Genomic DNA, 71,775 nt, shown 5'->3' with positions numbered 1-71,775 from the left:
CCCATGGGTAGTTGTTGAAAACAACCGGGTCATCCACCATCTTGATGTAGCTATCGCAGGGGAGGTTGACGGTCTTCGCGGCCGCCAAGAGAACATTGTACAGAAAGTGGAGGAGGAGTAGTCTCACCCTCCTCTCATCTGGCCATTCGTGGCTACTCTCAAGGACTGCACCAATGTTGGCCCTTTTCCGGCAAAGAGCACCATTACAGAAGGTGACATTGTATAGCCCTCCCTCAACCACATTAGCGTACCGTGGTTGTTCTGCGTAGTTTTCGCTGAATCTTAACCCTGTGATCAGGGAAAAGTGCTCTTTGGTGAACTCGCGGGGTCTTCCACCAATCTCCATGACCAGAGAATCGTTAGATGCACCGGCCTCATCATAATAACCAGATCTCAACACCAAATGGCTTATTATTCTGGACGATTTTGTTATCAAGGGCATGTCTAGAAACTGCCCAAAACACGTCTTTTTGAATAAGTCTTTTTGGTTGGCGGTCATGCCGGTCTCCTTTTCGAAATCGTCCAAGTTCCCATGGAAGTTGAACGAGTAGCCTGACTCTATTTCATCTTCTTTTATCCTTCGTATGAAACCCTAAAAATTACAACATTAAACACATAAAAGTTAAAACATTAAACACATATGAGTTGGAACATTAAACACATAAACATTGTGGTTTTCGTGACAATTGTGTCACGACATTTCTGGGTTTCGTGACTCTTGTGTCACGAAACTTCTGCGTTTCGTGATAATTGTGTCACGACATTTTTAGGGTTTCGTGACACCTATGTCACGAAATTTATGGGGTTCGCTACAATTGTGTCACGAATTTCAGGGTATCGTGACATAGTTGTCACGATACCCAGAAATTCGTGATATAGTTGTCACGATACCCAGAAATTTCGTCACATAGGTGTCACGAAACCCATATATTTCGTGACACAATTGTCACAGAAATCCATAAATTTCATGACACAATTATCACGATACCCAGAAATGTGTGACACAAAACAATTCATAGAACCTACATCTAATATGAGCAAGCCTAGAAAAATCTAATTTTCTTACAAAATACACACATAATCCCCAATAACGTAAAAAATGAACACTTTTGTCAAACTAACAGTTACATGAAACACACAATAAACATGCAAACCCATGAATCAACACAAAATCCACACATAATCAACACAAAATTAACATGCAAGTAAAAAAACTCACCTTCTGATGTCTCTCGGATGTACAAGGAACAGAGGAGTCAGAATTTGAAGGCGACTCAAGAACCACCTTCCTCTTCTTCTTCGGCGGCGCAAGAACCTTCTTCCATTTCTTCGCCGGGGAGTTTTGCATTGGTGACTCCGAGCCAAAAGTCACGCGTGGACTCCGACGCGGGGATGCATGCGTCACTGGAGGTGGAGTTTCAGCCGATGATTGAGGAAGACTCCTCTTTTTAGGGTTAGGTTTTGGAACTTTTGGGGGGCGTTTGGTCGGCGACTTGTTCTTTATCTTCATTTCTTGGGCGAAGAATGGACGAGAGTGACGAAGTGAGTGAGATTATGGAGTTTGAAAAACAAATCGAGACGGTTTGGTTAAGGAAGTTGGACGGTTTTTTTTTTTGTCGCTCGCTCTCACACTCTCTCTCTCTCTTCTGGTTAAACTCGGTCAATGAAGAAATGAAGAGGAAGGTGACGTGGAGGCAAGGTAAGTGAGGAAGGTGACGTGGAGGCAAGGTAATAAATCCGGTCATTAATAAAATAGTAACATTTTTTATTTAAATTTTAATATTCACGGGGGTAAAAAGGTAATTACATAAATCAAAATTAATTACCAAGTCCTATTTGTGACCTTTTTGAAAAAAAGTCCAAAAAAGTAAAAAGCTTTGATTTACTCCTATTTAGAGCAATTTCCCTTAAGATACTCCACTATAAATCTCCGTTGTGGCTGACGATTTGAAGGCCCACTGATTAATGAAATGGATTCTCATTTTTTTTAATTAAAAAAAGTAGATATTTGTGGAAGGTTTCACAATTTGCGATAAGAAGGGAAATGAGGTATTCGTGTCTCACTTCACTGGTGCAACTTATTTGGATCATAAGCCCAAACAAGATATGGGCCTTAGCGTTGACCACGTTCGACTGAACTCCTCTGCCAAAGCCTAAACCAGTTGTCTTCTCTAGGGTTTTAGACGGCTTAGGATTCTCTCTCTCCTCCGATCGCTCCTTCCTTGGGTTTTAGAGAGAGAAACGAAGCTCTCTCTCTTTCGTCTGCTTCTTATTTCTGCTTCACTCTCTTTCTACTTCAATCACTACCGAAGAAGCAAACAGAGCAACAATGGCGACGCTTATTCCTCCTCCTCCTTCTCCTCCTCCGGCCACCGATGAGCCAAAGACCAAAGAGGACGAGAAAGTCAACTATCTTGACCTTCCTTGTCCGATTCCATACGAAGAAATTCATCGCGAAGCTCTCAGTCAGTCTCTTTCGCTTGCCTTTTCTATTTTTTTTTAACTCATGATGCAATTCGGATACTAGAATCGCTGTGACTGTATTATCGTTTCCTTTATCTTTTCCGAATTCGAAAGTTACGCCTTAGGAGAAAAGCGAATGGCTTAGTCCTACAAATTCGTTACTTCTATGATTTTTTTTCTCCGGTGAAATACGGGTGATCGAGTACTTCCCGTGAGAGAACTAACAAATTTATTTCGCTGGATCATTATGACCACATCACAATATGTTTTTGGAGATAAAAAAATAAGTCTATTCAAAGGCACTCAATTGTGGTCTTCCATAGATCACCAGTGATTAGGTGAAGATATAGTTGACTAAGGTGTGTAATTTTTGTTAATTTAAAAAAAATGCTAATTTTGTGTGTTTTTGCTACGTAGTGTCTTTAAAGCCAGAGCTTTTTGAAGGAATGCGCTTTGATTTTACCAAAGGACTCAATCAGAAGTTCTCGCTGAGCCACAGGTCCTTTTGAGATTCCCTTATGCATCTTTTATATCCACACGAGGTGTTGTTGAATTTTGAACTTATAGTTCTGATGAACAAAATTGTTTATATTACACAAAACCAGTGTGTTCATGGGTCCTACTGAGGTTCCTTCCCAATCTACGGAAACCATCAAAGTTCCTACTGCTCACTACGAGTTCGGAGCCAACTACATAGACCCAAAGGTATCAAAACTCTTGATTTGAGTTGCCATTTTCCAGGCGTTGTGAAGGGGTTTGAATGAATTTCACTTTTATGATTTATTGTTGTGCAGTTGATGCTGTTCGGAAGAGTAATGACTGACGGGAGGTTAAACGCTCGGTTGAAGTGTGACTTGACTGACAATCTCGCTATGAAGGCTAATGCCCAGGTATCAGAAAAATACTTTCGTGCTTCAGAGTGTAAATTATCTTTTGTCTAGAACTATTAACTTACTTATTTAATGTATTGTATGTGTTTTCAGCTTACAAATGAACCACATATGTCACACGGCATGGTTAATTTCGATTACAAGGTAACATCCTGCTACCTTACACCATTTTTTGTGTGTTTTATTCTCAGTCATATAGAAGGTCATTGTTCGCTGAAGAAACACTGTTAAGAATGTAATGTGGAAAGGGTTCTGTGTCAGACAAGAAAATTCTTCAGAATGGTTCTGTACTATTTTTAAGTAAGCCTTTAAAAAAGTCAGATTAGCTAGGACATCATTTATCTTTCTAGTTGGTTATATTTGAAAGTCAACTTATCATACTAGATTATAGCTCTTAATTATACGTACAACCTAACTACTGCAAGTTCTCACGAGTTTGCTCAAGAAGGATTTAGTGAAAGTAGTTGTCAATGAATTTTGGAACATTTGTACATTTTCATTATTCTCATTTTCGTATTCCAATTTTCTCACCTTGTCCAAAAGCTGAAGTAGGAAGTTAGGGGCAATGACTTTTCTATGCCTTCTATTGGCATCGAATAATGTTTCCAGGTCTGGTCTGGACTGTAAAGTGAGTGCTATCATGATCTATTTAACAAGGGTGAATAGTTGAAAATTTGAACTGCAAGTTGAAAAGATGATTTGATCCAATTTTTAAGTTGAATAAAAGTATATATAATCACGAGAAAATAAATTATACGAAACACTCGAATTTGTGTGTGTATGGTATTGGTAATCACACAATTGGACTTTATCTATTATTTGAGAAATGAAAAAAACCTTCATTAGACATTTCATGTCTTTGTTAATGATCAAGAGGTTGTATATTGAATGTATTTTCAGCATTATTTCCCTCTCCTTTCCGTTTCTCGAGCCTTATTTTAAAATATTATGTATCCCCTTGACCATGATGGTTGTATTCCTCACGTTATTTCGCGATTCTCTGCTATAACAGGGCGGGGATTTCAGGTCACAGTTTCAGTTAGGGAATGGTGCATTGTTTGGAGCCAGTTACATTCAGGTAAACTGATTTATCTTAAACTTGTACCCTAATGATAACTCTTGTAATGCTTCTATTGCCACGCCATTTTTTTTTCTTTCTCTGCTCTGTGCATTTCTATCTATTTATGTTTTGGATTACTAACTATTGTATCTAATTTGACTATGCATTTTAGTCTGCGATTATTTTTTGTTACTGTTTGAGTGCGACCGGACAATCCTCAATACTCATCTGCATAATTTATTGATAGGCATGAATGTTGGATGGAAATATATAGGGACCAGTTAGGTTGCAAGTGAAGAAGGCTAAACCGAAAATATGCATAAATTTTTTAAAGATATCAAATTGATACCGATTGGAGCTCCCACTTAACAGATTTTACCAATCACTTTTTCTCAATTAGCTCTTGTCAATGTTTGACCTTGGCATAGTCTCCAAGTTTAGGAACCACAACCTTCAAAACCAAGTACTTCCCACAACCGCTTCTGTGTAACTCATGAAATTAAACTATTGATTATGTAGTGGGTCTAATTGTCTGTCAAAACAGTGTTTACTATTATTTCAGAAATCATATTTGGATCTTGACGTCTATTATCCCAATCTAGTATCTCCACTAGCAATAAAGCATGCTTGAACAGAGCATAGATTTGGTGTCTTTTGTTGCCAAGCATCATTTTGCAAGAATGTGACCCCAAAATGAAGCATGCTTGAAGGGAACATAAAGTGCGACATATATATCTAGCATCAGTTCTCATATAATCTCTATGGTTATGTTCCTAAATATTCGTTGTCTCACAGAGTGTTACCCCACATCTTTCCTTGGGAGGAGAAGTGTTTTGGGCTGGCCAACATCGAAAGTCGGGCATTGGGTACGCTGCTCGATACAACACAGACAAGATGGTTAGTCTCAATTTATAATACCTTTTTTCCACTTATAAAGATTTTTAAACTCAATTATATACTTGGAATAAGAGCTGATCTTTTGAGGAATCGGATACCATGTTTCATAGGTTGCTACAGGCCAAGTTGCTAGCACAGGAATGGTTGCTCTGAGCTATGTGCAAAAGGTGTCTGAGAAGGTAACATCATCAGCGAATATAATCGGTGCAATTTTTTTAAAATGATAAAGTTACTGTTATTTGTTATATACCTTTATTTTTCTTGACATAAATTTTATATTGTATACAGGTTTCTCTGGCGTCCGATTTCATGTACAATTACATGTCGAGAGATGTTACAGCAAGTTTTGGTTATGACTACATCCTCCGACAGGTACTTTATCTCAAATAGTTTGTTTAATTTACTATTATTTTTTAAATCGGCCTTTTAGTTTATTTTTCTCGCTACTGTTGCAGTGTCGTCTTAGAGGCAAGATAGATTCGAACGGATGCACGGCTGCTTTCCTCGAAGAGAGATTAAATATGGGTCTTAATTTCATTCTTTCGGCCGAGGCAAGTACTTCATAATAAGCCTGTCTATCTGACCTTCTGTTTTCCGTATTTTATATATAGTCTTGATGTATGGTCATAAAACCCAGATTATTCCACTAAGAGTGTTTTTTGGGTATCGTAAATTGCAGCTGGATCACAAGAAGAAAGACTACAAATTTGGGTTCGGATTGACTGTTGGCGAGTAGATTACGAGAACCAATTGCAGTTGTTTATTTTTCGTCTCTGTTTTTGCTGTTGCTGGAAACTCAGACGAGTTCTTCAGCGTTTGATTTATTTTTCTCTCTCCCGGTGTTAGATGTTAAGTATTCACTTTTTTGTAATCGCGGGAACATGTGTATTCATGAGCAGTATTTGTAGCTGCCAGTCTTTTAGTATTACCACCAATTGAATGGATTTTTGCGTATACATTACACAAAATTTCAAAATAATGCTAATTGGATTCATAGTGCAATATGTAATCAAGGAGTATGCCTCATGAATGATTTCCGAGCGACTCTCCATCCGGTTGCATCGTTCCTTCCGACGGGCTTTCATTAGAGGCGGCTCAATGAATTAGGGTGCCTTGAGCGAGAGGCAAAAAATAAGCTTTTTTATAATTTTGATTCCTATTTTTATTTGATTTGAAATCGATTGTGAATTTTCAAAGCTTTCTAATTTTACTTTATATTATTTTAAAATTAATATACCGATGGATGTTTAGTATTTTATGTATCTAAAGCTAATTACTATATACTTGTTATCAATGATCGAAATACCGTTATCGTTACCGTTCCGGAACTTAGATTTTACTGGTATCCGAATGTAAACCAGAGGAATACCATAGAATTCAAAAAATGAAAAAGAAAATTGTACCGTTGAGAATACCGTTACCGTCGAGGTAAACCGTACTTACCGAGAGGAATGTAGTGATTCAATATTTAAAAAAAAAAAAAAAAAAATTATACATAACATAGGATAAAAATGAAAAAAGTTTACAATGGTAGTTCAACAAAAATCAAACACAATCTTAATGGCATAGATCAATACAAAGTACAAAATCAAAATAATGATAATACTCATGTTAAAAATCAATTGATTATACATAAAAATTCATATTCTACAGCTAATTTAACAAAAAAAAAACTCAAAAACACATTAAAATCTAAACCCTATTTTTGGATGTAACAATAAAATTGAAAAAAATTGGATACAAACTCCAGTTAAACATAATAATGAAGTTAGAAACTAAGAATTTGAACTAAATCATCAAAAACTAATGACAAATTTCGTGAAAACACTAAATATCATCAAATTTTAAGAATTTCCGGTATTTGATCGCTTACTGTAAGTTTTCGTCAGAATGCATGAGAATTTGCCTAAAGACAACCGGAAAGTGGAAGGATTCCCCGAAAAACGTCGGAAATCGGAACGGTTTCCTCGGAATCCAAAAAAAATTCGGTTTTGTACATATCGGTACCTAAACTCTAAAAAAAAACAGATTCCGGTCTGGTTTTCGATCGGAATCCGCGGAATTTCAATCCTTGCTTGATACTACAAGCATTGAAAAAGCGAACCATACGAACAATGAGTTATAAAATAAGATAACAAAACAAATAAAAGCATAAAGAGAAAGAGTTGAAGAAAAGCAATATATGGATATAGTTTGTTCAAGATGTGTATATATTCTATATTTTTTTTTCTTCTAATGATTATCTTGACATGTTTTTCTCATGAATTCTAATCGTTCTTTATGATGGATCATAAGAAGAAAGATTACAAATTTGGGTTCGGATTGACTGTTGGCGAGTAGATTTGCAGAACCAACTGCGGGTATTTATATTCCGTCTCTCTGTTTGTGCTGTTGCTGGAAACTCAGGCGAGTTCTTAGGCGTTTGATTTTTGTTCCCCTCCCAGTGTTAGATGATCAGTCTGTACTCTGTAAAGGAAAATGTTTATTAATGAGCAGCATTTGTAGCTGCCGATCTTTTAGTATTACCAGCAATTAAATGGATTTTTGCGTATATCAGTACACACAATTATAAAATAATGCTAATTGGATTCATAGTGCAATGTTTATTTCCTTACTGTGCTCTATGTTTTGAGCACACGCGTCTCCTGAAGCTCAACATACTTTGCGCGTTCACCATCTAAAATAGATGATATGTCCAATAGGATTGGAAGATTAAACGCGTATGGAAATTTTATGAGGAGAAAATTTGGTAGAAAGGTGTATAACGTGAGTTTAGGGAAGAGTGTGGGGTTACAACTTTAGCTTTACCGTCACTTAAAAAAATAAAAATAGATATAAAAAAATTCATTCTTACATATTGTATTGATTACATTGAAGGTTTAAGTACAAATCATAAAGAAAAATTCTTTAAGCTTCATTTTCACCACTAGTGGATTCTAGCTTGGTCGTGTGTTCACATTTATGTCAAGTAGGTTCTATAGGGTTGGTTGACCAGCAATTTGTATATGATATTTAGTTAAGAAAAGTAATTTACCCAACTTATCTAAAAATGTCCTCTAAAATTAATCTCAAAACTTGGAGTCTTAAGCAATTTTTTGGAGTCTTGATCCGATCATTACTAGCTTAGTCTAGTGGCAATTCTGTTTGACCTCCATCGGAGTCGCACGCGTGTGTATATGTGTATATATATATATATATATATATATATATATATATATATATATATATTATATATACATGATGTCGGGTCTTATGACATGGTATGAAACAATGTTCATGGATATATCAATCCAAGGTACTCTTGGACCCTTGGTAGTAACAAGGGTGTAAAGACCATGAGGTAGGGCACACAATTTTTTAATGAACATGAATATTAGTAATGCTACTTGTCCATGAATTGTCAAGAGAATTTTTTTTCTTTCCATTATAGCCTTGATATAATTTTATTTTTTACCAACCCTTTTTAATTGAGAAATTTCTTTAATTGGGCTTAATAAGCCATTAAATATCAAGATTAGACCCTAACGTTTAAAAATATCTAAATATGGACTTTTGACCCAAAATCGGACAAAAATACCCCTCTGAACCCTATACATCTCCCACTCTTCATTTTTATCATTTCAATCACACTCAAATCCACTCAAATCCTCTCTACTTAAGCGGGTTTCAAAAGAATCATGGGTAAGATTACTAACTTAATCATTTTTACAAAGTTTATGATTGTATATGATAGAATGTAGCAAAAAAATCGATCAGATCTGAAAACAAAGTCCAAAATTTGAGTTTTAACTTGTTTGTACGATGGTATACGATAAGGTAGGATGAGATTTAACTTTTTGTACAATGAAATTTAGAAAAAAAAATTGCCATTTGTACGATACTGTACGATGGGTTTAAGATTTTGCTTTAAAAATAGTCGTACGATACCGTACGATGCTGTACGATGCATCTCTGTACGATGCTGTACGATACCGTACGATGCTGTACGATGTTGTATGATATAGATGCTAATTTTGCATAGTTTGACTGTTTTTTTGCAGTTTTTGTCATGATTAACGGCACTTGGGAGAAGGAAGGACACCAATGGGCTTTCACCAATGCAGAAATGCGTGCATTCGTAGTTCCGAAAGAGGTAACGTAGACGGAGTTAGTAGATTTGTTATACGAGAAGTTCGAGTTAGACAGATTCGCATTCGACTTAAAACTCGAAGTCCCATACACAGTCGGTACAATTCCGCTGGGTCCTGCCGTATTGAAGGACAATGGTGATGTTTCGCATTTTATGAAGCACAAATATCGTAATAGATTACCACTTTGTGTAAGTTTGGTACCGAAACAGATCATTGCACCTATTGCGTATCGAGGAGTATGTAAAGGGAAAGATGTGGAAGTTGGAATGGTGTCTCGCAATGAACCGAAGAAGAGACAGAATACTCTTGTTATCGAGGATCGACAAAATGATCCTATAATTGAAAACAAAGACGGTGGATGTGACGATGACTTGTTTAACGAGTACAAGGGTGCCGAAAACGGTGACGAAGTATACAGGCGTGATAGAGATTGAAATCACAACAGTGACGAATATGATGGACACAATGGTGATGAATATGATGGACACAATGGTGATGAATACGAAGATGGCGAAGGTGATGAAAACAAAGGTGGCGATGGTGATGAAGAGAATAGTGGCGATGATGATGAAGAGAATAGTGACGGATATGACGGAGATAACAATGGTAGATGTGAAGAATTTGAAGAATTCACCAATCCCGAAGAATATGAAGAATTTGTGGAAACGTTTACGGTACCAACGGGTCATTGTGAACCATCGGGTCAATGTCAGCGTGAGCCTCCGATGATCGGATCACCTATCGTTCCTTATTCATGGAAAGCACCCGAGTTCACCGCCGATGATTTTGTGAAGGAAAACCCGAGTCATTATCCAAGTCATTCTTCTACAGGTAATTTAAGTGGATTCAAATGAGATTCAAGTATAATATGAAACCACCTATTGTTTAACTAACCTTTGAAACTAACAGGTAGCTCAGAAGAAATATATATTGGGCAGCAATTTGAAAACAAGCATGAACTGAAGAAACATATCCACTTGTACGCATTGAAACATAATTTCGAATTTAGAGTGAAATCTTCTTCGAAAAAGAGATGGTATGTTCTATGTAAAGACGAGAGATGCACATGGAGGTTGAGGGGTGTCGTGCAATGGTCTGAGATGTGGGAGATTACGTCGTACGAGGGTAAACACTCATGTGGGCGTGTTGTTCGAACAGAGGACCATCGAGGAGCGGCACCATGGGTCATCGGTCACGTATTTAAAGACAAGTACTCAATTAATTCGGCGCATAACGTCCGAGAAGAAGTGAAGACAAGATGGGGTGTGAACATATCGTATTTGAAATCTTGGAGATCTAGGGAGAAAGCTATTGGGTACGTGCGGGGTACGTCGGAACAATCGTACCAGAAGTTACCGTCTTGGTTGTACATGTTGAAGCAAAAGAATCCTGGGACGTTAACAGACTTTGTGCAAGATGATGACAAATTCAAGTATGCTTTCTTTTCCATTGGGGCGTGTCGTAGAGGCTTCAAAGCATGTCGGCCGGTCATAGCATTAGACGGTACATTTCTGAAGACAAAATACGGGGGACAGTTGCTTTGTGCAATTGCAATGGATGCGAATTCACAATTATATCCACTTGCATTTGGAGTTGTAGATAGCGAGTGTCATGCTTCTTGGATTTGGTTTTTGAGAAGATTGCGAGAAGCTATCGGTGAAGACGTACCTAATTTGGCGTTCATATCCGATCGCCACATTAGCATAATATATGGTGTCGAGGTTGTGTTTCCTGGTATCCCTCACGGAGCATGTTACCATCATTTACAACTGAATGTCCAACACAAGTTCAAGACAGACCATTGTCGCTTTGAACTTTACGATGCGGCTTACGCCTTCAGTAAAACATCATTCGAAGCTAATTTTAGATAGTTGAGACGTAAGGATGTCGAGATGGCAAAGTATCTCGAAGAAGTTGGTGTCGATCGGTGGGCAAGAGCTTTCTTTCCTGGAAAACGGTAAAAGTCTAGAACTTCTTTTGTACTGAATTTTTTATGTCGTTGATTATATAAATCAAGTATGTTTTATATAGGTACGACCTAATGACGAGCAACAACGCAGAAAGCTTCAACAACAAAACAAGGAATGCTAGGACGTTTCCCATTACGACGTTGCTCGAGTTTATTCGATTCACACTCCAAACTTGGTTTTTTGAACGAGAAGAGATAGCGAACAAGTTGAACACAAAATTGACACCAACGTGGCAAAATTATCTCGCACAGCTAAATAATAAGGCACAGTTCGTCAATGCGTACGGGCTTGGTCTATATAAATGTCATGTCAAAGACGCAAGAGGTGATTTCGATGTAGACCTTATGGCGAAGACATGCACTTGCGGACTACCACAACAATTGAATATCCCGTGCGAGCATTCTATCGCAGCAGCCCAACATCGAAGCGTGGACGTGTACTCGTTATGCAGTGACTTTTATTTGAAGGAGACGTGGATTGAGATGTACAAGGAAGCCATATATCCGGTTGGCAATGAAGATCAATGGGATGTCTCGGATGAGATAAAAAACATGAAAGTTTCAGAACCCGTTGAAAAGAAGCAAGCCGGTCGACCGAAGAAAAGTAAACAAGGAAGAAGAAGGATTAATCGATACCCATCTCAAGGCGAAAAGATTGTTATCCAGCGGAAATGCGGAAAATGTGGTGGTAGGGGACATAACAGAAAAACATGCACTTGGAGGGATTAAAACTTTAGACCTGGTGTTATTTTTATTTTTAAGTTTGAAAATTTAACGTTTATTTGAGTGACCTGTTTATTTTGTTTAATGGAGTGTTATCCGTCTCATGGACCTTTTTTCGATTCAACTCAGGAAAGCATGAAGTTTCATGGATCTTCCGTCTCATTTCATTTGAAACCATTTGAAAAATATATCATCATAATTCAATGAATTCTAAATATTTAAAAAAATTGATTAATATAATGTGATAAAAGATTAGATAAACTGAAAGTATTAATGTAAACAAACTTGTCATAACTTGTAAAATAACTTTTCAAAAAATTGCCATACGATTCTTGTCAAAAACCTTCTAAAATAACTTTTAAATAAACTTGTCAAAAAAACTTCTAAATCTTTTAAAAATATGACAATCGACGAGCCACGTAAACTTGTCAAATAAACTTGTCAAAAATATGACAAGTCTTCTAAAATAACTTTTAAAAAAACTTGTCAAATCTTTTCAAATAAACTTCTAAATTAACTTTTAAAAAATCTTGTCAAAAAAATAAAAAAAACTTGTAAAATAACTAGTCAAAAAGTTCAATTAACTAGTAGCGGTGGCTCTATCGTTTGAGTTTTATGTCTTGAATTGTCAAATGGATCGTGCGATTATGCCTACTATTTTATTCGAGTTCTAAACATGTTTATAAGGTACAATAAAAACACATTCAATCAATAGTCAACAAACCATCTCGATAATATGTTTATAAGGTACTATTACATACAAAACCAAAAAGATAAAACAAAAAAACATCCGAAAATACAAAATCACAGGATAAGGTGGTTGTAGAATAAGTCCACGCACCATTTCTTCCTAAACGTTCTCATATTGACACTTTGAAGAGTGTCAAATGATTCGTTCAGTACTATGTGCTCGACATACTTCATTGTGAACATCCCGCAATCACCGCTAAAACACAAAAATAAGCAAAAGAACTTGTCAAAAAAAGTTGTATATCATAACTTGTAAAAAAAAAACAAACTTCTTTAAAACTTGTCAAAAAAATTTAAATAAACTTGTCACAAAAACTTTTTTAAAAGAACTTGTAAAAAAATGTAAATATGCTTACCCGTATGCACATTGTGGGACATTTTCATCGACGAGCCACGTCGGGTTAGTGAACTTAATTTCACCGTGTTCACCCTCCCGGTAAGAGCTGGGATGGTTCTTGAAGAAACCACCTATGGCCACAATCCTCGCAAATGCTCGAGTCCAAGTCTGAATAATAAACATTTTAACAATGTTAAGTAATCCTTATAATTTAATTAACCACAAATAAAGGTACTAATTGTGAATAACATAACATTTTACGTACCTCCATCATCTCCGTGAATTCCTTTTGATTATTCGACGACTGCATAAGATCCTTTTGGCAATCGATGACGGTAATGGTCCAGTCCTGGATGTCGATCCGAAATGTGAACCAATGAAGGTTCTTAAAGTTCAGACGAGCAGGATCTCGCGAGCACCATCCCAAGGCAAGATATCGGTGTCCCTATACCCAGTCATCGGGGTAATAGTTTCCCTCATGTCCCAGTCCACGGGTTCGGGCTCTGCCCCCAGTTCGATGGCCTTCTTGATGTTCGCTTCTTCCTTTGTGAATCGGCCGTACACGTGCTGGACCCACCGACAATCCATGATTCGGACGTCTTGCCGATATCCGTCGAGAGCTCGTTGGCGAGCCCGAATCATGTGAAGTATAGCATCAATATGCTGAGACATAACAAACATATAGTGTTATTTTAAATTATTAGGGAATGAAAAATAATATAAATAACGTACCGAATCATATAGCCATCTGGTTTCTGTCAATATTGTGTTGAAGAAAGTCGTGTCTCCGTCGCACGTCTTCAGGCGAGTAGACTCCATGAACTTACCGTCCCACTTTTTTGTCCGCAACCACTTCACGAAATTATCAAACTCTTTTTGCTTCACGTCCTTCAACGGTTTGAACTTGGGGATCGGCTTTTTTGAATACTTGGGCCTCGTCGGATCAGTGAAATCGGCCCAACGCGACGACTTCTGTCGTACTTGACGATCTGGACGTGGCAGAGTAAGCTGTGGCTTGCTTTTCCTTTTAAACGGAGTAGTGAGCGGGCGTTGCTTATCCGGAATGTCTTCTCTATGAGGACTCGACGAAGACTCCGACAACTTGGGCGAAGTCACCGGCCTGATCTCCGGTCGCTTCGACTCGCGATGCGTAGAAGAGGGCTTCTTCGACTTCTTCGATGACTCGCGTTGCGCAGAAGACGGCTCGTGCGATGAAGACGCCGGATTTTGACCAGCCGCCGGAGGAGGAGGAGGGGTCCGGCGTTTACGACGACCATCAGCTTGGGTCGTGGGAATCTCACCCCCAGGCAAGCCCGTTTCTTCCTCGAACAAAATGTTCACCCTCTTCCATATATCAAGCTGCAAATCAAAGTAACAAAATATGTCACGAAATTTAAACTTGTCACAAAAACTAAAAATAAAATTAAATTTAAGCTTAACTCTAAAACGTTAAATTAAATTTAAATTTAATTCTAAAACTTAATTCTAAAACGTTAAATTAAATTTATACTTAACTATAAAACGTTAAATTAAATTTAGACTTAACTCTAAAACGTTAAATAAAATTTAAACTTAAATATAACTTGATTTAAATCTAACCTGGTTTTGCCTGATGCGCTCAATTCTACGGCCGCTCGTGCTAAGAGCGTGTAAGACCACCCCTTGTGACTGCAGCATTTGTTCTTGGGATGCTCGCAGTTCTTCTACCGACTTCCGCAGTTGTTCTTGGGAAGCTCGCATTTCTTCCCACATTTGTCGTGTTAGGACAAATGGCTCGGGCATGTCGACGCGAGGGGTCGGTGTGGGCCTCGATCCCATTGCAGGAGTGGTCGGTGTGGGCCTCGATCCCATTGTGGGAGTGGTTGGACTACTAAGTCGAACACCGGGAGTGTCTGACACGTGTTCGTCATCGGAGTCTCCGACGATGACATCTTCAGCAACAGTCGCGACTCGATCTATTTCTTCTTCGATATCTCGCGGCTCTGTCGCGTCTTCTCCCTCGACGTCTATGGGATATAGACATTTGCTCGTCTGTGTCTCGAGGAGAGTGAAAAATTCTTTCTCTGCTGCCCTTGGTCGCAGCATTTGAAGAACACCCACCTACAAAACCAAAAACAATTATTAATATTCCAAAATAATGTAAAATACATTAGTAAACGTTAAATAATAAAAAGTTACCATTTTTTTATTCAGGACGGCCTCGATGTCTTTGCCCATGATGACCACATTACTAGACCACGAGTGCATCTTGAGCACACGAATGCCCTGGTTCGACCCGAACCTCATCCTGATCTCTGGGATAGCCTCGTACGCCCAGTAATGAAGGGTATGAAGATTACCCGTCAATGTGTACTTGGCCTCTTTATGTGCCACGTCCGGCTTGACCTTCAACTTTTTTTGCAGCGTCTCGTGATAATGCCTTAGGTTCACCGAGAGGCTGGAATACGTCTCCTCCCAACTCAAATTTCCCCAAGGCATCTTGAAGAAGAAGGGGAGGTCTTCAACGATGTATAGAAATTTCTGCCACCTTTCCTCGATGACTTTGTTGGCCAGCTGCCCCAAAAGATACCCATAGACAAATACGAGCAGCCCGAGCTTGAACGCATCGTCATGGCTCTGACATATGTTGAACGCGTTGATTAACGCGCTCAACTTGGATCCGACAACGCCGTTCAAGTGGTCCGTGATCAATCGATCGCTCTTTCGCTCGTCTTGTTTGGCTTTGGTCGGACCGTCTTCATAGCTCATCCCCGAGACGAGTGCGTACTCGAGGCATCCAAATCTTACTCGTTTGCCTCCGATACCAAAATGTATCTCCCCCCGTACCGTCGCCTCGATCTTCTTCTGAAGTAGAGTATGTACGAGCACCGGTGAGAAACCAAGCTCGCTCTCCGTAAGAAATTGCTTGAACGGAGTCTCGTGGATTCGATCTTTTATCCTGAGCTCATCGAATCTCCTCCGTACCAGCTTCAAGATCCCCGTCCCACCGTAGGTGATACGCCCCGGGAATGGGACGTTGTATATGTAGTTCAAATTGTCCTACAAAAACAACAAAATTAGGTCAGAATCACAATTCATCGTATGGCATCGTACAGACTCGTATAGCATCGTACAACAAATAAATTCAATTTTTTTTAAAACTATCGTACAGCATCGTAAAACAAAAAAATTTAATTCATTTTTAAAACTATCATACAGCATCGTATAGCATCGTACTACATCGTATAGCATCGTATCGCATCGTACAACATCGTATCGCATCGTACGACTTTTAAAAAAAAAACTTAAACCCATCGTACACCATCGTATGTCATCGTACAGCTATATGAATTTCATCGTACGACATCGTACGATGCATGATTCTCATCGTATATCAGCCCCATTTTTTAACCCTGACTTTCTAAATTCGATCCAAAACAGTTCAAAAAACCACAAATCAGATAAATCCTATGTCCTAATACCTATTCTGACTATTTTCGATGAGATTTAACAAGACAATAGTTGAAAAACTCACCTTTTTCGACGTTTTGAGAGCTCGGGATTTCTGAGCATCACCGCCGTCGGAGATTGAAGCTTGTGTATCGTACGCCATCGTAGTATATCGTATTGAATCGTACAAGGTCGTAATATATCGTATGAGCTCGTACGGGTTTGATTTCGGTTTTTTTTCGATTCGACTGAGTAGAGAGAGAGAGATAGCGAGCGGGTCTTTTATTTGAAATGGTCTAAGGGTATTTATGTTCGATTTTGACCCAAAAGTCCATTTTCATATATTTCATTAAGTTAAGGTCCAAATTTGATATTTAATGGCTTATTAAGCCAAATTAATGAAATTTCTCTTTTAATTTCTCTCTCTCTCTCTGCTAAAAATATCACTGCCTCACTATGCGTGTCTCAACGATTTCCCTTAGTTTAGCTTGCTCTCTTCTCATGACAAGTTGATTTGTTTATGTTATTTTAATTATATGTAAGAGATCAAATTTGAGTAAGCAGTTAATTATTTCTACAATTTCACATCTAGGTAGATGTAACATAAGCAGTTATCGGTAATCATATAATTTAGGAGAGTGATGAAGAATATGATGGCTATGGATGACATCGAGAATGAGTGGGATATAGATGATATGAATGAAGCGGCTAGACTCTCGGAGTATTCGGTGGTATGCAAGTTGATATCACCAAGAAACTATAATAAGATGGCATTGGCTTGCTTGAGAAATTGTGAAAAAGATAGGATTATGGAAATTTATAGATGAAAGTACAATGCGTGATAGACAATAGTTGTATTTTTTTATTTATTTATTTTATGCATGTGTTTCGTTGTAATGTTTTTCTTATTTAATAAATATTTATTTCAGTAAATGTGTATTTATATTTCAATTATTTATGGAGTACACTACTACAAATATGGGCATCAGGTGCGACAAAAGTCGCACCTGATGCCCACCGAGTCGCACTCGATAGTACTATCGGGTGCGACTTCACCTAATAGTCCGCAGCTAATACTATTGGGTGCGACATGTCGCACCCAATAGTATATACTATTAGGTGCGACACTATTGGGTGCGACTTATCGCATCTGAAGTCGCGCCTATTTTTCCGTGGGAAAGGAGGGAATCTGACTTTTGGGTGTGACGTGTCGCACCCAATACCCTACCCGCCAACTTATTGGGTGCGACTAGTCGCACCCAATAGCCTACCCGCCAACTAATTGGGTGCGACCAGTCGCACCCCCCAATTTATTTTAAATTTTTTTTACAAATATTAGAATTAGAATATAATATTATTAGAATTAGAAATTAATATTATTAGAATTATAATAGAATTAGAATTAGAATTAGAAATTAATGTTTCATATTAAAATATTTTTAATATACAAGCAACTAATACGAGTTTGTTCGCTAATATAAAAATATACAAGTGCAACTATTTTCGTTGTTGCCTATAAAACTTATCTATGGAGGAATTTCCTCTTCCTCCAAATAAGTTGCCTCCGCGGCCACTACTGCTGCTTCCTCCTCGGCCATTGCCGCTACCGCTAGGACGATCACGTTGAAACTCCGCAGAACCTGGCGTTTCATTATCAGCCATTGCCGCTGATGTCGGCGTAGGGGAAGCCTGAGTATGCATCTGTGTAAACGAAAGCAGCTGTCGCTGCATCTCTTCCATCTGCATTTGTTGTGCCGCCATTTGAGCTTGTTGTGCTGCCAACTGAGCTTGCAACTCGGTATACAGTACTGGATCGGCGCGTGACTGAGGTGACGAACCAGACGAGCTTCCATCTTGAGCTCGAGCCACACTCAAAGCCCCAACTGGTGTCGTGGGTCCTATCCCGACATCCCAATCACGGCGTGGCCCGAGAACGTCATGCATCGCATACTCCTCTGCGCGTTCGAGGCTCACCTCTTCGCCTCTCTCCTCCGCTTGTCGCAAAATATCTGCCACTTGGGCGTTGATTCGCGCCTTTACAAAAAAACCAAATAAAATTATTATATAATTATTATTAAGTAATTAAATAAAATAACTTACAAATTGTTGACTCGCGAAGGGCGTTGTCCAGTTGCCGTTAATATCTTGATGTTTTTTCTCCCACGTCGCTAATGCGGAGGACAATGTCCCATCCTCCTTCCTCTGCAAGTTTTAATCATCAAAATAAGACTAATGTGTCTAATTTTAATAAAAATTAAGCAACTTACGCTCTTCTGTCGATGAGCGAAAAAAGGTATCGACCCTTGTCTGGCCTTTGTCTGCTTCTTCTTCGCATTTAGTCGGTTGCGGTCAGCCTTTGCCTGCGAGACATAAATTCATTTAATTCGATTCGATGAGAAAAAAAAAATTCATGTTCAACTCATACCTTATGTTCCGGTGTGTTGAACACCTCTATTGCCTTCAACCAAGCCTCGTGCGTATAGCCCTTTGGTGTTTCTTCTCTGGCGAGCTCTATTTTTCCGCAAAACTTGTTGAAGAATCTAGATGATAACTTTGACTTTTGGTTGCGTCGCAACCGCTTCATTTTGCGAATGATAGTAGACTCTATCTCGTTGCGAATGCAATCAGCTGGCACTCTCTCGCCAGTTGCAGAATCCTCGTACACAAAACGGTACTCGTTATGGATTGCGGTCATAACGGCCGTCACATGCTGAGGCTCGACTTCATTCCAGTCATTTGCGTGTGCTTGAAACTTCGCCTTGATCAAGTTTCCAAGACGGTTCGAGAAGGTGCCGATCAAGGGATTTTGCTCCCTGATGTCCTGATAGAACATCATGTGTCGCCGATCGTAGCGAACTACATTCGCACCAGGAGTCCCTACCCCTGCTCTCGCTGACACGAGACCCTTCGTTGGTCCACGTGTGTTCTTCGATCCGGAAGATCCCGGCGTCTGTGGTGGATCCTCGCCAAACGGGTTGAACCCATCAGAAGCTAATCCAAGCAGCACGTTCCGAGGCTCTTCGGAAAATTCTGGGTATCTCTCGTCCAGGTTCTTCCACGTCGTACCGTCCGCAGGATGTCGCAAAATGCCTTCTTCTCTGACGCGATCTCTTTCGTGCCACTGCATCTGAAGCAACGTGTGTCGAGAGGCGTACAACCGCTTCAATCGATCTTTCAGGGGAAAATATCGCAATATCTTTTGCGGTATCTGTTTCCCAGTCGGCTTCCATCTGCTCTTGTTGCAAACTGGGCACACTTCAGCTTTCTCGAGATCTTTTCGAAACAAGACGCAGTCGTTTGTGCACACGTCGATCATCTCGTACCCCATGCCGAAGCGCTTCAGTTTTGCCTTTGCCTCGTAGTGCTTTTCCGGAATTCGGTTACCGGTTGGATGAGACTTCCTCAAGAGCTGCAAGAGTTCTGTGAACGACTTGTTCGTCCAATGGTTCGTGACTTTGATGTGCATCAACGAAACCAAGAACGAAAAAGACGAAAACTCTTTGCATCCAGGGTACAATTCCGCTTCCAACTCAGCAAATAAGTCTTCCACTTGCTCCTCCGCACGCACCTCGCTCGGGGTCGGATCTGCAAAGTCATCGAAATCCTCGTGGTCCATGATATCATGCAGGGCGTTGTGCAATCCTCCTACTCCTCTCTGATCAGTTCCAATGGGGTCTTCACCATGAGTAAGGACAAGGCGCTCGCCGTGATGATACCATTCTGTGTAACCTGGGGTAAACCCATTGTCCAGGAGGTGATGCCTTACGACCCCGATGGCGTGCCATCTCACGTTGTTGCAAGACTTGCAAGGACAACGATATTGGCCATTTTCGTTCGGTTGTCTGCTTGCAATGCGGATAAACTCGTTAACCCCTGTTTTATACTGCAAGCTCAACCTCTCGTTCTCGGTAACCCAATCTCTACTTGGATTAGACATTGATTTCGCTGAACGAGAAAGACAACGAGAATTATTAATTAGCATTGAAAGACCGATCTTACTAAAGGACCGAGAACGAATTTAGAAGGAATGAGAGAGAGACTGTGAAAGGTATCTTATTTTTTTAAAATGGATTGTAGAAATTGTGGGAAAGATACTAAAGCGCCTCAAAATCCTGGAAACAATCCTTGAAAATGGATTGTTTTTGAAAATGGACTGTTTCTAGTGGATTTCGATTCTAATTGGTTCAAAACTCTACCGAAATTTTGGCAGAGTTTCCCCTATAATATTGTTAAACGAAAAACCTGCAAACTACTTTAAAAACATTTAAAATCCATCCAGAAACTATCATATTAATTAACTAAGTCCTAAACCGAGCCTCCGTGGCTCGGTCACAACATTTTATCAATATCTATAGTTTAAACAATTAACCAATTTCAATCTTAATTAAACTAACATTTAAAATTTAAAATTAGTTACATAACCAATTTCATTATTAAGTACAAATTGAAAACAATTAAACTACAAATTAATTAGTTAACTAAACTAACAACTTATAACCAATTTGATTTCCACTACAAATTAATTAGTTAACTAAACTAATTATAAACACTATATATATTAACAATTATAACTACAATAATTAATACATGTACTTATTAAACATAAATATACTTCATTCATTAAATTAACAAATTGATCAACAAGTGAATTAAATTAACTACTTATTAACCTAACATATTAATATACTTATTAAAATGTAATAACTAATTAGCATTTTTATAAACATGTGAATTAATTACATAAATAACAACTTAACAAATTTATTTACCTAATTTATGAACTTAACTAACTAATTACTATAACTAATCAATTAATTTAATTAACATAAATAACCACTAACCTTCACCGACGGGGCTGCGAGGTACAAGGCGCGGCAACGCGACGAGGACAGGGCTGAGGCGACGCGGCGAGGACGGGGCTGATGCGACGCGGCGAGGACGGGGCTGAGGCGACGCGGCGAGGACGGGGCTGAGTCGACGCGGCGAGGACGGGGCTGAGGCGACGCGGCGAGGACGGGGCTGCGAGATGATGGCCGGGGCTGCCGAGGCACGACTAAAGGTCATAATTTACAAAAATAAAATAAAATAAAATAAAAAACATACCGAGGCTGAGAAGATAGTGGTCGGAGGGGGTCGTGGCGGAGGGATGGTGGTCGGAGGTGGTGGTGACGGAGAGATTGTGGTGGTGGCTCGCGGTGGTGGTTCGGAAAAGAGAGAGCGAGGGAGATGGTGGTGGCTCACGGTGGTGGCCTCGGTGGTGGCTCGCGGTGGTGGCCTAGGTGGTGGCTCGCGGTGGTACCTCGGAAAAGAGAGCGAGGGAGATGGTGGTGGCTCACGGTGGTGGCTCGCGGAGGTGGCTCACGGTGGTGGGAGGGAGAGTCGCAAAGGGAGGGAGAGTCGCAGAGGGAGAGAGAGAGGGAGGGCTGTTGTGAAGAGATGAAGAAGTCGAGCTGTTTAAAAACAAACCCTAGTAATCAGGTGCGACAAAGTCGCACCTGATACTCCAATAGGTGCGACTAGTCGCACCTAAAAACAATAATAGGTGCGACTAGCTAGTCGCACATGAAAGTAAAAAAATAAATACCACGCCAGACAAATGAAAAAAATGAGGGGGAGAAGTTGAGCGCTTATTTTTTTTAAGACTTTCAGGTGCGACTAGTCGCACCTGAAAGGTTTCAAAACTATTAGGTGCGACTAGTCGCACCCAATACCACTTAAAATCAGCGAATTTTTTTTTCATTTTTGGAGCCCTTTGGGTGCGACAAGTCGCACCTGTTGCCCATTTAGGTGCGACTTTTAGGTGCGACAAGTCGCACCTAATGCCCTTCCGCACCAGAAAGACTTATTTGTAGTAGTGGTAATGTAATTAGTTAGCATTATAATAATTATAAATTAAAGTGATTTAGTTGAAAAACAACAACTAAGTTAAGGGTATAAGCATAAATAAGAGATAAATAGAATATTAATAGGATATTCTACATGCAATTAAAAATCGAGTTTGGTTGAAGATGAATTGCTCTTTGATATGACATTTACTGCAAAATGGAGTATAATATGCCGTACTGCGTTGGGGGTTTCCTTTACACCTGATCAAACCGCACGACTTCTCATAACATATCACGGTACTCTCTGAAAAAAGAAGTTTATGAGCTGACTGTTGACGAACACAACCATCAGAAGATTTTATTTATTTTAAGAATAACATGATTAGTATATTCATAATTTTAAAAATGGGATCCCTAGATTTGTAGTCACATGAAAACTTAATTTTGTCATATAGTCACTTTTTGGTAAATTTTAAGTAAGTAATCACGAGATTTTATTAAAAAGTCAAAAAGACGTTAATAGTTGTAAATAATCATTAATAATTGTATATAAATCATCAGTTCAATAGCATAAGTGAAATGTTAAAAATGTCCAAATATTGCCACATCACCACAATGTCTATTCACTTAAAATTTACAAAAAAAAAAAAAAATTGACTATATAGAGAATCTCTAAATTTTGTTGCTTAGTTACTTATAAATTTGTTTAAAAATTATGTAGTTTTAGAAAAATAAAAATTAGTTGGGCCTATTATCACGCATTTTCTCTTTCAAAAAACCAAGTGGTATTTGCATCTTATGTCACAAATTGGCAATTCAATTGCAAGTAAGTCACGCGCAAAAATTTTAGAGGAAGATGAAGTAATTTTTAATGAGGTATTGTAAAAATTCAAAAGACATGGAATAACTAATAAAAAGATTAAATGATGAGAGAAAGTAATTTGAAATTTGCACAGGTGACACGAATGTAAATACGTGTCACAAATGCAATTTTGACAACTTTGTGATATAAATGCAAAAATCCGACGAATTTGGGACATTGACGCAAAAATCATTCCCACCAACTTTTTTTTTGCTCACAAGCATCCCTACCAACTTAATTCCTAAAAGAAGCTTAAGACCAAAAATGAAAACGCATAACTTGTCCTGAAAAAGAAGAAGTCTTGTACTAGGAAGGAAGTCAAATGACTCAAATCTAAGTCTCAGCTCTCAGTACAAAAAGACAACATATTGCCAGTTATTTTTTTTTTTTTCGCTGGGACCAATTTTTGCTTTTCAAAGACGAAAAGAAAAGAGACCGAAGAATTTATTGTTCTTCGCTGAACAAGTTCGTATTTCTTTCGAAAAGAAAAAAAAAGCCATTGTCGACTGTGCTGTCTCTCTTCACCCATCTCTCTCTCAGACGCCATGGCTGTTGCTATGAGGATCGTCTTCGGACTTCTCACACTCGTCACCGTCGGAATGGTGATAGGTACGATCAGTCTTCCTTGAACTCTCTGCGAACATTCCGTTTTCAATTTTCGTGAACGAAAACCCAAATATATCTACTTCAGAAATTTAATTTAATATGTTAGGTTAAAGCTTTCGAAAATCAGTGAAATTGAGGCTAAAATGTTCTAGGAATCGTCTAACTCTGTATTCACTTTAGTGTTCTAAGTCAATCTTATACTGAGACTTTGAAATTTCTCTATTACATTATTATGACGAAATTATTTTTTCCTCTTCTTTTAATTAGATCTTGTAGATTTTAGTTTTTAGTTTATAAGTTAAGGAATAAAATAATTTTAAAGCTGCATTTCTTTATTCTGCTGTTTTGTATATCTTAGACCATTCAATTTACTCAGATCCTTTTGAAAATATTCAAACTTGGGTTGGTTAATTTTTCTTATTAATACAAATTATAAAACGTTATCTGTTTTTACTCAATCTACATTATCGAATTATGTTCCTCGTAAATATGTTCTTATCCCGAATCTCAGCGTTTATGTTGTTGATCATATAGTTACAAGAAAGCATATAATAAAGAAGGCTTTCGGTTTCAAGTTCATGTTTGCAATATGCTACAGGCAGTAAGATTTATTTAAATTTTATTTTCGGTGTCACTTAGCAAAGTATATGAAGGTTTCTGCAAAAAAAAAAAAAAAAAAAAAAGAAAAAAAAAAAAAGAAAAAACTTAGTCCATAGCCTTTAGTTATTCTTTAAATAGTTTTTATTTATGTTCCTAACAATTCTTGATGGCGAGAGGAGAGATATGTCTCCCGTCAAACGTAATTCGTTATACAACACCTGGAAATTTCATCAAATTGTACTCTCTTAATTCTAAAACGTTATCCTTTATGTTCATCATAATTGTGGTATTTATTTTATTTTATTTTATTTATCATCGTGGATTCTGGTGTTCAAATGTTTTGTTGGACTTGCAGGTGCATTGTTTCAGTTGGCATTCATATGGAGACTAGAAGATTCATATGGTATCCTTTTGAAGTAGTCTATCAATTACTTTTCTCCTAAATTATTCTCATTTTGGATGTTTGTTTTTCCTCATGTATTTGTTTTTGTATTTTTAGCTTCTAAGGCATACACGTAGCGAGTGTTGTATACATTAATTTTTCTGCTGTGTCCTTGGTTTCCTTATTTTTTCTTTGATTAGGCATACCCATTGTTTTATTATGTCTTGCGTTTACTTGGAAACCTCTCCACCTTATGAAAGTCAAACGTATTGAATTATTAACTGAATCTATCGGACAATAGAATCTTAGTTTTTTGATATTTTGTCCCCATAAATCTCATGGATTCTTTGCTTTGCAGATTCCAATTTCCCGAATTTGGGAGCACACAGACGTCAACTTGATGGTTACCTAAAATTACCGAGAGGTCTGTATGGTACCGAGTAAATCAGCCTCGTTGTATTTTTTAGCTATCGAATCTGTTTTTCTTTTTCTATTTTTGTTTTTATGTCTTCTAAATTTGCTTTTATACATCTTTAGGTATTCATCATTGGAATGATGATGAAGAAGCCGCAGCTTTACGCATCGGATATGTATGTTTAATATCCCATATCATCATATCAATTCAATCATGTTGTAGCTCTCTTATAAGTGTAATTTATTTATGTAATATTGTGTACCTTGGTAATGATTTGTAGACCTTTTTGATTTTTTTGTTAATAAAATTAAAAGTAGTTTAGATAGTTCGGTAGCCTGATTAAGAGGTTTTGATGAACTTGAAGCATTCTAAAGTTCTAGTGTATACGCTTAAGATGTAACAGAATTGTCTTCAATGACATCAAGCCTTCTCATGGGCATAAAACTGATTTCTCAATTTTTTTTTCTCTCTCTGCTCTATTAGGTGAAACCTGAAATCATTAGCTGGTCACCTCGAATCATTGTACTTCATAATTTTTTGAGCATGGAGGTAAGCATTTATATAGAATTATCTAAGTTTTCCCAGCTTATACGATGAATTATCATATGTATTTATGCTTTTTGAGCGTGTATGTATTGGATACTGAATTGCTATTTCTATTGAATAGCTATTTAACTATACCTCTGTTACTATTCTAGAAGTCCAACAAGTAGTTATATGTGAAAAATGAAAGAAATAATTTTATGAGGAGTTGAAGTGATGAGAAAGTGAAACTTAATTGATGTTTTGAATTGATCTGAAAACGCTCTCCATATTTGGCCACAAAACCTTAACATTTGGCGCCACATAATGAAATTCTTGATAGCTTAGATTATATTTCAATAAAATTTTGCAGCTGTTCTTGAAGACTGTAGCGATACGTATTATTGGCAAATAACTAGAGTCTGTCGGATCGACAATTCCTAATTGCTGTTTGCTGTAACATCAGAGTCTGTCGTATCTAAAATTTTGTGACTTAAATGTGATAGAAGAGGTATTATACAAAGCCTAGATTTTTGTTATAAGTAAATAACAAGTATGGCTCTTTTCAGGAATGTGACTACCTTAGAGGTATAGCCCGACCCCGACTTCAAATTTCTACTGTGGTGGATGCTAAAACGGGAAAGGTATGTTCATCAATATCAGGAACAGGTATTCAATAATTTGATTATTCAATTATTTAAAAATTATTCTTCGCAGGATTAGTTTTTATTTGATATTCTGTATAAGGATTTAGGGGTGGATTAGGAAATGGTGCTTTAGTAAGAGGGATCACTAGAAATACCAAGCTTTGTGATCACTTTTGGGGTGGGAAGAAGGTTATTAATTTTCCTCATTGCTTTCTAGGTGTAGTGTTCATCCTAATTAATCTGTGCCAATCAAGTAGAGAATTCAACAATACAACCCAGGTCGTATCAATTTGGTATCAGAGAACTAGATCGAGATCATGACTGGCTGAGAGGTACCTGTGTTGCGCCTTGAGCAAGAAATATCGTCGAGGCAATACGGCCCTCGATATCCATCACAAACGCCTTGATTTCAGAGACATCCGTTCCCGTGGTGGACCCAGCTGTTCTTTCGAGGCTGTGATCCCGATTTACTGCTCTAATACCAAATTGATATTAGTGGTTGTACATTGAGAATGTAATGGCGGCTATGATAAAAGCATTCGTTTCTATCCATAAAACAGTCTTTTGGATCGAGTTAAACATCAAAGCTGAAATCTAAACAAATAAATATATTGACAATTGACTCTTTTTCTTTTTTTTTTTTTTTTTTATTATTATTATTAAAAATGATTCTTTGTTTCTGTATGATCATTCTGAATTGAACAAGATGTATGAGAGATTTGGGTTTTTAGTGTTTCTTGGGAATGTAATGTATGCATGAACACAATTGTATTTCAATTTCAGGGGGTAAAAAGTAAAGTCAGGACAAGCTCTGGGATGTTTTTAAGTCATGCAGAGAGAAAATATCCAATGATAAAGGTCAGTTTCAAGTTCGTTTCTCTTCCATTCGCCGGTATCATTAATTATTGTTATCAAGCTCGCTCAGATTTTCATCTTTCCGTTCTGTTACTTTCCTGTAGAAAATAGCTTTCTTGATGCATATTTTTTGTGTGTTGAATCCTCGGCGGTTAATAGAGATAATTTTGTAAAGCAAAGCAACATAATTGTCAATGGTCTTGGAGGTTCTTGCATGACATCTCTAGCTTTTAGCATTATTCAGCTGATTCAATTCTATCTCTATGGAATTAAAACATGTTACTAAACTCATTACACGTCTTTTTCTTTCTAATATCTATTTTTTTTTCTTGTTCTTCTTCTTCTTCGTCTGGCACTATTTTGCAATCAGGCAATCGAGAAGCGTATATCTGTTTATGCTCAAGTACCCGTAGAGAATGGAGAGCTGATTCAAGTATTAAGGTGCCATATAATTTGTGAACTAGAGAGGTTATGTTCATGAGAACAAAGGACTTTTTACTATTTAGTACCAAAGGCTAACTTCTGCAGCAGTACAGGTACGAAAAGGGCCAGTTTTACAAACCCCATCACGACTACTTTTCTGATACCGTAAGTTTTTCTCTGTGCCTTTCTAAGTATCGATTCTTGACCTCATTTATTTTATCTATTTTTTTTTATTGCATCAACCATCCCATGTAATCTTGATCTGCAAAATTATAAGGTTGTTGTCCACCTTTTTTTTTTGTAGTTTAATTTGAAGCGCGGTGGTCAGAGAGTAGCAACGGTGCTCATGTATTTGAATGATGGTGTTGAGGGTGGAGAGACGCACTTCCCTACGGTAATAATAAATCAACTTCTTATAACTATTTACCGTTTATCCACTCGTTAATATGATACAAAAGATGTCTATACAACTGTAATATTGCTACATGGGCATATCCACATAATGGGCTGTATGTTGGGACTGTGAAAGTACTTACTAGTTGACACTGCTGTTGAAATAAGTTTATATTAATGTCATTTTGTTGCCCCGGGGGCATTGGTTCAAAGGTCACAAGTTCAAATCCCAGGAGCTGAACTAAATTTCCTTCTTGTTTTTTCCTTCTTAATTTTTTTTAATATATATATTAAATAGCACGCAACTTACTACACGAGAACATAGATAATAAATGCATTGCTCCCCGCTGTTAGTGAGGAGTGCTCGGCGGGAACTCTTGCTGATGGAATATATATTTATATATATAATCGTACATGATTTATCATATGTAGATGTGGTGAGAGTGGGAGGGTTCTGGGGCGTTGTTACAAAAGAAATACCATTTGTGTTAACTTAGAGTTGCAAATCTCAGGCTGGTACAGGTGAGTGTAGCTGCGGGGGGAAAATGGTCAAAGGTTCATGTGTAAAACCAAACAAAGGAGACGCGGTGCTTTTCTGGAGCATGGTATGACTGTTTTATATTCATTACACTAGAGTTTAAGGCCCACAAATTCAGATGTAGTGAAACAGTGGTAATCTTGCTCTGCGCTCTTGTTGTGAGTTAACATCGATTTGTCTAGTTAGTGATTATGTTAGGGATTATTCCAAAGTATGACAATTTGGTAGTGTTTTTCCCATTATCAAATAGAAGCCCTTTATTTCTAAGTATGACAACAAATGCCATTAAAAAATAGTTCTTTAATGACATTTAAAAAAAAAATTAAAATGTCATTAAATGTAGGTTTTCATGTCATTTGTTGTCGTATTTTTGGAATAAATGGCTCCTATTGGATAATGGGTAAAAACACCACCCAAAAGTCATATTTTTGGAATAATCCCAATTTTTTTTAAAAATTTAATTAGGATCTCCTAGAAGAGGAAGAAAAAAAAAACATTTTGATACTAGAATAGAATTTTAACAAATACTATACCAGTAAACAATTTACTAGATTTTGATGAGAACAAGACATTGCTTTATTTAACTAGGAACATAATTTTAGCTTCGTAACTATTTCTTCTTCAGATGCATAAATGTTTATCGTGGTCTCACTTTCCCCTTGTTTCAATTCTTTCGTTGCCTTTTTGACATGGTGTTTTTCAGGGTCTAAATGGAGAATCGGATCCGGATAGCCTACACGGTGGGTGTGAAGTGCTATCAGGCGAAAAATGGTCTGCTACGAAATGGATGAGACAGAGAGCTACATCTTGATATTGCACAAGTTTGATTTAGTTGATTATAGAATTTTATTACAAATTAATAGTAATTTTTCTCTCACCTTTCTTAGATTATGGGTACACATGAAATTTTACAGGATTAGCGGGGCTAAATATATATTCTTATGAGCGGAAATTAGGTCATCATTCAAATGTAACTACCAGCAAACTCTGATTTTTGTCCTGTATTGCTTCATTTTCCTACCGACAAGAGTCAGGTGGAGGGACTTGCAAGTCCAAAACGGCCCTCTCGGATTCTGAACTACGGTAACTTGGCATTTAAAATGTTGGGATTATTCTTAAATTATGACCTCTTCAGTACTTTTGGATCAAAATTCAAGATGTCAAAATTAATAAAAGAATATGACTTCCTTATATTTGTTTATACAAAATTTCCTTCAATAGTTTATATGATTTATTGACATTATCAACATTACAAAGTTTTTTTTGGGAAACTTGGAAAATCTGAAAAAAAAACTCCAAGCAAACCAAACGAAAATCAACTATTACACATCCAAAATCAATCTTGTTTCGAGGTCCCCTCCATTTACCGGTGATAATTTAGGTTTATTGGTCATGACTTTAACTTAAGGGTTTGATTTTGGTGTTTCTTTATCGTTTTTGGTGGAGAATAACATAAAATGAAAAAGAACATAAATCAAGACGGAGAAGAAGAGAAATCGGCGTGAAGGCGAAGAGAAAGAGAGAGCGATTTATGTCTATATCAACGTGCTTCACGATTCTACTCCCTCCAAATTTTGTATATACTTAATATTTTGGGAAATCTGGAATAAAAACTAGTTTGAAGAATCTGAAAATTTGTTTGAAGATTTATTGACATTTTGTCTTTTTATTGACATTCAAACGATTATGAGAAATTCTTTGAAGATTTATTGACATCGTTGTCAATAAATTTTTTGGATGTCAATAAATCTTCAAAAAATTTGGTCTATTGAAGATTTACGTATGCAACCTTACGCTTCAATGCGTCTTCCAAGGTTCTTTTCTTCTACAACGTCTCTCTAAGCTTACGCAAATCCACCGAAAGACATGCATGGCTTCCCCTAAAATCTTGCCCCATGGAAAATAGCAGAATAAATAGAGATTGTTGACAAGACATAGGTGGTCTTCGTTGTTGCATTTTTCTGTGGCATAGTTTTAAGTTTGACAAAACAAATTGTTATAGTTGTTCAAGACGATCTACAACAAGTTGTTCAAGATCGGGTCATTTAAAGTCACTTGTCCTCCTGCTCGAAAAGAACTAGAGATATCCTGTGTTTAGTTAAGATCTTTAAGGAAGAACATAACCGGATATTTGGTTTATGGTTATGACAAATTTGCGATAGATTTGGTGCAAACCTAATAAAAAACTTCAAGGGTTGAAATTAGGTGTGTCACCTTTTATTTTTGGTCAAGTCACACCGATTTTATTCTTGAGCCAGTCTATCTCCCTTGGAGATCTTCATCGACAACTGGTTCAAGATTGCTTGCTATTACTATACTTTATTTGTGTAAAGTTTGTGAGTGCGTATTTTGCATTAACGTGTTGTATCAATTTTAGGGAGAGTATTGCATGAAAAAGAGAGGGAGTCTATGACCTAAGAGGAACTTAGATTGCAATCTATTGGCAAAGAAGATAGGTATTTGAGAGAGAGGAAACCTAAGTCCTTGTAACTTTGATTGAGGATGAGTGGATTTATTTTCACCACCGAACGTATCAGCCTCGAGTAGGTGCTTTATCATCAAACACGGTTATCAAATCTCTATCTCCTTATTGCTTTTATGCTTTTGATTGCTTTTTTGAAATTTTGTTTATTTAAACGTGCATAAACAATCAATTGTTCAACTAGTTGTCGTAACCAATAGTTGCACAACCATTCCATAACACGTTTAGTAATTTCACTCGTTAATCAGTTTCTAGTTGCCATTATACCAAAAAATCACCCTCCACTAAGATGGGTCCCCAACTTCAATGCATTGTCAACGACAATATTGACCTTCTTCTCGCTGTATTTTATCTTTGTAAATGCATTGAACACCTTGCCGTATTTTACCTACCTTCTTCTCGCTTTTTAGATAATTTTTAGGGGAAATGGTGGCAATAATACTTAATGTTTGATCAAAATACTACTTATATACTCAAAGTTTTTTTTCTTTGGCAAAAATACCACATGTTACGTTATAGTGAGTCCGTTACTACTCGGACCGTTAAGTTCTCATAGAAATTTTAACGGCAAAGTATTTACGTATAATTAAATTTGAAACTTTTAGTATTTTTGCCCAAGAAAAAAAAAAGAATGAGTATATAAGTAGTGTTTTGTCTAAACATTGAGTATTTTTGCCGTAATTTCCCCTAATTTTAAGACAAGCCGTTGCAGAATGATGCGATCTCTTCATTAGATGGTCCATGATCCATTGACAAGCTGGTTGTCAACACATATTCGAGAGTAAAAAATCTAAAAAAGCTTAATATTATAAATAGAAAAATATATCATAAACGTACTTTTGAATAGAGATCATTAATTGATTACATGCAATGTGTTTCTCCAATCTTCAAATGGATCTCATCGTTCTTCCGAGTTTCAATATTTGTAATAGAATGCTATGCGCTAAAGACCCATGAAATTCTACTCCGGGAAGAGGAAAAAATGACCAAAAAGCGACTTCTCAAACCTACCGAGGGATCCAACAAGGCAACCTCGTCCTCGGGTTGTCACACTGGTCGGGAAGTGCTCATTTTCCAATATAATCAATTTCACCATCTTCAATTACGTAACAAATTATGTCAATTTCAATTAAATATAAGTGTAAAATACGAGAGAAAGTGGGACAACTCTTGGTCGTTGGGTTATGGAACACTCTGAACCCGTTTGTAATATGGAGAACAGAGGAAAGGCACCGGTATGCTCAGGAAGGGAAGAAAAGGTTTTTGAAGAGATGTTGGAAGAGAAAACTTCTTTCCTTGCCTCTGATTTTCACCTGGAGGAACCAGTGGAGAACCACCAATCGAAGTTAACAGATTGTCAAGTACTTCTAGCCAAAGTGATCACCAAAAACGCCCCTAGTCGGAATGTTATTGCGGCCATCCTTTCCAAGGTGTGGAGAACGAAAGGAACATGGTCGATAGAGGAACTGAATCCAGGGATGCTCAAAATAATGTTCCGTCTGAGTAAGGACCGTGATGGAATTTTATGGCGAGCCCCGTGGACGGTGAAAGGACTCCAACTTATGGTTGCGCCATGACCGAAAAATCTCACGGCGGAAGAAGTGGACTTCACCCACTGCCCCTTTTGGGTCAGACTTTTTGGTCTACCTCCGATGATGATTCACGAGAAGAGTATTCGGAAAATGGCGGAGAAGTTTGGCCCTGTCCTGGAGTGTAGGGTCAATCCACGTGGGAAATACAACTCTTCTGTCAGATTTAAGGTCAACGTTCATGCCGACAAGCCGCTCTTCCCAGGTCTCTTCCTCGATCGGACCAGCACGATCCGGGCCTCGTGGATCCGGGAAAAATTTGAAAATCTGGGCTTGTTCTGCTTCCGGTGTGGCATCTTAGGCCATGAGCAGTCCGAGTGTTCCAGGAGAAGCGATGCTCTCATCAACAAGACCGGATTTGACTCAGTCCTCATCTATGGTGACTGGATTTCGACGAGCTCGGAGATCGAGAGTTGTATGTCCAACGGAGGCCAAAAACCCATCCTACGAAAATGCTCGACGAAGGAAGACGACGCTGAAACGAGTCTGAAGGAGGCGGTTCCGACTGGGCGAGTGAATCTGACGCGTGTAGAGGAGCGTCAAACCCTTCCGCTTCCCAAGAAACCTGTGAAGCGACAGAAAGAGAGCAACACGTCTGTTGCAGAGACGAGCGTTGCTGTACTTAAAAGTAGAGCAGTTACCAAATCAGGGATAAAGGCTACCTCTTCACCTTTGAAAGCTCCGAAAAAACGTGGTCGACCTTCCCTTGTTAAATCCAGGTTCTCTGTGCCTCGGGATGCTTTTTCTCCAGTTTCTGGGGTTATACGACAAAATGGAGAGGAAGAGATAAGTCAAAGGTTTTATTGGAATCCTCGGTTGGGCTTGGTGAATCTCGAAACGTGCAGGCCTTCATTGGGCTTGGTGAGTTTCTAGATGGGCAGGACTAACCGATTGAATTCTAGGAAGGGAGTGGAGTTTCCCTGGTTGGGCTTGGTGAATCTTTAGGTGGGTAGGCTCAAAATGGGCTTGGTGAATCTAAAGATGGGCATGCCCAAAAAGAAAGAATCTTCAATTATGTAAGTACGTGCTTGGAACTCACGAGTACGGACATGTCGTTTATTCGACCAAAGGACATACATTCCTCGGCTTTGGTTCTAAAGGAAAAATTGAGCCAAAATTCCCCAGGTTCGTCCAAGAGACAGAAATTGGCAACCACGACAGTTGATGTTACAGGAAGAGCTGAGAAAAAACAGAAAGCCTCGGAGTCTCCTAACACCACCCATGCGAATGGTACTATTGCTTGCTACCCAATTGTTTCGGATGTTTCTCAAGATGGAGATCTACCCGGAACCCTCTCTCCTATTGTATCGGCGACCCTTGGGGAGCAAGGGCGCCGGGCTCAATGATAGGCCTTCTTTGGAACGTCCAAGGGATTGGCAACCCTTGGACGTTGAATACCCTCCGAGACCATATTAAGACGCACGATCCCGCTTTTGTTTTCCTTACTAAGACTATGATTTCAAAGCATTACGCCGAGAGTCTACGTGCCGGATTGGGGTTCGGTGTTTGTCTTGTTGTGGACCGAGTGGGTATGAGTGAGGGATTGATGTTACTTTGGAAGGATATGGTGGTAGCTAGTGTGAGATCTTACTCTAGATGCCACATTGAAGCCCGATTTTTGGATAACAATGGGAAGTTTTGGAGATTCATGGGGTTGTATGAGAATCCGAAAGCGTCGATGCGAAGGTTCTCGTGGGAGCTTATGCAATGGGTGGGGAACTTGGAAGAGGGACCGTGGATATGTGGGGGCAAATTCAATGAAATTCTCTTTGCCCATGAGAAAGAAGGTGGGTGTGAGAAAAACCCGGGTCAAATGGAAACTTTCCGGGAAGCATTGGATGGGTGCTACCTCGAAGACTTGGGATATTCCGGAGATCCCTTTACGTGTGCCGTGTGACAAAGAAATGAATCACTAAGAAGAGGCTTGATAGATGTGTAGCCAATCCCGAGTGGTTGGAGATGTTTCCGTTGGCCTCAGTGCGCCACCTTGAGTATGGAGAATCAGACCATCGGCCACTTCTCTTATCAACCGAAGGTAAGAGTAGCGACCCTAAAGGCAAGAGACATCGCCCTCGGAAACGGTTCATGTTTGAGTAGGCTTGGTGTAAGAAAGATGAATGTAAGCGTATTGTCGGCAGCCTATGGGAACCGAATGTTCTTTCTGCCCTTTGTAATGTCTCTAAAGCGCTCTCTACATGGGGTCTAAAGAAGTTTGGAGCCCTTAAGGAGGACATAGCTTTTCAACGGGATGTCATTGAATCCTTGAAAGCTAAGTCTTCTAGGGGCACGCCAGAGATGGTTTGGAAGGAGGAGCGGAGACTCAATGTCCTATTGGAAAAGGAGGATAAATATTAACGCCAACGAAGTCACATCGCTTGGTTGAAGAGTTGAGACCGGAATACCCGCTTTTTCCATTGGAAACCATCCCAAAGAAAAAAGAAAAATGGCATTCAAGGGATATTCGATGCTAACCACGAGTGGAGAGATAACCCGGAGGAAGTAGAAGGTATTATATCTAACCATGAGTGGAGAGATAACCCACAGAGATTGGGTTTGTGGTGAATTGTGTGGAGCCGGTGATTGTAGAGGCAACCAATGGACTTCTTGTGGATAACTTCACCGAGTTGGAGGTCAAAGAAGCCATGTTTAGCATCGATCCTCTCAAGGCACCGGGGAAAGATAGATTTCCCGGTCTCTTCTTCCAAAGGTTTTAGGATGTGGTTGGGGGCGATATCACGAAGCTTTGTTTAGGGGTGCTCAACGAAAAACAAGAGCTTGGAAGGCTCAACAAAACCGTTCTAGTTCTCATTCCCAAGGTCAAAGATCCGAAATGGATTAAGGAATTCCGGCCGATTAGCCTTTGCAACGTAGTTTACAAGGCTATCTCCAAATGCATCACCAATAGGTTGCGGGCGACAATGGCGAAGACGATCTCCGAGAATCAAAGTGCGTTTTTCGGGGGACGGAAAATCTTCGACAAGGTGATCATTAGGTTTGAAGGGATCCATACCATGAAGAGAGGTCGGTTTGGGAATGGGCAATGCGGTTCCTTAAAGCTTGATATGTCCAAAGCCTATGATCGGGTGAAATGAGACTACCTCGAGGCCATTATGCTTCGCCTTGGGTACGATGTCGGTTGGGTGGAGTTAGTGTTGCGTTATGTACGTTCGGTGAGATTCTCCATCAACTTCAACGGGGTCGTGAAAGGGGATATCGTTCCTCAACGGGGACTTTGCCAAGGGGATCCTTTCTCTCTCTCCCTTCATATTCTTGTTTTGCTCGAAAGGGTTCTCGACTCTTTTTCACAAAGCAGAGGTGAGAGAGGACTCATTAAGTGTTGTCAATGGTGCCCACAAGAAGAGTTGTAGTCTTTACTTATGTACATTTGATGTAATAAAGTCTCACGAAGACTCTTGCTTGTAATTGCTTATTTATTAATAAAAGTTGAAACCTTCATTCATTCTTCTTTGTCTAAATCTTTATGATAAAACCTTAGTCTTTAGTCCATAAACAAACCTAACAACATATGAAGAGACAAATTTGCATGAACAAACTCTTCATGGTTTGCTTAAAACAATATGTTCACAATCTAATGATCAAAGAACTATTGATCTCAGTACGATTGTTAGGATAATCTATGATGTCTGGTTATGGGACATTGAGAGTTGGAGACTCTATAGTTCTTCTAGGTATCTTCCGAAGGTACTGAATTGACCAGTGCAGTTCTAGAGACAGAATAAGAACAAACCATTTAACCTCTCTCGAAGTCACTACGTATGAATTGCATCATGCTTACCTCAATCCTGAAATGAGACATGTCATTTCATAACTTACGTATTCTCATTTGAGAAAGTCAGAGTTCGGATTCACTATGAGATTCTTAACATGACTTATTGGTGAAGTACTAAGTTATGAAGATGTCATGAGTAACTTTGTGAAGATCTCATAGATATGGAATTCATGTACAAGATTGCTGAAATGCATTGTATATCACCTCATGCTTTGTTCCTTGGAATGTGAATAAATGAACTGGCCAGTGTCCAAATTGAGTCATGACTCTTTTGGATGAAACAATGTAACTTGTTAGCTCCTCGTCAATACATTGTTTCTGACTTATTGACAAGCGACAAAGGAGTTGAGGAAATAACAGCTAGAAGGGTAAAATGGTAATTTTGTAAATCTCGACTAGCTGATGATATGCATGAAGGGTAAACATAGATAATATTCAGTGGATCCACTTATCACAATTTAGTTGAATTCTTGAGTAGAAAATAAATTCATTTGAACCGAGAGATTCTCAGTGTCAACTCTTTAGTGGAGTCAGTTGACATTAAGCTAAACTTGGAAAAGGTTTGTGAACTTTTGAGTCCAAGTATTTTAGCTCAAGCTTTGTTTATTTGGATCCATGAGGTCACTGTCACAAATCATATCAAGTAGCAATAGTTAAACTAGAAGCTAAGTCAAAACAAGAGCGAGACAAGTTTTACGAAAATTGTCTAAAGGGTATTTTTTGTCCTTTTGGACATAGGATAAAATGAATGTCAATAAATTTTTTGACATTGTCATATGATGACATATTATCACTCGACCATAACAAATTAATTGGGCCTTGAGGATTAATTTCATTTCATAGAATTTTACTTGAAAATTCTTAATGGGCCTTTTCTTATGTTGTAATGAACAAATGAAAAAGCATCTAGAAGCCCATTCTAGATGTCTTGGCCGCCCAACATAGATAGAAAAAAGAGAGATTATTTTGTGCATTAATGTATGAAGATATTTGCCAAAAGAAAAAGAGGAAACAAATTTCCTCCATGAGGAAAGGGGAAATTCGGCCAAGCAAAAGGGAGAACAAAAGAGGAAACAAATCCAAGGCTTCTAGAAGCTTATTTGGCCGTGTGACTTGAAGGGAATGAGAGAAAATTTTGCTCATGAATATGTGATATTCTATAGAAGAGGAAACTACCTTGTTGAAGGTAATCCCTCTCCTATAAATAGAGCCATCATTCCCTTCATTCCAAAAGTTTTAAAGATTGAGAGCTTCTCTCTCTAGAACACCCTTGGCCGCCCCCTCTCCCTCTCTCTCTCTCTCTCTCTAAGTTTTCTTTAGTTTTTGTTTTGGCACCTACGTCCACATTTGACCTAGTGTTTTAGCTCTTTGACTCTTAGACTTGTTCTTGAGTCGTCGTGTTTAAAAGTGCCCACACACTAATTCTTTTCTTTCTCGAATTATTGTGATAGAAACTTTCGTGGTTGCTCGAGTTCCCGAGGAAAGAAGAGAGACGTGCTGCATGGGGAGACGAACGTTTCAACCTTCCTAAGGCTTCTCAACATTCAAGCTTCTCAAAGGTTAGTAAACATATAATGCTCATTAATAGTTTTAATTTATATGTACTTGCTCTTTGTCTAGGTTAGTAAAAACGTTATACTTGTTTAAAAGAAAATTTTTAAATTCCGCCGCTTGCTCGAAGCGTTAAATCTTTTCTTAACCCTAGATTAATTCCAACATTAAGGGCCTTAAGTTTGGGAATCCGGGAATTTAGGTCAACCACCTTTTTTTTTCGCAGATGATAGCCTTGTGTTCTTTAAGGCCAAAGCTAATGAAGGGAGAGAGGTTAAGAATTGCTTGGATGCATATGCCTTTGCCTCCGGCCAAGTCATAAACTACGAGAATTCCGAAGTTTACTTTGGCCGCCAAGTCAAGAAAGAAGTGGGAGAAAAAGAGGCGAAGGGGTTTGACGGACGGCCACGATCGATATTTGGGTCTTCCTATGTCGGTGGGGAGGAATAAAGCAGAACTCTTCCAGTTCCTCAAGGAGCGAATTTGGAACAAGATTAGAGGATTGAAAGATGCCTTCTTCTCCCTTGCTGGAAAGGAAATCTTCATTAAAGCCGTGGTCCAAGCCTTGCCGAGCTACGTGATGTGTTGCTTCAAGCTCACTAAAAAGTTGATTGCCGACATCCACAAATTGGCGGCTAACTTTTGGCGGGGAAGTGGTGAAGAAAAAAAGAAGACTCATTGGGACTCTTGGGACAAGCTTTGTGCCCGGAAGGAAATAGGTGGGTTAGGATTTCGCAACCTCCATTTGTTAAATCAAGCTCTCTTGGCTAAGAGTGTGTGGAGGGTGATTCGGTTCCCAAATTCTCTCGCATCCCGGGTTCTCAAAGAGAGTTACTTCCCTTCCACGGATATTCTTCAAGCTTCACCGTCTAGGAATACCTCAAGTCTTTGGAATGGGATTCTTTGGGGTCGAGAGATTATTGAGAATGGGTCTAGGTGGAGAGTGGGGAGTGGTCGTTCCATTGATACTCGGAACGGTAGGTGGCTGCCGAGACCGCCGGAGTTTAGTATCCGCGACCGTTCGCGTGTGCCCATAAGTACCACGGTGGCGGATTTTAAGCTTCCATGCTGGGATTGGAATGACCCCTTACTTCGTGCACTCATTGAAGACGATGTGTCAGAGGTATTCAAAATTCCCGGGAGCTCGTTAGGTGGAGAAGATGTCTTATGTTGGCACCACACGAAGGACGACGAATATTCCGTTAGAAGCGGATATAGAGTGGCTACCGATTGTTTGGAGATTGTGGAATCGTCAGAGGGAAAAGAAACCAAAGATTGGTGAAGCAAAGTGTGGAGTCTCCGTGTTCCCCCAAAGGTTAGCATGTTCCTTTGGAAAATCTCTCGAGAATGGATCCCGACTTCGGCTAATCTTGCGGCGAGGGGTATGTCGGTCAACCCGAATTGCAATCAGTGTCTTTCTAAAAAAGAATCGACTTTCCACGCTATTTGGGAGTGCCGGAGCGTAGCGTAAATCTGGAAACTGACTGGGTGGTGGAAGATTATTAAAGAGTCGTTCTCCGGTGACATCATTGCTTTTCTCGGTCGAATGAGCGAGAAAATTCCCAAAGCTGTTTTGGAATTAGAGTGTTTTTAGTCTGTTTCTTGGGTTACAAGTTATGTACACTGCGTACATTCCTTAGTCGTTTTCTCAGTTTTTCTTTGTTGTCGTTTTTTATCCTTTACTTATACGACCTGTCGTTTTGGCATGTTCGATAAGTTTGTTTGTATAAATAGGATTATATTCCTTTACAGTTGATCAATCAAATCATTACAGTTTTTTCCAATATTCCTTTATGGATTCTCTCTCTCTCTCTCTCTCTCTCGTTCTGAGATTCCAATATGGTATCAGAGCTACTCCGCTCTTTCTGATTTTCTTTTCCGATCTCAGGCGTTTTTCCTTTCATCATCCTTGAGCTCCTTTCCTCTTCGCGACCATGCCGGATCAGGAAGCTTCATCGCTGGAATCGCCGATCACCGGAACCAACAACAACCAGAGACCTAGGTCCGTTCTTGATGATCCATACTATTTGCATCATTCTGATTCTTCTGGAGGCTCTCTTGTCTCGAATGTCCTTTTCGGCACGAATTACACGGCGTGGAGTCGATCGATGCTTATCATTCTTGAGGCGAAGAACAAATTAGGTTTTATTGACGGTACGATCAAGAAACCACCTCCAGAGGATCTAGATTTTGTCTGCCTATGGAGTCGCAACAACAACACCATTGTAGCGTGGATCATGAACTCTGTGAGCAAAGAAATTGCTGGAAGCCTTCTTTATGGAGGAACAGCCAAGGAGATTTGGAATGATCTCAAAGATCGATTCCAACAGAGCAATGGTCCACGGATCTTTCAACTGAGGCACGAATTCGTCAATCTTGCTCAAGATCAGAAGACTATCGGTGTCTACTTCACAAAGCTGAAATCTCTCCATGAAGAATTGTGTGAATTCAAGCCAGAGTGCACTTGTGCCTGTTCTTGCGGAGGAAAAGCTAAATTGAATGATTATGCTCAATCTGAGTATGTCATGCAATTTCTGATGGGGCTTAATGACTCCTACACTCACACGCGTGGTCAAGTTCTGTTGATGGAGCCTATTCCACCAATGAGTAAAGTCTATGCACTTCTTACTCAAGAAGAGACTCAAAGAACGATTGGAGTGGATGCTCTTGCCAATACTGATCAGTCAAACTCTCTTGCAATGACGGTCAAGGATGATCAAAAGAAGTCTAAAGGCAAAGATCGCCCGATGTGTACTCACTGTAAGATGTTGGGACACACCATCGACAAGTGCTACAAGATCCATGGTTATCCACCAGGATACAAATTCAAGACCAAGCCTCAAGCAAATGCAGTGAATGCTACTGGTATGGGAGGCATCATCGACGGATCTGCCCTGAGCAACACCTCTTCTCACCTCTCATCCGAGCAAATCCATCAGCTAATCAGCCATCTCTCCAATCAACTCACTACTCAAGTGTCCACCTCAGGAGAAGTCAACCTCACCTCCTCTAAGACAGGTTTATATGGTTTGGTTAACTTTACTCATTCTTGCACTAATTCCTCTCTTGGCGCTTGGATTATGGACTCTGGTGCCACCAGGCATATTAGTGCTGAGAAATCTTTTTTTAGTAAACTTAGGAGTGTTATTAACTCCACTGTTACCTTACCAAATCGCACTATTATCCCTGTCCACTTTATAGGTGACATTGTTTTGAACTCAGATCTGACTCTTCATAATGTTCTCTATGTTCCTAGTTTCAAGTTCAATTTTATTTCTGTTAATGCCTTAACCAAAGACTCTAAGGTTGCTGTTACTTTCACTTGTGATTCCTTTTTTATTCAGGATATCAATCACTCGAAGATGATTGGGAAGGGTAGGCTTTATGAGGATCTGTATGTTCTCACCAAAGACATCATCACCACTTCCAATACATATGTGAATAAAGTGACTGCTCAGACTTGGCACCAAAGGCTAGGTCACCTTTCTTTTAAACGTTTAGACTGTTTGAAATCTCGTTTATCATGTACTATTTCTGATCATGATAAGACTTTGCCTTGCTACATTTGTCCATTAGCTAAGCAACATAGATTGCCTTTTGTTTCTGCAAATCATTTTGCTGCTAATGTGTTTGATCTGATACATTGTGATATATGGGGACCTTATAAGGTTACTTCTCGCAATGGTCACAGATACTTTCTTACTCGTTGATGATAAAAGCAGGTATTGTTGGATTTTTTTGTTGAAACAAAAGTCTGATGTCCATACTGTTTTTCCAAAATTTTGTGCTTATGTAAAGAATCAATTTTCTACTACTATCAAGCAGTTTAGGTCTGATAATGCAAAAGAACTCATTTTCACTGAGTTCTTTTCTAAACATGGCATTGTACATCAATTTTCTTGCGTTGAAACACCTCAGCAGAATTCTGTGGCTGAACGAAAGCACCAGCATCTTCTCAATGTTGCTAGAGCTTTACTTTTTCAGTCCCATGTTCCTATTACTTTTTGGACTGATTGTGTGCTTACTGCTACATATCTTATTAATCGTACTCCTACTCCTAACTTGTCTCACCTTACTCCTTATGAAATCCTGTACAACAAGGAGGTTGACTATAGTCATTTGAGAGTTTTTGGATGTTTATGCTTTGCTTCTACTCTGAGTGCTCATAGGTCAAAGTTTGCACCTAGAGCTCGGAAATGTGTGATGCTTGGATACCCTCAAGGGGTCAAGGGATATAGACTCTTGGATCTTAATACCAATGATGTTTTTCTGTCTCGTGATGTTTTGTTCTATGAAAATATTTTCCCTTTTAAGAACATACAATCTACTCCTACCATTGCTGATCCTTTTGCAAGTCTACCCCTGCCTGTCCTGACTCATAACATGATTCACTCATCACCTGAGTCTCATGTTTCTGAGGATGTTCCCAATGTTCTCACTCCCATGGTTCACTCATCTACTGAGTCTCATCATGATCCATCTTCTGGTCCTGACATCCTTGCCTCACAAGAACCAGTCAATGATCAACCTGCTCAGCCTTTGGCCATTCCTGATCAACCTATTCCTCATGGTTCAACAATCAGAAAGTCTTCACGGACTCATGTGCCACCAGCCTATCTCAAGGACTATCATTGCAACTTACTTAAAATAGGTCAAAGTTATAATTCCAAGCATTCTATTGATAAAGTGCTTGACTATAGCAGATTGTCTGTTGGCTTTAGAAATCTTGTTTTGTCTGTTACAGCTAATTCAGTGCCAGCTTTCTACCACATTGCTGTGAAGTCAGAGGATTGGAGGAAAGCTATGGCAGAGGAGATCACTGCCATGCATGCTAATAACACATGGTCAGTTGTTCCTTTACCCGCCAACAAGACTTCTATTGGTTGCAGGTGGATATACATAAACAAGTTGAATGCTAATGGGACTCTAGCTAGACGAAAAGCTCGCTTGGTTGCTAAGGGCTACACTCAACAAGAGGGGGTTGATTTTCTTCATACTTTTTCTCCTGTTGCCAAATTAGTTTCTGTTAAGGTTTTACTTAGTTTTGCCTCTTTTCAGAAGTGGTATTTGTCTCAGCTAGACATAAGCAACGCCTTTCTTAATGGAGACTTATTTGAGGAAGTCTATATGGATCTACCTCTTGGATATATGCCTCAGGGGGAGTATAAAACACATACAGGAAGATTGGTTTGCAGGTTACATAAGTCCATCTATGGTCTTAAACAGGCCTCTCGACAATGGAACTTGAAGTTCACTGAGGCTGTTCAAGGCGTTGGCTTTGTTCAATCCAAATCGGATTATTCTTTGTACACTCGTGGCAGTGGGAATAATTTTGTTGCTATATTATTATTATATGTCGATGATATCATTGTTTCTGGTCCAAATAAACTTGTTATTGTTGATGTTAAATCCTTCCTCAGCTCAACTTTCAGATTGAAGGACCTTGGTGATCTCAAATATTTCCTTGGCCTGGAAATTGCTAGGTCAGAAAAAGGAATTGTTTTGAGTCAAATGAATTATGCTTTGCAGATTCTTGAAGACTCAGGTTTTCTTGACTCTAAACCTGTCAAGACTCCTATGAATACTAGGGTTGATCTATCTCTATCTGATGATTCACCTGTGCTAACTGATGTTACTGGTTTTAGGAGACTCATTGGTCGTTTATTGTACCTAACCATTACTCGTCCAGATCTTACTTTTGCAGTAAACTGTTTGAGCCAATTTGTTCATTCTCCCAGGGACAAACATTTACAAGCTGCACATCATCTTTTGCGTTACATTAAGTCTAACCCATGATTAGGCTTATTCTATCCTTCTTTTTCTTCTGTAAACATTCGAGCATTTTCAGATGCTGATTGGGGTACATGTACTGATTCTAGGCGATCCATTACTGGATATTGTGTTTTTGTAGGTGATGCACTTGTGGCTTGGAAGTCAAAGAAGCAGTCTACGGTGGCAAGGAGTTCTGCAGAGGCAGAATACAGGGCTCTTGCGGCTGTGATGATCGCGTGGAATTGATGGAACTGTCGTAATGAGTACCTCTTCAGGGGTTGCAAAGTGTCTCCGGCGGATTCCGTTAACGGTAGTTTGGTGCTTCTGGAAGAGTATAGAGATGTATTTCGAGTTCCTCCGAAAACCCCGAAAACCAAGAACACATTCTTGCGTTGGAGCCCTCCCATTCCCGGTACTGTGGTGGCCAGCGTTGACGCGGCTGTGTCGAAAGACGGTTCGATGTGCAGTGTTGCCGGAATCTTTCGCTCCTCGAATGGCACGATCCTGGGAGCCTTTGCGATGCCTATTGCTCGAGCTTACAATCCGACGACGGTGGAAGCCATGGCTGTCCTTCGATGCCTTAAGGTGGCGCGGTCTTTGGTTATGGAGAACATCCTCATTCAATCGGATTGTTCTACTGTGGTGTCCATGATCAAAACAGCGGAGCAGCCGGTAAACGATGTGGGTCTCATCGTCGGGGACATCATCGCCATGAAGACCGGTTTTTTAAATTTTGATATTTTCTTCCATCCTAGAATCTGTAATTTCGCAGCTCATTGTATTGCTAAAAGAGCTCTGGATTTGGAGAATGATGTGGTTTGGGAGGTTTCATTTCCCTCCTTCATTTTGAATGTGGCTCTGGATTTAGTACATATTCACCCTTTGAATTGTTACACTTCGAACAACTCACCCTGTGCTCATTCGATTATTTCATCTGGCTCTTTAATTATTCCAATGTTTGCAACAATCCCTCATTCCATCAATTTTTTCAATGGTGTTTACATTTTTTAACACGTGTCAACCTATGAATATAGTGCTGAACAAATGTACTATAATATCACTTATAACTAAATAAATATTATTTAAAAAACTTAAAAAAAAAATAAATTAAAAAGCTATGTTCTTTTTGGTTTTCTTGGGCTTGATTTGTGGAGTAGATGGTAGTAGTACTAGTAATGGCTCTTTTCTCTTGTGATGATTCACGAATTGCGGGACAGTGCAAGGCATGGATAAAGGGTGTAAGAGAGTGAATGTCTGCAAGAGATACTTGTTTTCGTCACGAGGAGAAATCGGCGGGAATTGGCCAAGCTTTTGAAAGATGTCGTAAAGATTGACGTCGGAGCGGTCTGTAGTCACAAACATCTTGTCTCCGTCGTTGGGATGGAAGCCGATCACGAGTGCTTTCCGCGGTGGAAAGCTCTTCGGTTTCACTTTGTGGACGAGACTCCAACAATGTTTATCGTCTTCGAGCTCCCAAACCCTGAGGGAATACACCCTTGAGTTCAACTGCTCGTTATGCGGACAAAACTTGAAGTGAGTGTTGTCGGGATATTGCATGGCAGCGCTATAATATCTTCATGTGTTTCCACCACGGCAAAAACTCTAGGCACTTCTCTCCCCCGCCCATAGAGAGCTCAAACATCGGGATTCGGGGCTGTTGATCACGCTCGACCATCTCTTGCAGACCGTGCAGAGTCGGATTGCCGTCTTGCAATCTGGGAGCCGAACTAATATCTCTGCTACAATGTCTCCGCAGAGCACGTTCATGCCTGATTTCGAAACACGTTCAGATTTTTTAAGGAGAAAATTACTGATACATTCTATGATACTTTATTTTTTATTTCGGAACATGTTATTTAGTGATGTTACTTAAATGATGTTATTTGGAGGAGGTGAAAAAAAAAAAAAAAAAAGATCATGAGAGTTGGTTTTCCTTGAACAAGTTTGCGAAAATTGCTCGGAACAAGTTTGCACTTTCAATTCTTTTATTAAACAACTCTCTTAACATTCCTTTTTAACCAAAGTGCATACAAACAGAAGTAAACAGAAAAAATGCCTAGGATAAGGCAAGCAAAGATTCTTCAGAAACAAGATGATATAAACGAAGAAACAAGTAAACAAGATCAGGTTCTTTTGGTTTTCTTGATTCGCGGAGGAGCTGGTATTTCTTTTCTTTTGCGATGTTCCACGAACCGCGGGACAGAGTAGGGCCACGAGCAAGGGTGCACGAGAGTGAACGTCTGCAACAAATACTTGATATCGAAAGGAGTAGAATCCGGCGGGAATCGGCCGAGCTTTTCAAAGCCGTCGCTTTCAATGTCGTACAGACAGACGTCGTTGCGGTCAGTGGTCACAAACAGCTTTTCCCCGTCGTTGGGATGGAAACCGACCACGAGCGTCGTTTTCGGCGGAAAGCTCTTCGGTTTCACTCTGTGGACGAGACTCCAACAATCTTCATCATCGTCTTCGAGCTCCCAAACCTCGAGTGAGTACGCTCCTCCGGTTTCCTTCTTCTTCTTCCACAAGATCTGCGAGATTCGGAGGCGTCCCAGCACGTTCGTTCCCCGTCCTCAATCTGGGAATGATGCCGCGGAACCCGTCTTGGCTGCGAGGGAGTTTCAAAAACCGCGCCGATCGTTCGAACGGGTCGTGGGCCAGGAGCAAGCTCGACGATTTTCCGCCCTCCATCCAGTAGAGAACGGTGCCGACTTGTGCAGACTCGACACGGAGAGAGTGAATCCTCTTGATGGGGCCCGAGAGAGGCAACGAACAGTCGGTCCACGCTCCGGACTCGGAACAGAACACCCTCGTGTTGAGCCGCACGAAGGGAATGTCCTTGACGTGGACGGCCTTGAAGCGAGTGCCGTCGGGGTCGAACGACAGTCCTAGAACGCCCTTCCAATCGCCTCCGAAGCTGCCCTTCCGAGGGAGGAGACTCCACTGCTTCGTCAGCGGATTGCAGACGCAGATCTCGTCGTGTCTGGTTCCGACGAGCGAGGCCAACAGACCGCCGCCGGAGGCGAGGACCATCATGTTCTTCCACCACGGAAGAAACTCCAGCGAGTTCTCTCCTCCGCCGAGCTCGTACATCGGGTCTAACGCCCGGCCGAAAAACTCTCCCGTTCTGAACACGTGCGTGAATTGCATGCACTCCTTTTTCTTCTTCTTGAGTTCGTTGAATCTCTGCCTGAAATCGGGGCTGTTGATCAAGCTCGACCATCTCTTGCAGACCGTGCTGGCTCGGATTGCCGTCTTGCAATCGGGGAGCCGAACTAATATCTCCGCGACGATGTCTTCGCAAAGCACGGCCATTCTTGATTTCAAAAATATGAGATTGATATGATTTCGAAAGGATTCATAGCAGAAATAAAGAGAGAACGTAGTCGAACAAATGGTATTAATTTGAGTTTTTTAAGCTCGGAGCAAAACTGCGACAGACTTTCGATATCGAGAAACTCAAGGTTCTTACAATATTCGGCGGTGTATTTATACGGTGGTATTTGCATCTTACGTCACATCACAGATTGACATTTTAGAAAGTTTTAGAGGAAGATAAAGTGATTTTTAATGAGGTATTGTAAAAATTCAGAAGACATGGAGTAACTAATAAAAAATTAAATGATGCGAGAGAATAATTTGAAATTTGCACATGTAACACGAATGTAAATACGTGACCCAAATGCAATTTTGACAACTTTGTAACACGAATGCAAAAACCCGACGAATTTGTGACATTGACACAAATCTCCCATATTTATATATCGTTATGAAAGGCCCTTTATATTTTGAAAGCCCAATCTATTTCAGATCGTATTCTAGGAATCGTAGAAATGGGGAACTTCCATGACTACCTTGTTTAAAGATCATACTTCCTTGGGTACCTCGAACTTTATATCACTCTATAAGTTCTACAAGTATCTCATTTATTTGTATTTTTTCCAATTAAGAAAGTAACAAAATGAAACCATAAACTACTAATAAAAATAAAAAGTAAAAAATAAGTAAGTAAAAAGTTAAAAAGTTTAAATTTAAATAAAAATATAAAAGTAAAAGAATAAGTTCAGTAAAACTACAAAAATCAAGATTAAACTATTATATTATTTTTTATAATAAGACAAACAGTCTCAAAATAAAAATAAAAAAGGAGATTTAAAAAATAATTAAATTGAGGTGGCTCGAATAATTTCGTATTTTTTAATGTATTTATAGTTGGGGCTTTATATTGTGGAATGCGCACTCTTATTTTAGGTCCCCATTCAAAAATATTTTATTTAATGAATTTTATACTTTTTTTTTTTTTTTTGTTCTCCAATTTTGTTGATAATGTAAACACTCTTTATTTTTAGGGAGGCACGTTCTTACTTATTGCAATTTATCATGTTAAAGTCTAGGGTATCAATGTTTAAATCCTTGACTAAGCATTTTAGACCAACTTTGAGAAAGATGTAATATTACTAACACTTAGCATCACCTCCTGAGTCCTGATATGTCTCTCTTCTTTCTCAAAACTAACCCAATAAGAACTCATCTATTGTGAGCCATCGGTTACAAAGACTTTATAAAATTCACAAGCTTGTCGAACGATGAAATTTAAGACAAGTTTGGACATTTTATAGGTGTACCTGATGGAAGAAAACAACTCAGCAGCACAAAGTGATGGCACATTGCACACATCGGTCACCAATAGCAAGCAATCTACCATCGGAAGTGATGGTACATTGCTTGCTATAAGGTGGTCGCTATGACTATCTGCTTCATCAAATGTGGTGTCAGGAATATATAAGATATACTATTCGAATTTCCCCAGTTTGTTAAAGAGGAACGGGATGATTGTGCTCGTTAATTTTTTATTTTTATTGTTTGTTAAATAATATTATTGCTGTTTCCCAAGATCAGAAGTCAAATGCTCCAGGAGCTGTGGGAACCAGAATTGCCTTGGAGACCATAATACGACATTCCATAGTAGACCCGAAACCGATTAGGTAAACTCAACATGACAGGCCCGTTTTTCTTCACCACTTAACACTTGTTATGTGTTCTCATTGTGTTTGCACCGTTGCAGAAAAGAAGACGGTATCGGCATTCTTGTTTGCTCAAGAGGAAGTGGCGGTCTATTGGAAGAGCGGATGCAACTAGTTGGCGAGCTCTGGGAGGAGAACATTAAGGTTTCAAGCTCGACGTTATAGTTGTAATTGTGTGTTTAATGTTACTTTTGCAATAAATAGGCTCATTAGCGACCCGTGTTTGGCAGGCTAGAGTTTGTCCCTAAACCCGATCCGAGCCTCGCCGAAAGCGAGCGATCATGAAATCAAATGTCTTGTCATCATAAGAGATACTGGCATGAATCATATGAAGGTTCGGTTAAGGTAATATTTTGGGCATCAAACTATTAAGTTTTGGATCTTGGCAATGTATAGATTATAGAAAGCACAAGGATCTTGGCAACAGTCAGAAGTTTTGGATATAGTTTTATAACAGAACAATACAGAGTCTCAGTTGCATCGTGTTCGGATTTTAAACATTTTCCTAGTCAGTTTTAATTAGGACTCTTTGGCAACAATAAAGCTCTTTCTCTTCTTGCTGCTGTACATGTTTCTGCTACATGATGATTGCATGTTATCTCGCATTTACACATTTTGTTCGAACATTGTATTTCGGCTTAGTATAAAAAGAAAAGTTGCAAGGAAGAATAGAAACACGAGAGAGTTTTATAATTACTTTGGTATATCGCATCACAACGTCTCTCTCAATCACACGCACGCCACGCACCGATGCCAGGTAAATACAGAACATTACTACGAGGAAAACGTGAAAAGAGCATAGAAGCATATCACTAAAGTTGAGGCAACTAATGTTATTTTTATTAGGACTATTCATAAGCAGTTGAATCACTAGTACGAATGTATTGTAGCATACCAAGCCAAACATATGATATGAAGCAAAAAAGAAAAGAAAAGAAGAAACAAATGAAGCGAGCATAACGAGATTTTGTAATGGCTTTATATATAGCCCTGCATTATTCAAGCTTCCAATGATCAGGAACAGCTAAACACAAAAAAGGATGCATAGGATAAGGTAAGAACTTAAAAGTTTCGAATTCATGAATAAGATGACATAAATAAACAAGCAAAGCTTAGGTTCGTTTGGTCTTCTTTGATTTGATCTGCGGAGCATCGGCTTTTCGCTTCGCGAATTTCGGGACAGGGCAAGGCATGGAGGAAGGGTGCAGGACGGACAGATTCTGCAAGAGATACTTGACACTGTAAGGATCGCGCCACGGGAATCGGCCGAGCTTTTCAAAGGCGTCGCTTTTGACGTCGTACAGAACGACTTCGTCGCCGTCGGTGGTCACAAACAGCTTGTCCCCGTCGTTGGGGTGGAGCCCGACCACGAGCGCCGTCCGCGGCGGAAAGCTCGCCGGCTTCGCTCTATGGACGAGACTCCATCGACGCTTATCGTCTCTGAGCTCCCAAACCCTGAGGGAATACGCTCCTCCGTTTCCCTTCTGCTTCCACAGCATCTGCGAGATTCGGAGGCGTCCCAGCACGTTCCCCATCCTCAACCTGCAGAGGATGCCGCGGAACCCGCGGCGAGGGAGCTTGACGTAGCGCACCCATTGCTCGAACGGGTCGTGGGCGAGCAACACTCTCGCCCGCTCGTCTGCGTCGAGACAGTAGAGAGCGGTGCCGCTCTGCACGCAGTCCATGCCGAAATAGCTGGCCTCCTCGCAGCCGGGGAAAGGCAGAGACGAGTCGGTCCACGCCCCGGACTCGGAGCAGAACACCCTCGAGCTCATCTGCTCGCTGTGAATGCTCGTTATGTGGACCAACTTGAAGTGAGCGTTGTCGGGGCCGCACGCCAGCCCCAGAGTGCCGATCGAATCGCGGCGCTCCGGAGGGAGGAGGCTCCACTGCTTCGTCAGCGGGTTGCAGACGCAAAGCTCTTTTTTTTCCCCGAATTGGACCGCCACCAGACCGCCGCCGGAAGCTAGCACGGTCATGTCTTTCCACGGCGGAAGAAACTCGAGGCACTTCTCTCCTCCTCCGCCGCCGCCGCCGACAGAGAGCTCGTATATCGGCTCGTTCTCGAAAAACTCGTCTATTATGAACACGTGCGTGAATTGCATGCACTCCTTGTTCTTCCTCTTGCGTTCGTTGAATCTCAGCTTGAAATCGGGGCTGTTGATCAAGCTCGACCATCTCTTGCAGACCGTGCTGACTCGGATCGCCGTCTTGCAATCGGGTAGCCGAACTAATATCTCCGTGACAATGTCTTCGCAGAACACGTCCATGCCTGATTTCGAAACTTGTTCAGAATTTTTTTTTAGATTTATATGATTTCGAAACATGTTCTCCCAACTTTAAGCGTAGAATTGTCGATACGTTCTACCAGATTTATAACATATGTTATTTAGTGAATTCGTATCAGAAAAGAAAAAAAAGTACTCGAATTACCTTTTCAAACGGATCTTCTCCCCCCTTAAAACAACGAACGAAAGGTATAGATTCGACTTTATGGAATCAGAGCAAAATCGTGACTGCCGATATTCGGCGGCGTCGTATGTAGAAACACTCCGTCTCTTCTTGTGTTTGTGTTTTCTTTTGGCCCTTTATAGTTATTGTGAAAAGCCCGCGTGTAGAGTCTTATGTCGTGTGTGTATTTGGAGAAAATTCCATGAGTACCTCGTTTAAAGATGAAAATTTATTGAATGCCTCAAACACTATATAACATTCTATAAGTGCCTCTTTTTTTTTGGAAAAATTGTACAAAATAGCTATTTAAAACTTATTAATTAGGAAAATAGCCAAAGTTTTAACTTTTCAGAAAATTAGCCAAATTTATGTTTTCAAAATTTTTTTGATAGCCAAAATTAAAATCTTTTACGATTATTATAAAAAATTTATCACTTTAAAAGAAAAAAAAATTAATCTTGTGGTAAAAAAAAAAATTGAAACCAAATTAGTGCACATTTTGACTATTTCACTAAATTAAGACAAACCTTGATTATTTTGCAAATTCATGATTTGAAATTGGCTATTTAGTTACATCAGCCTATTTTTCTTATAATTTTACCAACTTTTTTTGTAATGAAAGTGTAAACTACTTATAAAAAGCCGTCTTGCAATCAAATCTATTATACTAAGCTAGGAATGAGTTTTTTTCATTTTGACAGCATTTGTCATCAAGTAGTAATAGTAGCAGTGCATATAGTACGGTTATCGATCCCACGACGAACTTTGGATAATTTTCGAAACAAATAAGTAGAGACAATTTACAACGATATTCAAGAACTATAAATAAAACAGTGGGCGTGACTTCATTATTAGTTAATCGACTCAGTTGGTTAGGGTAATGAATCTAAGCTCATGTTAGAATGAAAATTTAGTCTAGATCACCCCAAAGTATCCACTAATCTCTCTTGAGTAGGATTGGACCTGGCTATTAGGAAAACTTACACTTCCCAGCTTGGGTTCAATCAACGCAAACAACCACATTAGCCTAGGATTTCAAACAACTACACTCACCCCGTAGTCTTTCTATAGCTCTAGGTAGGTGAATGATGGGATAGATAGAGCTCATTCGTTTATTACCTCTCGGGTTTTAAACTAGCCTAATGATTCACTAATTAGGTAACTATGCTAATTATAGATAACACACAACACAATTTCGCCCTAAAATATACGGCGGCGTCTAGAAGTTGGGATCGCTGGGATCATTTAAAAGTGAACTCTATGATCTATTCGTTATTTTTATTTTATTTTCTTAAATTTTCTATAATGCTCTTTAATTACATAGACAAACTCTTATTTTGAAACCCCCCCTAAAATCGACACTATATTGATCTCTGAAGAAAAAAACCGGAAAAACAAATGAGAAATAGCAGCGAGGCTCTCTCTTTCTCTGTCAGACCTCCATCGTCTCCAGAGGTATACGCTACGCAGTTTATTCTTTTTTTTTTATCAAAGCCTGTTTCGATTCCTTAATGATGCGAACCACTTCGCGAGGAACACAATTTCCAGGGACACGGATCGTTTTCTCCAAAAATTTGGTGGCTCCACGACCCGACCCTAGAGTTTTATTTGAAATTGGTATTTTGTCACTTTTTTTTTTAGAAAAATACCCATCCAAATCATTTTCATTGAATTACATTGTATATCTTCACAAATAATGAATTATATCGTTAATAAATTGGATTTTGTTTTACAATAATGACTCTTTTGCAACTTCGACTACAAAAAGAGTCGGTGTTGGTAAATTTTTTGATTTATTTGTAATTTTTGTGATAATTGCGATTATTTGAACAATTTTCGATGGTTTGCAATCATTTACAATAAAGTTCTCTATTTCTTCAATTACATAGTAAAAAAATGGTATATTTGTGTTTATGTCAATAGTTTTATTATAGAAAAGCAGCTTGAATAAATATGGGAGATTACGATGCAGCCTTCGAGCGCCATAGTCAAGAGTAAAAATTGGATAAAAGAGGCAAACTCATCGTTAATGGAGAGAGAGGGAGAGAGAAATACATAATTAAGAAATGAAGAGTTATTAAACATGGCTCTGTTAAACTTTTTTTGCATATTTTATCATCCTTAATTTTTGTTAATGGTTATTTTACAAAACTAACAAAATTTTGGCTATTTAGTAAAACTTAAGTTTACTTTTGATTAGAAATATATTTAAAAATTATTAAAACTTAAAATTTGGTCGAACTATCAATATATTTAAGGAAATAGGCAATAAAATATAGGTTGTTCCCTTTTCTAATCAATTTTTGTATGGGTAACTACTACAAATTTCATTTTTTGGTGCGGAAGAGTATTCGGTGCGACATGTCGCACCTAAATGTCTCACTTAAATGGGCATTGGGTGCGACATTTCGCACCAAATACGAGCAACAGGTGCGACATGTCGCACCGGATTTTAAGTCATGTCTATAAACGATCTTCTTCTTCTTCTTCTTCTTCTTCTTCTTCTTCACACTCGCCTCTCAACCTATCTCACTCTCTTTCTCTCTCTCATCCCTCTGCCTTGCCGGATCTCGCCGCCCCTCCTCCGCCGAAGCTCGCCGCCGAGCTTCAATGTAAGCTTTCTCTCTCTCACTTTCTTTATCTATATCTCACTCTCTTTCTCTCTATATCACTCTCTTTCTCTCTCTGTCGGACCTCAGCCCCACCGCCGCCTCACCTCCTCGCCGGACCTCAGCCCTCGCCGGCCTCGCCCTCTGTCGAACCTCAGCCCTCACCGCCGCCCCATTTTTGAGATTTTCTGAAGCCAAATACGTGCGACTTAATTTGGGTGCGACATGTCGCACCGAAAAGTGTCGCATCTAATATGTGACACTTTTAGGTGCGACGTGTCGCACCTGAAGCCTTTAGCGACTGATTTTTGAGTGCGACATTATCGCACCTAAAATCGCACCCGAAGAACTTTCAAGTGCGACATTTTGGCATTAGGTGCGACATTTCATCGCACCTTATGTAGTAGTATATATAAGAATATGCAAAAGGATGATCATTACTCAGATATCTCTTAAATAAAACAAAACTAATAAACAATTTTTTTTATATCGATAAACATAATAAAAAAATGATTATTTATAACTTGAAAAATATTATTTTCATGATAAAAACTTTTTAACATAACATTTACGTTATTTATTTAAAAAAAAAAAACCAAATATCATATCTATTATATCCAAATTCTAAAATTACCTAAGCTATCTATTTTAGAAGTATTGGAATATAACTTATTTCTCATTTTTATTCCATAGAATTGGTACTTTACCTCATATAAAACAGTTCTAACAAGAAAAAAAAAAGGAACAATAAATCATAAATTATAATACGTTATTGCTGTAAATAACTTCATGAACGAAATGTGTGTGTGTGGTAGAGAAGCAGAAACAGATATTCACATTTTATTTGGCTGTGATTGCGCAACGCTTGCGGTGGCATGGCCCTACTTTTGGCCAAGTTTCGTAACGAGAAGAACGATAATTTGCTGGAGGGCCAGATAACCAATTCATAGGATATTCAAAATTAAAAAAAAAAAAAAAATGATCGGAGGATCGATATTTTATTTATTTACTTGTTCATCTCCACTCTTATAATCCTGATTGCTTTATTTACGCTGGACACATTTATTTTTCAAACCGGATGATTTGTTGCGAGAGTTTAAGCAACTGGCCAGTTGCTTAAACTCTCGCAACAAATCATCCGGTTTGAAAATTGTTTAGGATCTAGTCCTTGAGATGTCTTGATGGATCGTCAGTTTGCCTCCTCATATATATTTTTGGTGCTTTTCACCATGTACGGTGTTATTGCTTAACAGAAAAAAAAAAAAAAAAACCCCCTAACAATGTTACCTGCAAAAGTTCTTCAGAAATAAGATGATATAAACAAATAAGTAAAGCTAGGTTCTTTCGGGTTTCTCGGGCTTGATTTATGGAGGAGGGGCTTTTCCTTCGTGATGATTCACAAATTTCGGGACGGGGCAAGGCATGGAGAAAGGGTGCAAGAGAGTGAAATTATGCAAGAGAGCCTCGGAATGGTAACGATTGAATCGGACAAACTTTTGAAGAACGTCTCTTTTGATGTCGTAGAGACAGACGTCGGAGCAGTTGGTGGTCACAAACATCTTGTCCCCGTCGTTGGGATGGAAGCCGACCACCATGGCCGTCAGCGGCTGCGGGGAAAAGCTCTTCAGTTTCACTTTGTGGACGAGACTCCAACGACGTTTATCGTCTTCTTCGAGCTCCCAAACCCTGATCAGGGAATAGACTCCGCCGGTACTTTCCTTCTTCTTCGTCTTCCACTGGATCTGCGAGATTCGGAGGCGTCCCAACACGTTACCCATCCTCATTTGCCAATGCATGTTTTTGCGGATTCCGCGGGGCATCTCTATGTAGCGCGCCCATTGTTCGAAAGGATCGTGGGCCAGCATTACTATGCTCGCCCACGTTCCCATCGGCCAGTAAAGAGTGGTCCCGATTTGGATACACTCGGGCCAGAAATTCTCGAGCTCCTTAGGGCCAGGCAAAGGCAAAGAGGAGTGGGTCCACGCTCCGGACTCCGAACAGAACACCTTTGAGCTCAACTTCTCGTCGCGAACGCTCGTCACGTGGACAAACTTGAAGTGAGTGTTGTCGGGATTGCATGCCAGCCCTACGATACGCTTCGAATCTCTCGTCGTGTCGGCGTACCCCGGAGGGATGAGACTCCACTGCTTCGTCAGCGGATTGCAGATCCGCAGCTCTCTTTTTTCACTGCAGCCGACGAGCGCGGCCAACAGACCGCCGCCGGAGGCTTGCACGGTCATGTTTTTCCACGGCGGCAGAAACTCGAGGCACTTCTCTTCTCCTCCGTCCCCGATGGAGAGCTCGTACATTGGCTTGAATGAATTCTCGATCATTCTGAACACGTGCGTGAATTGCATGCACCCCTTGTTCTTCTTCTTCTTCTTGCGGTCGTTGAACCTCTGCCTGAAATCGGGGCTGTTGATCAAGCTCGACCATCTCTTGCAGACCGTGCTGACTCGGATTGCCGTCTTGCAATCTGGGAGCCGAACTAATATCTCCGCCACGATGTCTTTGCAAAGCACGGCCATTCCTGATTTCGAAACGTGTTAACAAATTTTATGGATAAAATTGTCGATACCTATAATGAGGTTTATACGATTTCGAATTACCTTTTCAGACTTTTATGCCGGAAAACTCAAAGTTCGCTAACCTAAATTATACGGCGGCGTCTAAAAGCGTATGACCTTCTGCTTCCGAAAAAAGGTATTTGATGATGCTATTCCTTATTTTCCTTATTTCTTAAACTTACTGTTATACCCTTATCAGCTTTCCAATTACGAAATAACAAATTCTGATATGAACGAAATATACCATTTTTAAAACTATTTACGTAAATATGCTAGTTCTCATTTTTATTCTGAGGATGTCTTCTTTGATTTGAGAATGATTTTACTTTATTTTTAAATTACAATTTATTTAAAATAATAGAAAAATCATTCGAATTTTTTTTTAAAAAGAGATCTTTGTGGAATATTAAAAAAAAATAGAGTTTAAGAAATTATCATGTTTTAAGATATTTTTTGAATATCTCCAATTAAATTCAATATTTTAAATAAAAGTATAAATCTACTCAAACTAATTCTTCTAGTTTAATATATTCTCTCTAAAATGAAAGCCTATTATATTGAAAATTATATCGTTTGACACTAAATATTTAACAAAATGGATAATGACGTTTTAACAAAATACGAAAGTGTTTTTTTTGGTCTTGACAAAATAATAAAGCTTAACACTAACTATTTAATAAATGATTTTTTTGTACGAAGTAGTCAATTCAAATTAAATGTTTAGCAAAATAGTCAAAATTTCATAAGTTATCATGCATTCTAGCCATTTATAGTGTAAAAATACTAAAATTATCTTCAATGTTTGTGTAAACTCGTTTTTCTATAATTTCAAAATAATTAATCTCCAGTTGTCCAAAATTTTAGTCCACTTTTTATATATACCAGATAGTTCCAAAAACCAATTCCATCGTCAAATTAGACAACAAATTTTCAAAAAAAATTAATTATGACTTCAATTTTGTTAATCCAATTTCAAAACACACAAACAAGTTACATGATTTCAAAAATTTTAATCGTACCTCCAAAATATGATATCCACTTCTATTGTTTGAAGATCTAATCATCTGCAACAAGTAGACAACAAAGTGTCAAATTTTATTCCTGTTTTCAAAAAATTCAATATCGACTCTTCTATGAACCAGAAGAACAAGAACAAGAAGACAGTGATGGTGGTTGTGATGACGATCGACGCCGACTTTTGATCTCCGACGGCGATCTAGAGACCAACAAGCTCACTCACCGCCAAGCCCTAGTCCTAAGAATCTCACTCTCCGACCTCGATTCCCTTTTGAACCTCGACATCACCATCGATGCCGCCGACGAGGTTGATCTTGCCCTAAACCAAGTCAAAGATCGTGGTTTCTCTCTCCTCCGGAAGAAGATGGTCAAAACCGAATAGAACTCAAAATTTAAAATTCTCCAAACTCTACCAGAGGCGCAAATGCCATCTTGCAGTTGGGAAGCCAAACTAATATCCATGCAGCAACGTCTTTGCAAAGCACATCCGGCTAAAAAAAAAAAAAACACGATCAATGGAATTTTTGATACATTTCTGTGAGATTTATGTGATTTTGAAACATGATATTTAGTGAATTCATACCAGAAAAAGGAGAAAAAGTACTTGAAACACCTTTTTAACCGGAACGACGAACGTACTAACCTTCTCCACCTCTAGTCAACGAACAAATTGGTGTTGGTTTCACTTTTTTTTTTGTTTACTTGGAAAAAAAAAGACGTAGTGCCGATCTTCAGACTTCTATTCCAGACAACTCAAAGTTCGCTGAGACAGTGTCATTTAATTAGTTGTTTCACTTTTATTTTGAGGGTCTGAACCATAAGTGCATTGCCGTGTTTTTTTAATCATCTCACTTACAATGGGAATACGAGCATATGATGATTTAAAACAAAAGTGAATACCCTTTTCAAGCTTTGAAGTAGCTTATTTCAACTTTAAATATAGTTTGCATAATATCTGCCGCACACCCTTTGGTCTTAAAGTTTCTATACCTGAGATCCTAAGAGATCTTGTCCAACAAATGTGCTTATCGATGACGAAGATACCTGTCTATATTGAACATTTATAGTCAGACCATAACAGTGTGATATTTAACAAATGATCTATTACCCTCACTTTAGAATGAGCACAAACATAAGCGCAATGAACAATATGCATTCATACAAACCACACTATAGAGGTTCATTTCAGAACTTGATGATTTGTTTTTTGAATTAAAATTATGTGGGTTTGGTTTGTTTAGGATCTGGTCCTTAAGATGTCTTGATGGATAATCAATTTGCCCCGTGATGTATATAAATAGGGTTCATTAGTTACATAGTTATATTTATAGTTTCACATTGTTATATTGCCAATATTTCGTAAATCTTAGATAAATAGTCACGTCTATATATTTACACGCATAAATAGACGTAAATACTCTACCCTTTTATTTTAATGAAATGACAAATTAAGAATATCACGTCATTTTTATGGTTATTTACGAAACGTTTACTATATAACAATAAAAAAAACGTTTACTATATAGCAATAAAAAAAACGTTTTAATTGGTTAATTACCTCATTATATATATATATATATATCTTGTGTGGAAATATCTCAAACAAACTACTTTTAGTTTTGTTTTTTCGAAAGCTACTTTTAGTTTAGGGACTTATGACACTACTATACAAAGTGGCTTGGACGACACGCAAATTTACCTCATGAAGATTGTTACATACTTACAAGACTCGTCTTTGGAAGGCGCGGATTTTACCAAAAATAATGTAGACAACAAGTAATGGTTGAGAAGAGGGGCGGAACCAGATATTGAAGTTGAGAGTGGCCGGATATAAATAGCTTATAGAAAAATATATAAATTTGATTCATTAAAAAGAAGAAGAAAAAAAAAAGTTAAATTGCACGATGTATTCGAATACACAGCCTAAGTAACCCTATCTTTTTTTTTCTTGGGCTTGATTAGTGGAGTCGACGGTAGTAGCGACGCCTCTTCTTTTCTTTTTTCTTGGGCTTGATTATTTGAGTCGACGGTAGCAGCGACGCCTCTTCTTTTCTTTTGCAAGGATTCACAAATTTCGGGACGGGGCAAGGCATGGAGCAAGGGTGCAGGACAGCGAAATTCTGCAAGAAACAGTCTATATTGAAATAATCGAATCGGCCGATCTTATGAAACGTGTCGCGTTCGATGTCGTACAAACATAAGTCGGAGCGGTCGGTGGTCACAAACATCTTGTCCCCGTCGTTGGGATGGAAGCCGACCACCATGGCCGTCAGCGGGGAAATGCCCCTCGGTTTCACTCTGCGGACGAGACTCCAAGAGCGTTTGTCGTCTTCTTCGAGCTCCCAAATCTTGAGAGGATGGAATCCGCCGGCTTTCTTCGTCTTCCACCGGTTCCGCGAGAGGCGGAGGCGTCCCGACACGCTCCCCATCCTAAACAGGCGTTGGACGCCGTCGTGGCCTCTTCCGTTTCCGTTCCCGTGCGGGACCTCGACGAAGCGGGCCCACTTTTCGAAAGGGTCGTGGGCCAGCATTGCTCTCGCCCCGCTCGATTCCACGAGCCAGTAGAGAGTGGTGCCGATTTGCGTGCACTCGGACCAGGAAGCCTCGGGATTCCTAGGGCCGGGGAAAGGGGAAGGCAAAGGCAAAGAGGAGTGGGTCCACGCTCGGGACTCCGAACAGAACACCTCTGAGCTCAACTGCCCGGAGCGAGCGCTCGTTACGTAGACAAACTTGAAGTGAGTGTTGTCGGGATTGCACGCCAGACCCGTGAGAAAAGCCGTCGAGTCCGCGCCGTGGGGTAAGAGACTCCACTGCTTCGTCAGCGGATTTAAGATGCACAGATCTCTTCCGTCGCTGACGCTGAGTCGGACCGCCAACAGACCGCCGCCGGAAGTGAGCACCGTCGTGTCTTTCCATCTCGACAGAAACTCGAGGCACTTGTCTCCTCCGCCGCCCCCGAGAGAGAGCTCGTACATGGGTTTGCATGAAAACTCCAATCTGAACAGCTGTGTGAATTGCATACACTCCTTCTTCTTCTTCATCTGGTCGTCGAAGCTCTGCCTGAAATCGGGGCTGTTGATCACGCTCGACCATCTCTTGCAGACCGTGCTGACTCGGATTGCCGTCTTGCAATCGGGTAGCCGTACTAATATCTCCGTGAGAACGTCTTCGCAGAGCACGGCCATGCCTGATTTCGAAACATGTTCAGAATTTTTCGAACTAATATATGATTTCGAAGCATGGAATTTAGTAAATTCATACGAAGTAGGCGAAATACCTGTTTTTACCGATCGATGAACGAACAAAATCGTGAGTTCCGATCTTCAGACTTCTATGCCGGGCCACTCAAAGTTCGCTAAACCTAAAATATACGGCGGCGTCTAGAAGCGTATGACCTGCTGCTTTATTTGATGCTATTCCTTATTTTATTTTTTTCTTAAACTTACTAATAATACTCTCTAATTAATATCAGATTTATAAAATTAATTCATAGGTCGTTAGATCACATCCTACCTAATATTATATACGATTTCCAATTACGTAATAACAAATTTTGATATATTAGCCGAAATATACCATTTGAGAATAATTTTACTTTTTTTTTTTTTTCTTGTTTACAATTTTATTTATAAATAGAAAGATCGTTTGAAAATTAAAAAAAGAAATCTATATGGAATATTTTTAAAAATAGGGTTTAAGAAATTACCATGTTTAAGATATTTTTGTAATTTCCTCAATTAAATTCAATATTAAAAAGAGTACTAATTCTTTTAGTTTAATATATTCTTCCTAAAAGTATCTCAAATGCAAATGCAAAATAGATATTTGCATAAGTAAATAGTGTTTTACGATTCTAACTCATGTCTATTTTACATATGCTTAAAGAATATTATGAGTACTTTCTTTCTCAGTTTAATCTTATAAAAATTATAATTTAAATCTTCAGTACTTTTATATATTACAAATTTTCCCAAGATAATTTTTTTTCATATCACCAAATATAATATATATATATATATATGTCATTTTTATTTAATATGCATAAAAACAAATGAATTAATAATTTATTTCTCTATTACATAAAATATGATATATAGTAGTTGGCTTAATGGTAGCAATGTTCTAAATGTCGACAATTTTCGCCGATTTCCGGCGAAAATGTAGCTGCCGGAAAGTGTCAGACCGACGAAGGCAGTTTTTTTCGTTTCATCGTCGTTTTCTATTTTCGTCGTTCGTCGTTTTTGCTATCATTTTCCTTTTTTGCTATCGTTTTTTTTTTTTTTTGCTGTCATTTTTTTTAAAACCAAATCATAAAAAATATTTTATACATTAATAGCACACATTTATAAAATATTATATATATACAATTTTCTAATAAAAAAATATTATATACACAATGTATTTTCTTTATATATGTTTAAAAATTGAAAAATATATGTATGTATTACATACAATGTATATATTTTAAATATATTTTGTCACATTTTTTCCGTTCGGTTTTCCATCGGCTTGTCGGTTTTCCATGGAAAACGGCATTTGAAAACGGAAAATCGAATGCCGTTTTCCACATTTTTTCCGTTCGGTTTTCGATCGGCTTGTCGATTTTCCGTAAATCATGAGGCTCGAAACTGCAACGAAAACGGCATTTAGAACCTTGAATAATAGTAGTTTTGATTTTTTTTTTTATTCAATGTATGAGTTGTATTTGAATGGTTGTATTTTAGAATATATATATATATATATATATATATATATATATATATATTTAAATATTTATATAATAATTTAAGCAATCATATTAAAAATATATACATTAGGGATAAAATTATAACTAAAAATTAAAATTAAGAGTCAATTTTAGAATTATTAAAAAAATGGTATTAAATAAAATTTATGCATCTATGAATAATGGGTGATCTAATCACGAGAAAATATGTCGATACTAGAATTTGAGGACGACTCGGAACCAACAGGTTCAACACTGTCAAATTCACATAATTATATTGTGCAGGTGCCTATGTCTTATAGTTTTCTTTTCGATATCAGATATAGATAACTTCATTTGTGTTGTTCTTTTTGGATAATGTATTGTGAATAATAGGAAATATGATCATCTGATGCAACGGGAAGCTAAAGGCGAGGTGATAATTTCGATTGTTGATTCGGTGCACGAATACCCAACCAAAATTCTTCCAAGTCGTTGTTGATTCGTCGAACGAATGCCAAAACTCGGGCAACAAAATTCGAATTCAAAGAAAACGAAAGTTGGAATTTTTTTTGTGAAATATTTCTTTCATTAAAATTGCCTCCCCAAGTTTGAAAACGAGGAATAAATACCAACCAAAAGAGAAACCGAAAAGGCAAAGAAAACCAAAAGACAAGAAAGCGAAAAGTCTCACAATTAACACAAAACTTTAAACTTGAATTAAGTGCAGTAAATGGCGTTTTTAGGAGCCGAAAAGTTGTTGCCGACAGACTCGAAAACGGTGCGCCCCCTCAAAGTCACGCATGATTGGAACGTTTCTCAAATCGTTCCAGAAACGTCAAAGCATGTTCGATGTGGGGCTGGACTGCATCATCATCTATAGAGATCCATTGATAGGTAAATCCATGCTTAATAGGTTTGTATGCTCGGTCTTATTTTCCATAGCTACTTTGACATCATAATTGCAAGTGTCTCTTGATATCGACCATTCTTATCCCATTTATGTCCATTGTGGCAACTAAGCCTCTAATCCATTCCTTTTAAGAACACACCACACAGATTTAGCTCAATTAATTGTTACTTCATTCGCAAAAAAATACAACTAGGTTTGTCACTCCATTCTAGCAAGATGGGAGTAATTAATTTCTCAATCCAAACTCTAACTAAACGCTTGGAAGACGATTATTTGCAGGTTCAAACATTATGAACACTACGCTTTTTGCTATGGAGAGTGGCTACAGATTGTTTTCCTCCGATCAAGATTCTGCAGTTTTGCATCTGTGCGGGAACGAAAGTTGTCGTTTGTGCGTGTGGTGGAGAAGTGTAAATCATTCTTCACATTTTTATTTTGCTATGACTGTTCAACGCTTGTGGTTTTGTTATTGACGAGATTTAGTTATATCGGAACTCAATGGTATTCAAAGAATATACGCTCCAGCTGGAAAAATGTAGAAAGGTGTTGTGTCCGGGGAGTCGGCCTACTTTTGGCGAAGAAGTTTTCACGAGACCAAAAAAAACACTACACACATTTGAAAGCACAACCTATGTTTTTGTAATTTATATCCTACAAGGGTTCTTCAGAAATAAGATGATATGAATAAATAAGTAAACCTATGTTTTTTTTTTTTCCTTGGGCTTGATTAGTGGATTCGACGGTAGCAGCGATGGCCCTTTTGTTTTGCAATGATTCACAAATTTCGGGAGGGGCCAAGGCATGGAGTAAGGGTGCAGGAGAGTGAAATTCTGGAAGAAAGCCTTGACATGGTAAGGATTGAATTGGCTAATCTTATGAAACGTGTCCCCCGAGATGTCGTAAAGACTGACGTCGGAGCGGTCGGTGGTCACAAACATCTCGTCCCCGTCGTTGGGATGGAAGCTGGTCACCATGGCCGTCGGTGGGGCAAAGCTCTTCGGTTTCACTCTTTGGACGAGACTCCAACAATGTTCATCGTCTTCGAGCTCCCAAATCTTGAGGGAATAGAATCCTCCGGTTTCCTTCTTCTTCCACCGGATCCGCGAGATTCAGAGGCGTCCCAGCACGCTCCCAATCCTCATCAGGCTGATGTCGCGAGGCAGATTTATGAAGCGAGTCCATTATTCGAAAGGGTCGTGGGCCAGCAATACTCTCGGCCTCGATTTTCCCATCAGCCAGTAAAGAGTGGTTTCGATTTGTGTACACTCGGAGCATAAATAATTCTTAGGGGCACGGAAAGGCAAAGGCAAAGATGAGTGGGTCCACGCTCCGGACTCCGAAAAGAACACCTTTTAGCTCAACTTCTCGTCACGAACGCTCATTACGTAGACAAACTTGAAGTGAGTGTTGTCGGGATTGCATGCCAGCACTACGATACGCATCGAATCTCTCGTTGTGTCGGCGTACCCCAGGGGAATGACCTGAACTAATATCTTCGTGACAATGTCTGTTAAAGGATCAAAACTAGCCCAATAGAATTTCTAAAGCCCAACAATTGTGAAAGCCCAATTATCAAGAAGACTAATAAGCCCACTTGGAGAATAAGCCCATCATCTAGAAGTTTCTTAGATAAGTGTAGAAGTGTTAGAATTGTGTAGAACCTCTAGACATGTAAAGAATGTCCTAGAATTTTTTAGATATCTAGACATTTTAGGAATTCTCTAGAAGATGAAAAATGTGTGGTCTACATTGTTTAGCATCTACTATAAATACCCATCTACCCCCACCAAGTCTAGCATCCAAAAAATTTCAAAAAGAGTAGTAGTCTCCTAAAGTGTCTTCAAAGAGTCCCAAAAGTGTTTTTGTAGTGTGAGTCCTAAACACTTGGTCTTGTAATCTCTCTTGAGCAGTCTTAATAAAAAATGTGAGTGTTTCCCACAAAAGAGTTGTGTTCAATAATCCGGTATCAGAGCGAGGTTGTGAGTTTGGTTTTCGGATCTCTTGAAACTCTTAGTATGCTCTGTGGCTGCAGCTTTGAATGATCTTCCACATCAGAAACAATTTCTTGAGATTGTAGTGTGAGTTTTCTTTGTGTCGTGAGTAGTTCGTGACTCTGCAAGCTTTGTGTAAAAAACTAGCTTGTTTGGTATTACCGAGGTACTGCCAACACGATGGGTGATCTCAAAGTCGTCGGAGGAATTAAGAAACTCAACAGCAACAACTACAACACGTGGGCAACATGCATGATGTCCTATTTACAAGGACAATACCTTTGGGAGGTCATCGGAGGAAGCGAAACCACGCCACCGGAGGAAGATGCTAACGGCATCTTGCGCAAATGGAGAATCAAAGCAGGCAAAGCAATGTTTTCCTTGAAGACCACCGTTGAAGAAGAGATGTTGGAGCACATTCGCGATAAGAAGACGCCGAAAAAAGCATGGGACACGTTCGTGACGCTTTTCTCAAAGAAGAATGATACGAGGCTACAACTCTTGGAGAACGAGCTGCTATCAATCTCACAACGCGACATGACGATTGCTCAGTATTTCCACAAGGTCAAGTCGATATGTCGTGAGATTAGCGAACTAGATCCAAAGTCCGTCATCGGAGAAGCTCGTATGAAGATGATTATCATCCACGGGTTGAGACCGGAGTATCGAAGCTTCGTGATTGCTATACAAGGATGGCCCGTACAACCATCACTTGTAGAGTTTGAGAATTTGCTAGCAAGCCAAGAAGCTATGGCAAAGAAAATGGGAGACATCACGCTGAAGAATGAAGAGGAGGTGCTCTTCACAAGTAAAAGTCGAAGCAACCTTAAGCCGCCCGCTAAAGGAAGAAGTCATCAAGGAACCATGCAACCTTCGAGAGCTCTAAAGAATGACAATAAGAGTTCTCAAGAGAAGAGGTTCGGAGGCAATTGTTACAATTGCGGAAAAAAGGGCCACATGTCAAAGGATTGTTGGTCCAAGAAAAAGTCTGTCGAAAGCAATGCAGCAACGTCCAAAAATGAGGTAGAGGATGAATGGGATGCTGAGGTGCTATGCTACAAGACAAGAAAGAGTACAAAGGGAGTCGCGTCGTACGGACAACTAATAACTCACTATTGCCAATTTCCTAGATCGACAACACGACAATTATGCCTGGTAATGAATCTGACATGGTGTTACTACACAATGTCTATCATGTACCGGGTATAAAGAAGAACTTGTTGTCCACATCACAAATCACATCAACGGGCAACTACGTCTTATTTGGGCCAGAAGATGTGAAAGTTCATCAAGACGTCAAGATCTCGGGAAAGCCAATGATGGAAGGGCGGAAGGTGGAATCTGTCTATGTGCTCTCAGCTGAGTCTGTCTATGTAGACAAAACCCGGAAGAATGAGAAGCAGATTTGTGGCACGCAAGGCTGGGCCATGTTGGATATCACAAGTTAAAGGCGTTTATGGAGAAATCCATGCTCAAAGGCCTACCTCAACTTGAAGTCAAAACATATATCGTTTGCGCTGGATGTCAATACGGCAAAGCTCATCAGCAACCGTACAATGAGTCAAAGTTTAGAGCAAATAAGCCATTGGAGTTAATTCACTTTGATGTGTTTGGTCCAGTCAAGCAAACATCAATCAGCGGGATGCGGTACATGGTGACGTTCATCGACGATTAATCGATATATGTCTGGGTGTTCTTCATGAAAGAAAAGTCTGAAACGTTCTCAAAGTTTCAAGAATTCAAGACCACGGTCGAATGAGAATTGGGAATGAAGATTCGTTGTCTACGCTCAGACAATGGAGGAGATCACATCCGATGAATTCAATCAGTATCTACATGAGTGCGGGATACGTCATCAGTTTACATGTGCCAACACGCCACAACAAAACGGTGTAGCGGAGAGAAAAAATCGATATCTTGGAGAGATTTGTCGCAGCATGCTACATGCGAAGAATCTCCAGGAAATTTTTTTTAATACAACATGCTTTTATTTTAATTTAGAGAGAATATATTAGTTTTTTTAGGATATTTGCTGCCGGTGGAAATTGAACTCACGATCTCCACTTTGGAAGTGTGTAGAATTACCACTAAACCAGGTTAACTAGCACGGGAATATTAGGCTATGATTAGAAGAATCGGTATATATATTCCCGTAGACTTATCACCTTTTTTCCATTGAATTTAATTGGCAACATTATACAAAATATCCAATTTTTTAGTTTTGGAGGATTGTGCGGTTATTTTAAATGAAAATATAAAACAACTAAGAAAAGTTGAATGAAGTTGTTAAAAAAATGTGAAATAAAATTGTAAAACAAGAAAAAACTTTAAAAAAATCTAAATATTTTCGGACTAAAAGATGGTATTCTGAGAATGAAAGTGATAAGTAAGTTATTGTTTGAAATATTTTTTAAAATGGATAGCTCCGGTAAAATCACAATTTATTATTACGTAAATCGTATGTTAGTATGAAATTATGAATCTATTTCAAAAATAAGGAATGTAAATATGGCTTTATGTATCTAATGGACCCAATCTATTTTAATATTTTGAGTAATACTATCGTACTTTACAATCATATCTTTTAGGTTATCGAGCTTTGAGTTGTCCGGCATAGAACTCTGAAGAGTCGGATTTCGTTCCAAGTCCAGAAACTCGAATCAATACCATTTGTTCGTTGATCTTCAAACAGGTATTTCGAGTACTTATTTCTCTCTCTCTCTCTCTCTCTCTCTCTCTCTCTCTCTCTCTCTCTTCCTGGTATGAATTCGCTATATAACAATATTTGAAATCTTATCAATCTCACAGAATGTATAGACAATTCTATAATTTTTAATAATTTTGAACACGTTTCGAAATCAGGCATGGGTGTGCTTTGCGAAGACATTGTTGAACACAACTCTTTTGTGGGAAACACTCACACTTTTATTAAGACCACTCAAGAAGAATTTACAAGACCAAGTGTTTAGGACTCACAGTACAAAAAACACTTTTGGGACACTTTGAAGACACTTTTAGGAGACTACTACTTTTTAAAAAAAAAATGGGATGCTAGACTTGGTGGGGGTAGATGGGTATTTATAGTAGATGTCAAACAATGTAGACCACACATTTTTCATCTTCTAGAGAATTCCTAAAATGTCTAGATATCTAAAATATTCTAGGACATTCTTTACATGTCTAGAGGTTCTACACAATTCTAACACTTCTACACTTATCTAAGAAACTTCTAGATGATTGGGCTAGTGTTGATCCTTTAACACTCCCCCTCAACACTAGCCCTCATTCGCCGTTGAGATGGCTTCGAAAGTTCTTGCATTTTCCAGTACTCAAACCTTTTGTGAACAAGTCTGCCACTTGGTCATCCGTCTTGATCTGGTGCATCTCGATCTCTTCCTTCAAAACTTTTTCTCTGATGAAATGATAGTGCACCTCCACATGCTTTTTTCTAGCATGAAACACCGGATTTTCTGCAAGGCGAACCGCAGATTGGTTGTCGCAGTGAAGTGGGACCGCATAGTCAACTTTCTGGTGCAAATCCTCCATTAAGAGTATTAGCCACTACTTTCTTGAGCTGTTGCGGCCGCAGATCTGTACTCCACTTCTGTTGTGGACAATGACACAGTGGGTTGTCGTTTGCTGCACTAAGAAATTATTCCTGATCCGAGTCTAAACATATACCCAGTGGTTGATCTTCGGGTATCGTGGTCTCCTGCATAGTCAGCATCGCAATATCCGACTAGCTTGCAATCTTCGCCTCTTTTGTACAAAAGACCGTAGTCAATTGCCCTTTACATATCTTAGGATCCGTCGAGCCGCATCCAAGTGATTCTTCTTCAGACTTTGCATGTACCGACTCACTACCCCAACTGCATAAGAAATTTCAGGCCGAGTTAAAGTTAAGTAGATAAGACTACCTACTAGTTGTCGATACATCGTCCCGTCGTCCAACTCCTTGCCTTCATGTGCATAAATTTTGGAATTTGGCTCCATCGGTGATGAGACTGGCTTGAACTCCAACATGCCGAACTTCTGTGTACTTTTGTTGGCAGAGAAACAACCCTTCTTTTGTGCGATCAACTTCTAGCCCCAAGAAGTATTTAAGCTCTCCTAGCTCTTTCATTTGGAAGCGAACTGATAGATTTTCTCTTGTCTGTTGGATCTCTTGTATGTCGTCCCCAGTGATGATCAAGTCGTCCACATAGACCAACACAATCTCCAATTTTCCTTCTCTCTCTTTGGTAAACAAGCTTGAGTCCGCACGTGTAACTGAATAACCACTTCAAGTGGAAATTCAGCAATCTTTCCATACCAGGTTCTTGGTGCTTGCTTCAACCCATAAAGATCTTTCCTTAGCTTGCACACATGATTAGGATTAGTTGATCCTCGAATCCCTTTGGTTGGTTCATGTAGATCTCTTGGTCCAACTCTTCGTGCAAGAAAGCATTCTTCACATCCATCTGCCACAATTTATAATCTTTACTTGCCGCGAGTAGTAGGACCCATACAGTAGTGATCTTCGCCACTGGACTAAACGTTTCATCATAGTCTAGTCCATATTATTGATAGAATCCTCGAGCTACTAGGCGAGCATTGTATCTCTCAATTAATCCATCAGGGCGACGCTTAATTTTGTAAACCCACTTGCAGAAAATGGGTTTGATATCTCTTGGCCTTGGCACTAGCTCTCAAGTTTGGTTTTTCTCCAATGCTGTGATTTCTTCTTCCATCGCCTTCTGCCAAGCTGAATTTTGTGGAGCTTCTTCATATGTCTCTGGCTCTTTGGCACCGTCTTCTAGAATTGATGCATTGGCGTACTTGGGATTTGGCTTCCGGATTCTTCCCGTCTGTCTGAGTTGGGGAGGCGGCGTTCTGTCTCACCATCTTCGCTTGGTTGAGCCACTTCTTGCTCTTCAACATCAGTGTCGCTTGGGTTCTCAGGCGCGTCAACACTTGACCATATGTGTGTAGTTTGCTCCCCCATCTTCTCTTGTAGGATTTCTTCAATGTTGTTCGAGTCTGGCAAGACTTTCTTCTCCAAGGACTACCACGAAGATGCTTCATCAAACACTACATCTCGTGAGGTGTAACATCTCCCACTTGTTGGATCACAACACTTCTATCCTTTTCTTTGATTGTCGTATCCAACAAATACGCATCTGACTGCTTTCTTGTCAAATTTGCTACGTAAATGACTAGGCACAAATACGTAGCAAACGCAACCAAATACTAGGAAGTAGCTAACCGTTGGTTTCATTTCCCATAATGTCTCAAAAGGTGAAATGAAACCTAACCTTGGCTGGGGAAGTTTGTTGATCACATGGGCAACAGTTCGCATGGCTTCCAGCCATAACAGTCATTTAAAATTAAGGTTATTAAAAAATTAGGGAGTTTTAAAAACTTTAAAAAATACGAAAGATTACACTTTTTAGCAATATAATCAAGCTATTGTCTAAATTTTTTGACATTGTCTATCAATTTTTTTTTTTTTTTTTTAGAAAAAGCACGAAGCATTCTATTAGATGGTAGGAAACAATATTAAATACAAACATAGAGTCTCTAAATACAAAGCGCAATGGAGACCTAAGTTGAATCAAGTCTAACACTAAGTATAGATAATTGACAATTTCTTGCACACTTTCGACATGAGAAACATAGACACACTAAACATCAAGCACATATCCGGCTCTTTCAAAATACTCTCAATGGTTGATGGATAGCACCAAACAACCGTGGTCCGTTGAACATGAAGAAGACACGTCTTCAGTATGTATAGATAAAATCTAACAGTGCTCCCATAACGGGACGGTGGACGACAGCTAATCTGTCTCCAATCCAAAATAGAAAACAACGGGAAAATGCAAGAAAAACAAACATAGTTAGGTAAAAATTATTAAAATAAAAATGGAGGTCGACTATGGTACGACAATGAGATTCCGAAGAGTGCGAGAAAAGAAGGAATCTTTCTCTACGAGGAAATGTAGTCAACAATCTGCCGCCGAGACGCCATTCACGCCGATTGAGTCAGCAACAAAGACCGAAAGGGAAGATCCTTTTCTTCTCCGAAAGATCACGAGAGCCTCAGCAAAGAAAGGACGCAGCCACCGTCATCGAAGCGCCGAGACAGCCATCGCCATCAAGGCGTATCCACCCCCATTGACACCCAGCCACTAACAAAGAGTAGCCACCACCATCGACGCTTAACCAAGCCATCAACGCACAGCCACCACCTTCGATGTCCCAACTCGTCGGATGGAGAAAGCACCACCGCCACCATCTCCATGCCACGAGAGAAAGCCCAAAATCTGCTCAGCCTTTCTAATTCCTCCATCGCCTAATCCATGTCGCCACATCCCTCCCCCCCTGAGACGAAGGCACACAGCGAAACGGATCCGCCGTTGCACTTGACCCAAGAGGGAGGAAGTATTGGAGAAGCTGAGCCAGCTCAGCACACGCGTGCACTGCCAGCGTGTACTGGCGAAGCTGATCCGAGTCAGAGGTCACACGGATTGCTAGCGTGTCAAGTTAGTTAGGCTTTGTGTTAGTTGTATTCAGTTAGTATTCAATTAGGATTTGTGTTAGTTTACAAACGCTTAAATAC

At 39.2% G+C, this 71,775-nt stretch overlaps 5 protein-coding genes across 6 annotated transcripts; 2 read left to right on the top strand and 3 right to left on the bottom strand.

Annotated features, from left to right (window-relative positions):
* The first annotated feature begins 2,161 nt into the window (after window positions 1-2,161).
* LOC149394149 (mitochondrial import receptor subunit TOM40-1-like) lies at window positions 2,162-6,312 on the top strand. The gene is made up of 11 exons (XM_089617778.1): window positions 2,162-2,465; window positions 2,881-2,962; window positions 3,069-3,168; window positions 3,258-3,353; window positions 3,447-3,497; window positions 4,366-4,431; window positions 5,209-5,310; window positions 5,421-5,489; window positions 5,599-5,682; window positions 5,766-5,861; window positions 5,990-6,312. The coding sequence occupies exons 1-11, from the start codon at window positions 2,330-2,332 to the stop codon at window positions 6,044-6,046; spliced, it is 939 nt and encodes a 312-aa protein (XP_089473904.1). The 5' UTR covers window positions 2,162-2,329; the 3' UTR covers window positions 6,047-6,312.
* A 17,305-nt stretch (window positions 6,313-23,617) lies between these two features.
* On the top strand, window positions 23,618-29,888 carry LOC149394148 (prolyl 4-hydroxylase 1). The gene is made up of 12 exons (XM_089618356.1): window positions 23,618-23,944; window positions 24,897-24,944; window positions 25,282-25,347; window positions 25,461-25,513; window positions 25,822-25,887; window positions 26,430-26,504; window positions 27,291-27,365; window positions 27,733-27,803; window positions 27,899-27,950; window positions 28,090-28,179; window positions 28,691-28,783; window positions 29,420-29,888. Exons 1-12 carry the CDS (start codon window positions 23,881-23,883, stop codon window positions 29,525-29,527), a joined length of 861 nt encoding a protein of 286 aa, XP_089474482.1. The 5' UTR covers window positions 23,618-23,880; the 3' UTR covers window positions 29,528-29,888.
* A 19,998-nt stretch (window positions 29,889-49,886) lies between these two features.
* Window positions 49,887-51,522, bottom strand: LOC149394147 (uncharacterized). 2 transcript variants are annotated; one of them, XM_089616566.1, is made up of 2 exons: window positions 51,355-51,522; window positions 49,887-51,205 (listed from the first exon to the last, which is right to left on the bottom strand). In XM_089616566.1, the coding sequence occupies exon 2, from the start codon at window positions 51,189-51,191 to the stop codon at window positions 50,034-50,036; it is 1,158 nt and encodes a 385-aa protein (XP_089472692.1). In that variant the 5' UTR covers window positions 51,192-51,205; window positions 51,355-51,522; the 3' UTR covers window positions 49,887-50,033. The 2 variants fall into 2 exon arrangements, with proteins under 2 accessions (XP_089472692.1, XP_089472691.1); XM_089616565.1 differs by having other exon boundaries at window positions 49,887-51,193; window positions 51,355-51,520.
* A 3,823-nt stretch (window positions 51,523-55,345) lies between these two features.
* On the bottom strand, window positions 55,346-56,509 carry LOC149394146 (putative F-box/kelch-repeat protein At1g15680). The gene has a single exon (XM_089618269.1). It carries the CDS (start codon window positions 56,507-56,509, stop codon window positions 55,346-55,348), a length of 1,164 nt encoding a protein of 387 aa, XP_089474395.1.
* Window positions 56,510-59,419: 2,910 nt separating this feature from the next.
* Window positions 59,420-60,981, bottom strand: LOC149394145 (uncharacterized). Its single transcript, XM_089617577.1, has 2 exons — window positions 60,843-60,981; window positions 59,420-60,752 (listed from the first exon to the last, which is right to left on the bottom strand). Exon 2 carries the CDS (start codon window positions 60,748-60,750, stop codon window positions 59,524-59,526), a length of 1,227 nt encoding a protein of 408 aa, XP_089473703.1. The 5' UTR covers window positions 60,751-60,752; window positions 60,843-60,981; the 3' UTR covers window positions 59,420-59,523.
* Window positions 60,982-71,775: the final 10,794 nt, after the last annotated feature.

This window comes from Urtica dioica, chromosome 6 (assembly GCF_054948205.1).
Source record: "Urtica dioica subsp. dioica isolate 48M chromosome 6, U.dioica_male_clone48M_v1_H2, whole genome shotgun sequence".
Classification (NCBI taxonomy): Eukaryota; Viridiplantae; Streptophyta; class Magnoliopsida; order Rosales; family Urticaceae; genus Urtica; species Urtica dioica.
This window is presented reverse-complemented; position numbering and strand designations above follow the sequence as displayed.

Excerpts from the sequence above, each read along its gene's own strand:
- LOC149394149 (XM_089617778.1), top strand. The coding sequence starts at position 2,330 with ATGGCGACGCTTATTCCTCCTCCTCCTTCTCCTCCTCCGGCCACCGAT. Across the intron at positions 3,498-4,365 it reads TGGTTAATTTCGATTACAAG|GGCGGGGATTTCAGGTCACA; the intron begins GTAACATCCTGC and ends CTGCTATAACAG. Across the intron at positions 5,862-5,989 it reads ATTTCATTCTTTCGGCCGAG|CTGGATCACAAGAAGAAAGA; the intron begins GCAAGTACTTCA and ends CGTAAATTGCAG.
- LOC149394148 (XM_089618356.1), top strand. The coding sequence starts at position 23,881 with ATGGCTGTTGCTATGAGGATCGTCTTCGGACTTCTCACACTCGTCACC. Across the intron at positions 27,366-27,732 it reads GAAAATATCCAATGATAAAG|GCAATCGAGAAGCGTATATC; the intron begins GTCAGTTTCAAG and ends TTTTGCAATCAG. Across the intron at positions 28,784-29,419 it reads CGGTGCTTTTCTGGAGCATG|GGTCTAAATGGAGAATCGGA; the intron begins GTATGACTGTTT and ends GGTGTTTTTCAG.
- LOC149394147 (XM_089616566.1), bottom strand. The coding sequence starts at position 51,191 with ATGGACGTGTTCTGCGAAGACATTGTCACGGAGATATTAGTTCGGCTA.
- LOC149394146 (XM_089618269.1), bottom strand. The coding sequence starts at position 56,509 with ATGGCCGTGCTTTGCAAAGACATCGTGGCGGAGATATTAGTTCGGCTC.
- LOC149394145 (XM_089617577.1), bottom strand. The coding sequence starts at position 60,750 with ATGGCCGTGCTCTGCGAAGACGTTCTCACGGAGATATTAGTACGGCTA.